This window comes from Eublepharis macularius, chromosome 1, assembly GCF_028583425.1.
Source record: "Eublepharis macularius isolate TG4126 chromosome 1, MPM_Emac_v1.0, whole genome shotgun sequence".
Lineage (NCBI taxonomy): Eukaryota > Metazoa > Chordata > Lepidosauria > Squamata > Eublepharidae > Eublepharis > Eublepharis macularius.
The window spans coordinates 49,503,280-49,565,168 of record NC_072790.1 but is presented as its reverse complement, the minus strand read 5'-3'; the positions used below and the strand labels follow the sequence as shown (position 1 = coordinate 49,565,168).

The following is a 61,889-nucleotide window of genomic DNA, read 5'->3' as shown; positions in this document are numbered from 1 at the left end:
TAAGAGCTGTGCATTTGGTGCCACTCCAATCTTTCTTCAATGTTCCATACATAAGATCACATCCTTCTCCATTTTAATTAAGCCATAAGTACCAGTCTCTAATTCACAATCACTGATGCAGACTGGAATCCCCTCTCACCCTATAAATTGGCATCATAAAGGTAAAGGAAAACCCACCTTACAGATACTCAGAAGACCAAATACTTCATTTTTGTTAGATACAATTCTAACAGCTTGAGTAAGGGTAACTTTAAAAACAAAACTCAGCAGAAATAGAATCAAAATAGTGTTAATACTTACACAACAGGATCATTATATTTATTTGTTGCACCCTCAGTTGCATCTATATGTAGCTAAATATTGGGGTACTATTATACTATGTTTATCATTTGCAGCTGAATTTTCCTGTGTGGACAAGACAACTAGATAACAAGAGAAAGCATAATAATGTTCTCATAATACTAGCACTTGGGGCACTCAGTGAAGATAATGGGCAATAAATTAATGAGAGACAAAAAGAAGTACTTCACTTAACAAGTAGTGACATAGTGCCATCAATATGCAGATGACACCCAGCTCTATATCTCACTATCCAAATCACCACGGGATGCAGTAGAGATCTTGGGTTGCTGCCTCACTGCTGTGATCAAACAACTGAAAGTGAACAAATTGAAACTGAACCCAGACAAGACGGAAGTGACTCTGGTTGAGAAGGCAGAGATCTTGAAGGACGTTGCTCTCCTCACTCCAGTTTCAATGGCGTTCATCTGTCCCTTGCAGATTCAGTTAAGAGCCGAGGGGTTATACTGGATCCAGTGCTACAGCTAGAAAAGCCAGTTAAGGCAGCTGCAAAAATGTTTTCTACAACCTAACCTGGAAGAGATGGCCCCCAACCTCAACACAGCCAATCTGGATCTATGCCATGGTAACACTGAGACTTGACAACTGTAATGCACTGTACATAGGTCTCCCCTCTAAGTTAACTTGGAAACTCCAGTCGGTGCAGAATGCTGCAGCTAGTTTATTATCAGGAGCTAGAAGGAGCATGAATTCTGCCAGTGGAGACCACCACCCCACTCACTCCACTGGCTGCCTATCAGTTACTGGGCTCAGTTCAAGGTATTGGCTGTCACATACAAAGCTCTTCACAGCCTTGGTCCATCATTTCTATAGGACTACCTCTTTCCCTATGTTCCACCACGGCAGCTTCACTCATCTGAGCAGGGCCTTCTGCCATCTTACACATGTGCAAAATCAACAGCTGCCCATACACGTGCATTCTCTGCAGTGGGTCAGGAAAACTCCCAGTCTCCTGGCTTTCTACAAGCTATGCAAAACTGAATTACTCAAGAAGGGATTTTTTACTTAGATAGAAGGGTTGTAATATAAGGAAGCTGTCTCAAAGAGTTGCACCAGTAAGGGCTAGGGAGCGGATGACTATACACTTTACTACTATTGCTCTAAGTAAGATCCTCCTGGGTAGATCCTATGTTTAATATGTCAATCTTAGAATTACTTATGCTTTGTTTCAGCATTTCTCCAACTCTGTATAGTATTTCTGCTGATTTTAAATCTTTGCAAATTTGTATGTGTATACCCCATTACACATCCCCTGACCTGGATTGCCCAGGAGAGCCTGATCTTGTCAGATCTTAGAAGCTAAGCAGGGTTGGCCTTGGTTAGTAATTGGATAGGAGATCTCCAACAAAGACCAAGGTTTGCAGAGGCAGGCAATGGCAAACTACCTCTATTAGTCTCTTGCCGTGAAAACCCCACCAAGATAAGTCAACTATGACTTGAAAGCTGGATTTCATTTTTTCGCCCTATTACATGTGTATTGAAATGACTCTGAAATTGACTGTACTGACCCACACTGTGCAATCCGCCTTGAGTCTCAGCGGACTATAAATAATGTAAATAAATAAATAAAATTAAGTGAATGTAGTGATGGAGAGTAGCACCGATGGCTTTGAAGGGGTGAGGCAGTTTCATGGAGAATAGGTCAATCAATAGCAACCAGCCCTGATGACTAAAGGGAACTTTCACATGGAAGCCTTAATACCAGTACAAGGAGGCAACAGGAGAACATCATCTCTATAACCCATTTGCTGGCCATCCAAGGCAACTGATAGGCCACTATGTTCAACAGCATCTGGAGTAGATAGACCAGTGGTTCACTCAGCTGCCAATCATTATGGCAGTAATGGAACAATATCTAACAATTTGTATTTACTAGGGAGCAAATCCCATAGAGTTCTAGATCAAATCAAGCCTGAATTCTCCCCAGGAGCTAAAATGACAAAACTGAGGCTATTGTACTTTGGTCACATCACTCTCTGGAAAAAGACAATAATGCTACGAAAAGACGACGACCCAATATGAGATGGATGGACTCGATAAAGGAAGCCACGGCCTCTAGTTTGCAGAACCTGAGCAAGACTGTCAATGACAGGACATTTTGGAGGGCATTCATTCATAGGGTTGTCATAAATCGGAAGCGACCGGATGGCACACAACACACACCCAAATCCCACTGAAATCATCTCAATGGAATATACCACATAAAATTTTAAAGCTGAGCAAGGTTCGAGCCCAGTGGCTCCAAAGACCAACAAGATTTGGAAAGAGCAAGAGTCCAGTAGCACCTAGAAGACTAACAAAATTTGTGGTAGGGCAGAACGTGGTGGAATGGAGTTCCGGCACCTCTTGAAAATGGTCACATGGCTGAGCGGCGTGGAGGGCAATCTAAACTCCCCTCTGTCTGGAGATCAGGGGGTGGGGCCACTGGCCATGTGACCATTTTCTCCAAGAGCAACCCACTGAGTTCCACCACCTCTTTTCCCAGAAAAAAAGCCCTGTGGTAGGGTATGAGCTTTGGTGAGTCACACAGCTCATTTCTTCAGAACGAGATTCGGAGAATCAAGCTCCTTTCTTCAGATACTATTAAAGGTTGGTTCTAGATGAAGGGGGTGGCTGTGAACCGTGGTTCATCTGAGTATGGGGCAGGGTCGGGGGAGGAACTAAAAGATGCAAGGGAGGAGGAGCTGCAAGCAGCGCCGCCTGGGGCGAAAGAGCTCCAGGCTAAACAAGGCATCATGCAGAATGCCAAGCAGCAACCTCTGGCGAAGCAACGCGCGGCTGGCTGGATCTCTTACTCAGCCAGCAGCGAGGCGCTGTGGCTGGAGAATTAAAGGCGCAGCCGCCGGCAGGTAAGGGAAGGCAGCCACTTGCCTCGCCAAAGGGCTCTGGTGGGAAAACAGCAGGACCTCCTCCTCCCTCCGGGGCTGTTCTGCAGAATCCCGGGGGCTGCTTTGCCCGTTCCGGAGCTGAACAAGGCAAACTTCGCCGCGATCGGAGCAGCAGGTCTGCGATTTGCTGCGCCAGGAGCCAGCTCGGCTTATTGGAAAAGCGTGGCTGTGGCCAGTCGCTGCCGGCTGTGGCTCGGTTGAGTCCATCAGGGGATCCCAAGTAGGCAACAGCAAGGAGAGCGATGCCCTTGCTCTGTTCGGCCAGGCATATCGAATTGGGCGGAAGTGCTTCGACTCTATGCGAATAGACGGCTTTGATTGTCAGGGGCCAGGTTTATGGACGGGCTGGCTGTTCTTATTTCTAAAATCAGGTGCGGGTGGGAGAAAGTACCTTCCCCTCCACCATTTCCTTGTTTGAATATTCTAAATAAAACAGAAATCGTTGTCACTTGTCACAGTAAAACCATATTCGAAAAACAAGCATTAATAAAATTACTGGACCGATCTGGATTTGTCTGAGAGATACAAGCTTTTGGGTTTCACAAGTCTCTTCAGACAAAAGAAACAGAACTCATTCACATTGTGAAACTGGAGAGGAAAAGTTTAAACGGCAAAACAGAAAATGATGCAGGGACCGCTTTGGATTTTTGTAAGAATGTTGTCACACAGCAAGTTTCAAAGGCTCTCTTGGATAAAAAACTATAGGAGAGGGGAATAGACTCTGTATTTGGAGAGAATTTGGAGTGGGCAGCTGTGGTGTTCTGCAGCAAAATATAATAGTTCAGTGGCACCTTACAGACTAACAAAATTTATTCCAGCATAGCTTTTTTGAGTCAGAGGTCACTTTATCAGATGCATTGGGACATGTCTTTTATATTTTGAGAGCATTTGTGGAATGCTAATTGTATCACTTTGTTTAGTAAATTATTTTTTCCTTTGGGTATGCGCAGTATGTGTGTGCACCATCAACTTGCAGCCAACTTATGGCAACCCCATTGGGTTTTCGAGGCAACAGACGTTCAGAGGTGGTTTGCTGTTGCTGCCTCGCCATAGCAACCATGATCTTTTTCAGTGCCCCCCATACAAATACTAACTAGATCCAAGCCTATTTACCTCCTGAGATCTGACAAGCTCAGGCTACCTGGACCATCCAGGTTAGAGTTGCACACAAAGAGGTTTTTTAAATTGCGTGTATAGCAATAGTCATTTTGTAGGGATGGACTCTGGATATTCTCTGAAACTTGATGAGATAAAAGATGACCTGTCAGTGACCTGATGGCACATATTTGTTTAAATGATTGAATTTCTCCACAATAAACAGAGCAGCATGTTTAGAAATATACCTACTTGGCAGCAAGCTTCTTTTTTAAAAAAAAAAAACTTACTGCTTGTCTACTGGGACAGAGCCTGTACACTATACTACTGGTTACTATCTGTTGGTGTAGATATGTTCCTACTGCGAGTTTCACATCATTTAATATGTTCATGTCAAATTACTTATCTTTTGCTTCTTCAGTGTTTCATATCTGTATTTAGTTCTGTTCTTTTCAAATTTCTGCAATCCATGTCCAATTGTATTGTTTGTTGGATATACCAGCCATTGATTGTCTTGACCTGCACTGTGTAATCTGCCTTGATTCTCAGTGAGAAAGGTGGACTATAAATAATATAAATAAATATTTCCCTAGAATGTTGTTAACTATAAAAGATGAATCCTACTCCCTTTCTAAAACATTGGGGGAAACTCTGTGCTGTCTTATTAGATGAATTGGACCAGGAACCTATTTGTGGGTCTCTCTGTGTGGTTCTTCATCCAGCTGGGATACACATAGGGAGGTTTGCTTTCTTTTTCTTTGGGATATTTTTCTTTGGGATGTTTTTCTATTACATTATTTGCTCAACCTTTTTAAATTTTATCTATAAACTACTGTATTCATTTCTATTGCCTTCCCTCCCATTTTTAGTTTCTAGTTCTTAGAACTCACATGTAGTTACTTCCATTCTGTCAGTGTATTATTACTAGTAGTATAAATTATGAATGATGTAGTAAACTTTCTCTCTTTGGGATTCTCTTTGTATTGTATTTACTTACTGTGAAGCTTTAAAAGGGCAGCCCTAAGCATAGATATACTGTTCTGAGCCCATTGATGCCAATGGACTTAGACAGTCACAGGTATAATTCTGCTTAGGATGGTACTGCTAATACTTTATTTTAAAGAAAAAATGTAAAGGCAATACTGTTCCCCAACCCTGATGCTATTTTCAAGAAGAGTTTTGATGCCTTTACCAATAAGAGGCTGCATCGGATCATCTCTTTACCTGAAATTCACAATGTGCTTGTTTGAAACTAGCTAGTTCCATTTCAGTTAACGAGTCTGAACTTGGAATATGTTTTTAAAAACATTATTACTTTTGCAATAAAGTGAATTGCAGTCTCAGGCTACTAATGCCTGGAGCAAACTTTTCCCCACGGACCGGATGAAACAACCCAGAGCAGGAAAAAAAAGGGAACTATTGCCTTCTTTTTCTGGCATTCAGAGGAAGGTCACGAACATTTAATTTAAGATCTGGATTGGAAGGTGACTCTCCGTCTTTTCTGTGCCTATTGGCTGAAATATTAATCATCCTGCTGCTTTTGAAAAAGTTAACCTAAAACAGAGAAGATTGCCTTTAAACTAATTTGTTGTGGGTTTTGTGTGCCTGTGTGTGTTGTCTTTGGCTACAGTGATTCTGAGTGAAGGGGACTGCTTACACCATGTCAGAATTCTGGTTAATTTCGGCACCGGGTGATAAAGCAAATCTGACGGCCTGGGAAAGAATGAACACTGTGACTTTCAAGGCCAACCTGTCCAGCAACAGCAAGTTCACCATCCCTGATCTCAAGGTAAAGATGGGAGGAAAGGTCAGAAGGAACAACCCAGGATATCAGCAACATGGAGGGAGAAGGGAAAGAGTGGAAACATTTTTTGTTTTTTCTTTATGATCACTGAAATAGTAAAATAATTGTACAATAAGTCATTTAAGATAAGCTTGACAAACACCTTTATTTTGTCCTCGTTCTTTTTGATGCAATGTATCAGGGATGGAGGCAATAATTCTGTTTTGCATAATTAATTATCTAGCAGACAAAACTGGATTTTAGCAGGACTTCCATTGCCCCTTTCATCACTGAAGATCTGTTGTAATTGAAATGAATAATCATAGCCTGTGCTGGTCAAAATATTGAACGAGGACTCCCCCTCCACTGTAGAAGCTAATAACAGATCTGGCGGTGTATGATTTTTGTTGGGGAAACATGTGAACAAGTCAGCTTCCTTTCTGCTGCATTATAACTTGCATCTAATCTACTCCCCTTGTTACTTTTTAACATTTAACATTACAGAAAATGTTGGGATCTCCCAGCAGCCCTGCTTTGCACAGATATGTCACTTTGAATTCAATAAGACCTTTTCCCCGGTGTTCATAGGATAGCAACCTGAATACTCATTTCGGAATAAACCCCTTTGGATTGAGCATAAATACGACCAGGAGTGGACTGTAAACAAAACTTTAGTCAGATTACAGCTCTGCTTCCCAGAGTTTGTGCTTCTGGCAAACTTTTGTGCAGACCTGTTCACTCTGCTTTAAAAGGATATTGATGAAAATGTGTGCATTTTCTTGGGGAGCTCTTGTTCAGCATCCCATGAACACACATGAAGGTGCCTTTTACTGAATCAGACCATTGGTCCGTCACATTCAATATTTTTTACAGCATCTCTCCAGAGTCTCAGGTAGATGTCTTTCACATCACCTGTTTTTAACTGGAGAAGGTGGGGATTGAACTTGTGACTTTATACATGTAAAACCAAAAATCTTCCACTGAGCCAGAGCCACTCTCTGTCAGCTGTTCCCTTCCTGTATAAATCTTCAGGCTTTTCTGTCAATACTCTGTTTTCTTTTTGGTAGCAACCTGTGCTGATGTCCATCTTACAGAACCAGTGACATTATAGCAATAGATGTGGCAAAAGACTGTGATATTATAATCATGAGAATGTGACAGATACTGCTTCATACAAAAGGAGAAGCTGGTTTTAAGAAAGGACAGGAACAATTTATGTGGTGTAACTATTTTCCAGACACCCACCTTTTGCTGGGTAGTAGTGAGTAGATCATTCATTCCTACGGTGAAACATTCATGTCTCCTACTGCTGAAGTCGGGCAGGAAAGCTTCCTCTGACTTTAGCAGTTCAAAATGACATTTGCACTGTTTTACATTATGAGCTACAAAACCGTGGAGGAACCAAAAATGGGAAGAAGACTGTAGTGGTGTATTATCATGTGACAATCTTACTTTACTCAGAATAAGTTAGCAGTGTCTAAGAGGTATTACAGCCATTTTCCATTGAAGAAGAAGTTTTCCAAACTTACCGTATGTGTGCTTATAAATCTGATAACTTAGATATTTGCCAAATAAAGATTGCTTTCAAAAAACTCTGATAGACAATGGCATGTAGGTGGTCTTTTTATGCCCTTGTGTTCCCTTCTGCCAGGTGGGCACCCTGGATGCTCTTGTCGGCCTCTCAGATGAGTTGGGGAAACTTGATACCTTTGCTGAAAGGTAAAATAGACCTTATTTACTACATACAGATAGCAAATTGGTGTTGTTTTTATAAGACACAGTGTGCCTGTGTTGACTTCACTCTGACTTGTTTAAGCCTGGCCTTAGAATTCAGCCAGAGTTAGGAGGTTTGGTGCTATTTTGCTTAAAGGAGGACAACTGTAAATAAGGCCTAAAATTTGCATTTTCCTTTTTGACGGGGCAGCCTTTTTTTAAAAAAGTTTTTTTATAACTTTATTTAAATGAAGGGAAAAAAGACAATAGAAAGTATGTAAAGAATCTTGAATAGAATACAGAATAGATTTAATATAAGCAGGATATAGAACGACAGAGTTAAATTTCATAATATTACTCCTCTCCTTATCCTTAATTACTTATACCCAAATTTTTATACTCAGCATTCTATATTCAATCATACACATCACATTTTATATTCAACATTATTAAGATCTTTATTTTATAATTGATTCTATATCCATCTTAACTATTCTTGATTTTTCTTAATTTTCAGCTATGTATTCAAAGAAATCTCTCAGGTTTTTCTGGAGTTCCTGTGTTGGTCTGTTGTTCATATAAGAAGTTAATTTAGCCATAGAGGCATATTGTACCTAATGATGGGGTTGACAACCTCCAGGTGGGGCTGGAAATTAGTTCTGATCTCCACACTACTAGGATCAGTTTCTTTGCATATCCCCATGGCATCACATCCCTGCCAAGCTCTCTCTCCTCCCCAAACTCCACCCTCTCCAGGCTCCACCCCCAAATCTCCACACATTTCCCAACCTTGAGCTGGCAATCCTAAGCAGCCAGCTCCTTCAGCATAACCATAAGGCCTGAGATAGAGTTGGAAAATTTGATCATGGGATTCCAGCTGATGAACAGTTTACCAAGACAAATTCACCAGTCAGAAGATCCCACAGATGCTACCTCATCTACCTACCATTCTGTATGCCATCACAACCAGGCCTTTTTTTCAGCAGGAACGCGGTGGAACGAAGTTCCGGCACCTCTTGAAAATGGTCACATGGCCAGTGGCCCCGCCTTCTGATCTCCAGACAGAGGGGAGTTTAGATTGCCCTCCGCACCGCCGGGCAGCGCGGAGGGCAATCTAAACTCCCCTCTGTCTGGAGATCAGGGGGCAGGGCTACCGGCCATGTGACCATTTTCTCCAAGGGCAACCCAGTTCTACCACCTCTTTTCCCAGAAAAAACCCCCTGATCACAACTATACAAAACAAACACCACTGGGGCTGAAGTAGGCTTTTAAATATATATATATAACTTAAAATGACAGGATTGCCATCTCAGAGATCAAGAAAAGCCCAGACTGCCTGCAGCTTTTGAGGCCCCTAGTAATCATAAAACTTTTAAAAATGACACAATGGAAGCAAAATAAGGCACCAAAAATGTGACAAAACCTATCCGTTACCCATTGTACAAACAAACAAACCCACTATGTCTTTAACCAAATCACTGCTCTTATTGGTTTAAATGTGCAGGTCTATACTGAGAGGTTTGCTTAAAGCTCTTTATTTATTTACTTTTTTATACCCCTGCCTTTCCCCCAGTGGGGAATCAGGGACCCAAAGCAGTTCTTCTCTTCTTCATTTTTATTCTCACACCAAATTGGTGAGTGGTCACCCCACCAGCAAGCATCCATGGCAGAGTGGGAATTTGAACTGGAGTGTCTCAGATCCTAGTCCTGGATTTTAGCCTCTTACACCACTGCAATTCTGTGCCCATCTACAAGAGAGTAAGCCCCATGTTTACTTATTCTTCAGTAAACATATAGGATCCGGCTGTATTTGACTAGGGTAAGATCTGTGTAAGGAACGCATCAGAGCTCCCACTTTCACCCATCGTGCTATATTAGGGCCAAACTACAAGTGACGAATGACACAGGCTGGACACTTGTCAGCTTCCCTCAAGTTTTGACGGGAAATGTAGGCAGCTTGGCAGAATGTTGGACAAGTGATAGTTGAAAAGTCCTTTGGACAACAGTCGGAGAGCCAAGCTGCAAGACCAGGATGCCTACATTTCCCATCAAAACTTGAGGGACGCTGATAAGTGTCCAACCTGTGTCATTAGTCACTTGTAGCTTGACCCTCCGTTCTCACAAGACAAAACAAATGGTGACAGTAAACAGTGTGTTTTGTACACTGCTGAAAGAGCAGTGAATTTTTGAAAGATCTGTGGATTCAAGGATTAATATGACAGACATATAAGCCTACACATAAGAAGGCGATGGGTAAGAAGCCAGGCAAAGGAAGTAGACGCTTATATTTCTGCCCACTGAAACATGCTGGTGGTGGAACTGTTATTAGATAAACACATGTGAGAAGCCTGGTAAACTTAGCTCGGCAGCAGAAACCTGTCAGCGCTGCTTCTGGCCAGGATAGCAGAGCAGGGGCAAGCGTTTGCAGGGTCTATTGTTTCCATGTACTTTTATTACTTATTTACACAGGGAGAGAGAGTATTTTTCCATGTCACAATAAGGCAGCTTTTGGCACTCTGGTGCTTCCTGCCTCTTCATTCTTGATTCGTCCCCTTATCAAATAGCATGTTGTTGTTTTTGAGCCCATTTTAAAATTACTGACAAAGGTGAACAGAAGGAGCTTAAAGAGAAGGGTCATAGCATACCTATAGCCAGTGTGGGTTAGAGTATTTGGCCAGGGCAAAGCAGACTTGGGATCAAATCCCCACTCAGGCACAAAGATGCCTAGGTGACCTTGGGCACTGGGTAGATATGAGAATAAAATTAAGAGGGGAAGGGAACTATGTATGCTTCGCTGAGCTCCTTGGGGGATGGGCAAGATAAAAATTAACAACAGGTGGACAGGTTTAGAAGCTCAGCAAAATTAAGACTTGTAAGATTTGTAAATCAGAGGGCACGCACCAGGATGATCAGGGACTTGTCAGGTGGTTTATTTGCCTATCAATTTTGCATCCTGTCCTTTCCTTAAAGGTCAGGATTCCCCCAATTTTATCCTGAAAATAAAAACTTTCAAGGAGGCTAGGCTAATAAAGATTAACTGTCTCGAGATGGCTGAGCAAGTATTTGAACCTAGGTACCCCTAGTCCAATGCTAATGCTCTCTATTCAATATATTAAACCAGTAAGCAACATGACTTGCCTTGGGCTCTGGGATGGCTGGGGAAAAGGTGGATAGATAAATGTTTTAAATAAATAAAATAAATTTAAATCAAGAATGTGGCTATACTCACTGATACGAGCTGGGTTGACCAGAGATACTAAGGCTGAGAATTTAGGCCCTTTCTTTCTGTTATATCTTAATGTTGTGGCTTTTTAGAATTTTATATCACAACTAGGATTGCCAGTTCAGTTTTCACCCAGACAGTCCGGTATTTCGCGGGACTGTTTGGGGAAAACATTCCTCCAAAACAGGATACCTGGCTCCTTCATGCTCTATGACTATGGCCAGTTCTCTTCTCAAGCCACCCAAACAACTGTTTAGGGCGGCACACTGAGAGCAAAGCTACAAGAGACGAATTACACGAGGAGGAGCATGTGAAGGGAGTTGCAATGTTAGCTGGGAAACTGAGTTTTAAAAGAGATTGGAAGGCTTTGTCAATTTCCCCTCTCTGCAGAGCCAGGGAGACTGCAGCTCAGAGGGTTTGTTAATTTCCTCTTTGCCTCTGGAAGGCTCTGTCAATTTCACCTCCCCCTTCTAAGAGGTGAAGAGGAAAGAAAGAAACCCCTGGCTCTGTAGAGAGGGGAAATTGACAAAACCTTCCGATCTCTTTTAAAACTCAGCTTCTCGGCTAACACTGCAACTCCCTTCATGTGCTCCTCCTTGTGTAATTCGTCTCTTGTAGCTTGGCTCTGATACAATACTAGGTTTGGTTCACGCCTAGGGATGGGTATTATTTCCAGAACCCATGCTGCTACCACTGGGGCCAAGCCAAACCTCAGAGATAGCCCTGTCACATGCCCAGATTTGATGGGTAAACCCTCACCACTGGCCCTAATCCCCCACCCTCAAGAAATTGAGGTGTAGGATAAAAAAAGGACCTCCATAGTAATGCTCTAGGAATTTTCTTATGTCTCTATAGTTTTTACCATAAAGATCAGGGCAAGTTCCTAGAATGTCACCCAGAAGTAATGTCACATCCTCATCAAACTCCACCCTCCCCAGCCACTTCCCTCAAAATTTCCTAACACTTGCTGATGCACTGCTGACCACCATACTGTAACAGGCCTTTTTTTCCAACAGAGAGAACCCACACAGCTTCCTATAATTTTGGTGAACTTAATTTGTTTTACATGTAAACCTTCCCCTCAGTTGCTAGATGTTCTTATGGCAGTGAATATAACGGATTTGGGTTCACTGCCATAAGGTAAGCTTTGTGGTGAGTAAGAATTCAAGACATCACTGAAGCAGGAGGTTTATAAAATATGTATAAGGTTTATAAAAAAGACTTATTGACGTACAGATTCTTTTTAAAGGACAAACCAGCAGCCCAGGTCTCCCAACATTCCTAGGAAAAGCCTGGCTGAGGCACTTAACCTTAAGCTAGGTTGTGATTTAAATTCCTTTTAGTGCTTGCAGGTACAAACAGGCTTTGACTGCCTGACCACCAAGTTAGAACCTTTCACACACACATAGGATTCCACCCACACCAGCCTGCCCTTTTCCAAGAATCAGACTAAACAGTACCAAGTCTGCTCATCGCCAGAGACAGGCCTGACTGGGTACTGGGAACTGTCATCTCCCAGAGGTAGAGCTAAACGATGCTGCCACCGTACCAGGCAGAGCCACCCTTGATACTGACTGCTCTTTTTCTGTGACAGATCTGAACGGAACTGTTGCTTTGCTTCCCTTCACCATTCCATCCCCCTCTGAAAGGTGACTGGATACTGGAGCAGCACTCCGAAAGTCTCAAGGATGAAATAACTGAGGGATTGTTCTACCTTTGGGGCAGGATAGCTTTCTGTCCATCTGCTGTTGTTTCAGGGGGTTGTGGGAGGCCCAGTTGGTGGCGGTATAGAAGGATACAATGGGTATATCTTGTTTCGGAAGACCAAATACCTAGAACCAGCCCTGCCATGGTAAACCTGTTAAACTCAAATCCTAAGTATACTTTCCTGATTGGAGTATTGGACTGAATGGGCAAGCCAGACATGCAATCATTCTCCCTTTCAAACGATATTCAAGATACAGGACTCATCTCAGGGTCTGGTCTAGCAACATCAAAAGCATTATGACTACACATTTGTAGTGTTGTCTCAGTTGTGATTAGGGTTGCTAGATGGGGTCCAGGCTAATACTGGACCCTGGGGAGGAGGGGAGACTTACTTGCGTATGTGCTTCTGGGATGGTGTGATGATGTCACTGCAGGAAGTGAGATAATCATACCAACCTCCCCCCACACTTCTGGGTGCCATTCTGGGGTGGCACCTAGAGTTGCCAAGTCCCCCGGGCTCCAAACCAGGGGAGACTTACTATGTGTGCATGCGTGCAAAGTATGCACATGCTCCAGACCCGTCGTTGTTGCACCGGGAATAACATCATTCCAAGAACAAAGGGTCTGGAGCACGCGAGAATGCACGCCAGAGCTCACAGGGAATCCTCCACTCCCACTGTGGAACTGGGAACCCTAGCAGCAGCACACAGCCAGAGGAGGCCGCCTGGACTGCTGACCACTCCCCTGGGCCACACTACACAGCCATAGGAGGCCACCTGGCTACCTGTGCTGACTGGCTGTTTCTCTGAACCAGCAGCTGTGCCACGCAGCTGAAGGGGTGAGGAGAGGGGGAAAGGGGAGGGACTAGGTGTCCGGTTTGGGGAGAATATTTGCCCCAAACAGTTTCCTAAAATACTGGACTGCCAGGTGAAAACCGGACACCTGGCAACCCCAGTTGTGATATAAAATTCTAAATAAAAATAGTTTTGAATATCACACTGAAAGTTACTTTGTATTATCACTGCATTGTTTTCTATATATATGTGATACCGTTTTCTGAACTTTTAAACATACTGTGTCTCATACTTATGCTTTGTTTCAGATTGAATCCTAGGCCTACTATATTGCTTATTAGGTTCCTGATAACATTAACATACATTATGTAATCCATCTTGAATCAGTGAGAAAGTGGGCTATAAATGAATAAATAAATGTGTACAATTTAGTATTGTATTTGAACTATCATTAACCTTTCTTTGCTTCTGTCAAGTGTAATAAAGAAAATTGCTCAGTATATTGGAGAAGTTTTGGAAGACTCAAAAGATAAAGTACAAGAAAACTTGCTGGCAAGTGGAGGTAGGTCATATAAAACCATGATCTTGGAATGTTCTGCTTGCTTATTTATTTATTATTTGCATCCAGATTCTAATGTAAACAAATAGGATTAATTACACTCAAATCTTAGGAACTGATGTTATTTCTGCTCTGGAAATAGCCTCTAGAGGCCATTTCTTTCCCACTGGAATCAGGGCAGATTCTTCATTGATGGCTGTCTTGGATATAGGTGAAGAGGATGTCGTGTTTTGAAGGCACTGTATTATCATACATCCAGATCTTTTACTCATTGGCTCCCTAGCCCTATTTTTCATGTTTCTACATAGTATGAATTACTATACAACAATGACTATACTTTATTTTATTTACTCTGATTATTTCATGCCTGGCAATTGGCAGCTTTTGTAGCCAGAAAGGAAAATCAAACTGGGGGTTAAGTAGCCTAGTAAGAGACACTACACAGAGCCACTGCAGTCAGTGGAAGATACATAAAACTTAAAATAGTCTGTAAGGTGCCACTCGACTAAAATCCTGCTGTTCAACTGCTGACCAACATGGCTCCCCACTAAAACTTACCTTGGGATATCAATTCTTCCCATCTTTTGGTTTGCATATGTGAAGTATCAGTTTATATGTTTTATTTCCATTTTTTTAAAATTAAGTTAAAAAATGGAAATGGGATCTGGTCTAGGGTTGTTGCACATGCATGAATAGATTGAGGACGTAAGTGCCAGGTGTCCCCCCTGCCCACCTCCCCGTTGGGAGGGTAACAGGAACTGGCAACTCTAAATGTGTGAGACAGCAGATTCATAAACTGTTTTTAAAGGCTAAAATCCCCTATATGTGTTTAGTGGGGAAAACATAGTGGGAGGAGATCCTCTCTCCCACCCATACAATAACATTTCAGGTTTTTATAGCCATGCAATAGGTTTTCAGCTTTTTAAAAGTGTGTGGCTATTGCATCAAAGAGAGGAGTTAGGCACATGAAAATTGTGTTTGTGTATGATTTTTTATCTAGCTAGGGATGTGCACATGGAAGCCTGCTTCCATATGAATATAGCCCCCTAGCCAGATCAAGAAACTTCTTCCTTTGAAAAGCAATGGTTTATTTTTAGTACCTTATTTATCAAGGGCTTGGGCCACACAATTGTAATTTACCTGGTGCTAGTAGCATAGATAAGAGGACAACTGTGGGAACACACCGTGGCAGTATTTGAACAAGTGGCAAAGGGCAAGTTGCAGGAAAAGGTAAAAGCAGAGCGGAGGTGGTCTGAACAGTTCTTTGCAGCAGAATTCTAGGTTCCTCCTAGTGCTTTTTTATTTTTGCCCATCCTGGCTGTTTTGTTTTGCTTTGTTATTCTTAATATTCAGATACCATTTATTGTTTAGGGCCTATTTGCTTTCTGCTCTCAAAAGTGTCCCTAACTGTGCCAAACTTTATACCCAGTTCCAAGCCAATCAGAAGTCTGAGGTAAGAGCTGTTTGGAGTCTGATAAAACTCTACAGAAAGAATGATTTCTCTTTCCCTTTATCCAAAGGACGTGGATTCCAGCCCTGTGTTGGCTAGTTCGCTCACTGTTCCCTTGTTCTATAAGGGAGAAAACTATTTAAAAAAATTATTTATTGAAATGCCACATGTGTTTATAGGCTAAATTAAAGAATTCTGGTTTTTTACACAGATCCCTTAAAGGTAATAACAGCTATATTTAAGCCAAGTATCTTAATAATCAGTTACACTTACTGTATTTCAGGAGTGAAGAATAAAATGAAATTTCTAAAGAGTATGTAGAGCATGGGTGACTTGTGTTTTGCAAGCATGTGTTGATGTGTTTAAATGATAGACTGAAGTTTACATCTGGTTGTAGGGGTACAGTGATCAGGTTACGACGGATTTCTGTAACAACCTCGTAGCTCGATCACCCTCTCTCTATGGCTCAGACAGCAGCAGGTTTGATATTGTTTGTTGTTCTTTCCTCTCTCCCCAAGCTTTTCAGCTTCTCTTTTAACCACTCTGCATGCATAACAAAAGGACGTAGGGACTATTGGATTGTGTAAACACTCAAGATAATGCAACTGCATGTTTGTTCTTATGATCAACTGCTATGAAATCACATTATATTACGACTTTTTAAAAATTATCCAAAGTCTATTTGGTCTTAACAAAAAAAATTCATCAATAGATTAACCATTTAGTGACTGATCTTTACAAAGTAGATGTAATAAAGGTACAGTAGCCACTGAAAATAGCAGTTGTATAATTAGCTCCCTCCCATCCCTTCTGCAACATCTAGTAAAAGTTGCCTCCTGTTGTGATATTGTGACATTTTATGTTTTTCTGCCCCCATTATTGTTAGCTTACTGCAGGGGGGGTTGAGAAAAAGTGGAACACTGTGACATTCTGACATGAGGTGAGCCGTACTGGATGTTATGGGGTAGGGAAGAACTCTTAGGGCAGTTGATGTTTATTGTCACGTTGTAGTTTCGGCAATAAATATAGGAACTAATAGGGTTGATATACATTGGAGGTGAACCATCACCATTAATGTTAGTAGGAGTTTTGTCACTGACTTCAGCAGGATATACCTGTTCTCAATCCCGAGGCCCAGCGCACAGTAATAAGCATATAGAGCTCTTCTGCAGGAGGGATGTTTAATCCATTTCAGTGGAGGCAGCAGCTCTATGCACGCAGAGGAAGAAGTGGTGAGACAACGTGAGGGTCACAGTTGGTGTATGAGACATATGGAAGAAGATGGTCCTTCAGATATGTGAGTCCCAGGGCATGAAGGGCTTTAAAGGTCCAGCAACTACAGTTCCCTCCCTCCTTTGCCTTCAAACCGGGTGGGTGGAGGAGTGCTGGCCAGGGGGGGTGCTGCTCCTTCTTCACATGAGCTCCAGAGGCCTTCTTCTGACATAACTTTCAGTTTAAAATAGAAATCACAGGGGCTATAAGATGGACATATTAAGCAACGTAGGATCTACCAAGTAGGATCATACTTAAAGCAACAGATAGTACATAGAAGTAAAATCTACAGTCCCTATCCCTTTACTAATGCATCCCTTTGAGACCGCTTCTTTACTGTACAGCCCTCCTATCTGAATAAAAAGCCCTGTTGAATAAATCAGTTTTGCATAGTTTGTGGAAAGCTAGGAGAGCGAGGGCTTTCCTGACCTCTTGGAGTAGCCTGTTCCATAAGGTGGGGGCCACCACAGAGAATGCACATGTACAAGTAGCTGTTGATTTTGCCCATGTGCAGAAGGCCCTGTTCAGATGAGTTGAAGCTCCTGAGGTATAGGGAGAGAGGTAGTCCCATAGATATGATGGACCAAGGCCATGAAGAGCTTTGTATGTGATGGCCAATATCCTGAGATACCTAGCTGGGTATCATCCACATGGATGAGTTCTAAAGGTTTTACATAGAGGTTGAATGACATGGGAGATAGGCTTGTGCCCCATGGAACCCTACAAGATAATTTCCACTCCGCAGATAGCGGGTCTCCTCTTTAAGTCTATTCTATGAGAAACTATTTAAACCAGTCCAAGGCACATCCCTTGATACTCACTTCTGCCTCCAAATGCCTCAACAAGATGGCATGGTCTACTGTATTGTAGGCTGCAATGATTGCAGAGCAATAACATTTCCTTGCTTCTCTCATCGCAGTTTCATAGGTCTTCTAATGGGCTTTGTAGCATGCTCTATCAGACTCAGTTTTCTGCTAGCACCTTTTTAGATATCTTCCAGTCCTCTATAAGTTACCCAGCTCTGTGGTAAACCATGGGGCTGGCTTCTATCTCAAGGGTTGGAGAGGTTGACGAGGAGCAATATTGTCCAAGGTGTGGCCTTTTTCATGTGTATGGCCTGTTACTATTTGAGAGAGGCCCAGGGCTGCCAAGGAAGCTATGAAATCGTGGTGAAGAGCATGCTGCAGTAATCCAACTGTGTTTCCCTTTCCAGCTCCACCATATTTGTGGGAAAATTATGCATGACTTAGCCTCTTATGAAAATAAGTGGGCCCATCACATTTTACCTTATTAGTTTTGATAAAGGTCTATCTGATTTTAACACCGGTTAAAGCAAGTCTGGTTTCCTTGTGTGTAACAAATCTTTCACTGAGAATAAATCCTGTAGAGAATTCCTTCATAGGGCTTGGAAAGATGTGGAAGACAATAAGATTTATCTAGTATTTAAGTGAAGCCAGCAGTAGACAAGGTATTGGAGCAGATTTTAACAAATATCAAATATTATACCATAAGAAACTCTGGTGTTGTGCCCTCCAGCTGCCTAGTCTATCATCATGAACATTTTTACCTTGTTTTGTTAATTTACCATGCAATCCTAATACAGAGAGGGATCCCTGTGGCACAGAGTAGTAAGCTGCAGTACTGCAGTCCAAGCTGTGCTCACGACCTGAGTTTGATCCTGGCGGATGCTGAGTTCAAATAACTGGCTCAAGTTTTACTCAGAGCCGAACTACACAATACAAATGACACGCGAACAACATGCAAATGAACTTACACATGTCTCCCTGTTGCTTTCTTGTACTCTCGCCAGAGCGGCCAGACTGCGCTTGATCCCATGTCCATGCTGGCACGGGTTTCTTCTGTGCTCCTCCAAGGCACAGGAATGGTATCCCATCATGCGCTGCCAGTTTGTGCATGCTTGAACCATCCCCTGTAACCATCCCCTGTCCCCTATTGCCTTTCTGTGCGGGAAGAGGGAAGTGGAAGCAAAACAGAATCACCACGCTGCAACGGTGACTCAATGATATGGTCCATGGACACTTGCCAATGTAAACCACTTTTTTGCTGACACATGCCCAGAGCAGAGCCACAGACATTAGTTCATCGGGAGTAAAAGAGACATGGGAAGTTGAGGAAAAAACTGAATCTGGTCACTCACATAGACTCGTGTAATTCGTCTCGTCTAGTTCGGCTATCAGCCTTCCATCCTTCTGAGGTTGGTAAAATGAGTACCCAGGTTCCTGGGGGTAAAGTGTAGATGACTGGGGAAGGCAATGGCAAACCACCCTGTAACAAAAAGTCTGCCAACACCGTGATGCAACGTCCCCCTATGGGTCAGTAATGACTTGGTGCTTTACCTTTTACCTAATACCTTTTACCTAATACCGAGATTCCAGTGTAAACCCTTTTAAATCAATGGACTTAGACTGGAGTAAATCTGCATAGGATGGCATTGTTACTGTCTAGGCATGGTTTTCTTTGTAAGATTCTGTTCTTTCCTGATGATCAGTTTAATTCAAAACTAGATGTCATAACAATCAATAAAGCTAACTATACCAAATTTGTCTATAGTGGCCTCAAACACTTCCTAGCTGGACCTCTGATTAGTCCATAAGCTATCAGCCCTTTACCACTGTGATAGACATGTTCAATCTATCAAATAAAGTAACTTACCCCAAAAGCTGCAAAAGGCCATACAAATATGCTCTATGCCTTTTAGAGTGCTTTCAAATGTACATATAGTATGCCCCCCACACCATCCTTCAAGCAAGCTAGCTATTATTTTCTTTAAGTGCTGCTTGAACATTTTGCCAATCAAAAGTTGATTTATTGCCACATCTTTTTTTAAAAAGAGAGACTTTTTAAAATGCTCCAAGGCAAAATTGATAAGGACCCAACCAATTGGTGCTGTGCTCAGAGAGCTTCTACAACCAGTCAGCTTGACCCTGGAGATTTGAAAGACCATGGCAAATAAAATCTCATAACACCAGTTACTCCTCTTTTTATATATGTTTTGGTACAAAGACTAATTTGTTGTCTTTTTGCAAAGGTAAGCAATCTTAAACATATTTTGAGTAACGGAGATCAAGGTGGAGTCTTTTGGCTCCAGGATTCTTTGCTCCTGTTTTTTTCCTATGCATGTTAGACTCCACACCCAGGAAATCCAAGACTGTAGAGTGACTCTTTCTGGGATTACAGGGACTCTAGGGAAGTAAATTGATTTGATTTATTCAATTTCTAGCCTGACCTCCCCACAAGCAGGCTCAGGGCTGGACACAACATTATAATCATATACAATACATAAACATATAAAAACAAGACAATAAACATAGAATAAAATACAATATAAATACAGTACAAATACAATTTAAACAGATTTTCTCCAAGATGTGGCATTTGGCATATAAATCAGATACTGAAAAGGGCAGAAGTTTCATGTGTTTAAAGAGGCTGCTCAAAATGCATGCTCCATCTGGAGAAAAGAGACAGCTTTTTCACAAATGCAAGACCTATATGTTTCTTTTTTAATAAGGAAAAAACAAGCCCTAGCAGCTATATTAACCCTCAAAGACTTATCCAGGAATTGCCTTCTTTCATACTAGTCCAATCTCATCTGACCTTGGAAACTAAGCAGGGTCTGCCCTGGTTAGTACTTGGATGGGAGACCTCCAAGGAGGTCCAGGATCTCTGTGCCGAGGCAGGCAATGGCAAACCCCCTCTGTTCATCTCTTGCCTTAAAACCCCCATAAGGAGTCACTATAACTCAGCTACAGTTTGGTGGCACTTTACACACATGCATGCCATACCCACTGCATTGGACAGTGCATGGCTACTTTATATTCTTTTAAATTAACCCAACCATATAATAGATGGCATAAGGAAGTGTGCAAAGAGAAGTTCAAGGGTGTGAAAATACAAGCCAAAATAGCTGCAAGAGGACTGGTTCGATATACTGCTACATCCGTTTCTCAGTTACATAGGAAGGACACTCACACTGCAGACCTAAGAAGAGTTACACCCTCCTAAGCACATTGAAGTCAACGGGGTAGGAGGATGCATCTGTCTTTAGGATGGCCATGTTAAGGTTGCAATGTCCTGGTGTTTCTATCCCCTTAACAGCTAAGAAGGAAGAATGAGAGACTCGTTAGTCTTAAAAGGTGCTACTGGACTCTTTTTGATTTTGCTACCACAGACTAACACGGCTAACTCCTCTGCATCTAGTTCCTCTCATAGCCAACCCAAAATCTGTATTTCTACACAGCTGCTATTTGATATTTTAGAAAGCGCATTAGTCATTTCTCTACAAAACAGCTGAAGCGCTATTATTAAAGATTTAAGCAACACATCTGTTTGAAGATAGTTCATTAAGGCACAGCCATTCTTTTCTGTGTAGAATCTGGTAGTGACATTGGTAGTTTTCAGGTGACTTTTCGACCTGTATGTGTTTGTGTGCATGGCTGCTTTGAGCCAGAACAGCCTGCCCGAAGATTACTTCTGGGTCTCCCTCTGAGGGCCTCAGATCCAAATCAAGTAACACATGAAACCAGGCCTCAGGCCTTGTCCCATTCCATGATCCCCTCAGGCTGACGAGGCCACCTAGAATTTCATTCCTCTGTTGCCCTCTTGATGACTCTGGCACAAGTTTGAGTAACTTGTACCAAAAATACATCATGTGGACAGATTTCATAAATCAGTACAGTTTGTTATTAATTGATTTCTTGATTGAATGTGTAATAGGATTTTCTTCCTCTAAAAGGGAACCAAAGTAGCTGACATAACAAGCCACAATTTACAAGAACTATTACTAAATTAGTATTACAATTACTAAAAACACTCGTCCATAAAATCAGAAAGAGTGGGAACTGTACACAATTCAAGTGGTCCTTGAAAGTAAAGCTAGCAAAATTAAAATGTTACCCTTTTCCTAGATACCTGCAGGGTTGGCCTTAGGCAGGCCTTTTTGAGGAAAGAGTTTTAGCACTGAGCTATTACAATTGAAAAGGTCTTGCTAGAAGCCCTTGCAGTTTGAAGGAAACAGTTCAAAAATCAAGTACTGAGAAAGTACTGATAAGATATGCTGGGCCTAACAGAACAGAATATTTCAGTGTCACTGATTTGATCTACCACCAAATGTTACTTTAATTGACAATTCCATTAAAAGTTAAATTTGGTTTGTAATACTTTATTCTGAAGCTAAACTTATTCTTGAAGATGTGTTTGGTTTTCTGTAATGAGAGACCCAAACATAGATGACATCGGTGTCAAAACTCCTTTGAATTAATCGTGATGGAAGCCTTTGGTAAGAATTAGATTCTCATTGCCTTTGGATTGGCAGTTCAGTTTGAAGACAACATTGATTTCAATGCAAAGGCAACTGTTTTGAACTGTGTCTCCATATCTGGAGTGTGGCTTTTAAGAGGATTCCTGTGGATTGATACACAAGTTGGTCTGAACAGATCATCTACACAGCTTGCTCAAAAATTATCATATGAGCTGAAACAGGATCTCCACAATTCAGTTCATGGGATAACCTTTGCTAGTGGAAACTCTGGTGTAGAGTAGTGGTAATTGAGCTGTGATGTAACTCTTTATTGATTTGAATCTCACTACTGCTATGAAGTGTCCTTGGGTAAGCTACTTCTCTCAGCCCCTGCTTCCCAAACGTATTGTGGGGATAATAACGCTGACATTGTTCCCCGCTCTGAGTGGGCACTAATCTGTCCAGAAGAGCAGAATATGAACGAACTGTTATTATTATCATGCATGGGACTTACTTCAGAAGCCACACATCGGATGCAAGCTCTTATGTTAGATCAGACCTTGACTGAAAAATAATACTTGTTGAAGCTGTTTACCACTTACAGACGTTTCTTTAATTGATTTATTTATATATTTTCAGTTGACCTAATTAGTTATCTCACAAGGTTTGAGTGGGACATGGCTAAGTATCCCATAAAACAGCCACTGAAGAATATTTCAGAAGCATTAGCAAAGGTAATACAATCTTTCTTTGTTATGGAAAATCACCCTGAAAAAATGTTCTCAAGGTTAATAATAAGGCACAATACTGCTCTTATTAAAGTCAGTGAGAGTGTTGTTGATTACTTAGGGGAAAGCAGGGCTTTTTTTCAGCAGGAACGTGGTGGAACAGAGTTCCGGAACCTCTTGAAAATGGTCACATGGCTGGTGGCCCCGCCCCCTGATCTCCAGACAGAGGGGAGTTTAGATTGCCCTCCGCGCTGCTTGGCGGTGTGGAGAGCAATCTAAACTCCCCTCTGTCTGGAGATCAGGGGGCGGGGCCACCAGCCATGTGATGATTTTCTCCGAGGGCAACCCACTGAGTTCCACCACCTCTTTTCCCGGAAAAAAAGCCCTGGGCAAAAGGAAATCCAAGCATGATGTATGTATTTAAAAGCTTTGAATTTCCTTGCCACAGCATGGAAACCAATAATCCTATCTCTAAAGCGATGGCCTATTTCACACTGGTGAATGCAAGCATCAAGAAAAACCCTTCACCTTTCCCCTCCGTGTACTTTCTCCACAGGCAGGGAAGGATATTATATTTGGACCTAACAACTCTCAGATCAAATCATAGTTCAGTGCCAGTCCTCATTGAACAAATGATGGTTTCTCTGCCTCTATTCCCCCACCTGCAAAAAATGAGAAAACAATGGCCTGCTTCACTTAGTTGTGGGGTTAACTGTTTGTAACATGCTTACAAAGACATTGTGTGTGTGTGTGTGCCAATTGCTAATAATAAAATCTCTTTTTCAAACCTTTTTATTCTCTCTTTGTTTAACATCTGTCTGCCTGCCTCTCTCTCCTATCAGTGTCTGCCTTCAGATCCATGGGTTGTTAGAGAAGGCCATTTTACCACACATATGCTCCGAAAATGTGATATAATTCACCTTTCTGCTTGTTAGCTGATGCAGATAAGCTATCAAAAGGTGAAAGTGTCCACCACAATACATTCTCTGAAGCAGTGGTATTCACTCCAGGGCTCACAGAGAGCCATACCTGCAATGGCCATCACTTGAAAGAGCCACCTTTACTTCTATCCCTGACATGAGGCCTGCATCTCAAGGAGGCTTGCCGCTTACTTGTTCCTTTGACGGCAGCTGTTTTAAGGTGGGAACAACTTGACAACTACAAGCTGCACCAGGCAAGGGCCTTTGCCATTTTCCTGAAACATGAGACAGGTGTCAAATTGGGAAGCAGTGCCCAAAAGAGCCACAGGTGGCATGCCAAAAAGCTGCATACGGCTCCTGAGCCATCACTGCTCTAAGGGCTCCATGTTCTGCTAAATTACATATGGAAGAACATGTTTGGACTGTAGTGTTATGGTCTAAGGAGATGACATGAGGGGAGAGCTGTGATTAGATCTTACCAGAGTTTTGTAAAGGCAATATCATCTCAACAGGGCTCCAGTTCAGATTGGGGTTGGGATTGGGTGTGGGTGGATGAGCCTAAACAGGGCTTTTTTTCTGGGAAAAGAGGTGGTGGAACTCAGTGGGTTGCCGTTGGAGAAAATGGTCACATGGCTGGTGGCCCCGCCCCCTGATCTCCAGACAGAGGGGAGTTTAGATTGCCCTCCGCACCGTTTGGCGGTGCGGAGGGCAATCTAAACTCCCCTCTATCTGGAGATCAGGGGGTGGGGCCACCAGCCATGTGACCATTTTCAAGAGGTTCCGGAACTCCGTTCCACCGCGTTCCTGCTAAAAAAAAGCCCTGAGCCTAAAGTAGATCTTTGGGTTCCTACCAATGTTCTCACACAGAATGTACTGAAAAATAAAACCAACAGAAATAAAGGGACTGAATCTCAGATGCCTCCGTTTCTAAAACGTAGCCATGTGACCCTGTAGCCTTTCAAGGAAAGAATGTTTGCTCATACCTCAGCAACCGGCACCTAGCTTGGGCATCTTAAGCAATAAAATCCACAGTCATTAAAGCCATTTACATTTGTGATGTTATATTAAACTTCTAGATATGTAAACATATAGAGTCTATATTTCTCAGCTAGATTGTCTCCTTTTATTTTTAGCAAATTACACAAATAGAAACAGACTTGAAAAACCGAGCAGCTGTGTACAACAATATCAAGGGAAATCTCCAGAATCTGGAAAGAAAAACGACGTAAGTATACATATGTGCCACCAACCTGCCTGTGGGTATGGGATATTTACTTGAACTGGTGACAGCAGATGTAGTTAAAGGATTATGGCTTTACAAATAAATAGAGTGGGACCTGATTAGTGGCTCTAATGGCAGAAAAAACAGAATATAAAACTAAATAAATAAGATAGGTGGAATTTTCTGCACGATGATTAAATTAAAAAAAAATCTATTGCCCAAAATTTTTTGAAGAGTGGAGCTTAATATAGTTGCTTTGTAAACCAGTATCATTTCTTATAAAATCAATGGGAGAGTTAGAATCAGGCTGCATATGATGCCACAAACCCCTTTTCAAATCTCCAGATATGTAACTGAGCTTTAGAAAAAGCCACCTTAACCTAAATATTGACTGGATCTACAACACTGAGGAATTACCCTACTAACAGTTTCTGCTTTTATCGCTTCACAGAGGAAATCTCTTGACACGTACGTTAACTGATATCGTGAACAAAGAAGACTTCGTGTTGAATTCTGAATATCTCATCACTCTACTTGTTGTAGTTCCCAAGTAAGAAATTTTAGTCCTTATGAAGATGGACTTAAAAATAGTACTCAGAATTTATATATTGTTTTATTCAAAGTACTTCACACACCTCAACAATTCTGGAAGGAAGGTCGTGGCTATTACATATTATTGACAGGGGACCAAAGTTGAAGGACGGTGGGCTTACAGGCCATTCACAGTGTCAGCCTAAACAGAGTTACACTCTTTTAAGACCAAGGTATAACTCTACTTAGAATGGCATTAATAGAAATTATGGAAGAGGCAAAGTTTAACAGAGCAATTCTAAGCAAATCCATTCTGAAGAAAGTCTCATTTTATTGAATGTCCTTACTCCCAGGAAAGCATACTTAGGACTGCAGCCTAAATCAATGATTTCCTGAAACATAGAATCTCTCTACACAAGACATCTTTCACGAGGATGCTCAAGTGACTTACTTTCTGTGTGGTCTTATATTCAAATATATTCTGTCTCCCTAGCAGTGCACATGTATCCACAATGGGAGAACAAGGGTAAGATTTTTCACTTGAGCACCCTGTGTAAGATGTCTTGTGTGGAGAGACTCATAGCTCAGTCTTGTACTCAGCACACACAACGTTTGTGTACATGTTGAATGAGAAATTGACCCAAGCATAAGAACTGGGATTAAAATTTAGATCTTATTGGTGTCATAATTTTTAAGTCAAAAAGAGTCCAGTAGCACCTTTAAGACTAACTAATTTTATTGTAGCATAAGCTTTCGAGAATCAACTTGATTCTCGAAAGCTTATGCTACAATAAAATTAGTTAGTCTTAAAGGTGCTACTGGACTCTTTTTGATTTTGCTACTACAGACTAACACGGCTAACTCCTCTGGATCTATAATTTTTAAGGTTTCCCTAATGTTGTTGCTCAGTCTATATATTAAAAAGGAGTCATCACAAAATAAAACCTTTTCTTTCAATACAAATGTTATTATATAAAGTCTTACCTTCTTGTTACATCAGGTCAAGTTACACAGAATGGCAAAAAACATATGAATCACTCTCGGACATGGTAGTTCCCCGCTCTACAAAGTAAGTGAGAGTTCTGATTAATTCCATCTTAGCCTTCATTCTTACTGTTTGCAATCGATTAACATACTTACTAGCTCTCCTTTACCACTGTGTAACAGATAGAGTAAACGAGACCTTCAAGGGCATTAAAGTACTCTGAGATCAAAGCATAGCCCTGATAGAGTTGATAGGGCTTGAATTTGGATTAATTCTGTTCCGGAGCAAGGCACTTAGAATCTCTCTGTTCTAGTTTGCATGAGTTTCCCATCTTGGCCTGTTCCATGACTATCATGGAACAGGAAAAGTAGGAAGATGCACAGGAAATAAGGATTCATTATTATTTAATTTATTATTAAATTTACACTCTGCAGGCTCAGAGCAGACAACATCACATATCATATATCACAATAAAATCACATTGAAAAGAAAGGCATAAAATTCAGTAAACATAGAATTCTAGGTGGCAGCTCGTATTACCCTGACCCAAATATCCCATGAGATGGGAACTGGCAGACAGTATCAAGCATATCAGTGGAAAGTTAGGCTGAGGGAGTTTCAATCAACAGGAGGCCAGCAGGGGAGCCTGCTGCCACCCCAACCTCAGCTATAAGCCTAGTGGAACATCTCTATCTTAGAGGCCTGGCGGAAGTATAGCAAATCTTACTGGGCACTAATTTGAACAGACAGAGAGTTCCACCAAGTTGGTGCCAGGACCAAAAAGGCTCTGGTCCTGGTCGAGGCCAGGCGAGCATCCTTGGGGCCAGGGATCACCAGTAGCTGTTTTTCAGTTGAGCAGAGAACCCTCCAGGGAACATATGGTGAGAGGTGGTCCCACGAATATTCTGGTCCCAGTCCATTAGGGGCTTTATAGGTTAGTATCAAAACCTTGAACCTGATCTTGGACTCCACTGGGAGCCAGTGCAGCTGGCACAGAACTGGTGTTATATGGGCCCTATATGGTGTCTCTATAAGGACACACACTGCCGCATTCTGGACCAGTTGTAATTTCTTGACCAGACCCAAGAGAAGTCCTGCATAGAGAGAGTTACAGTTATCTAATCTGGAGGTGACCATTGCCTGAATTACTGTCATTAGGTCATGGGTTGAGAGGTAAGGGACAAGCTACTTGGCCTGGCGCAGATGGAAAAAGGCAGACCTGGCAACTGCTGTGACCTGGGCCTCCGTTGACAAGGAGGCACCCCCCAGACTCCTTACTGTCAAAGTGGGCATAAGCAGCACCCCATCAAGGGTCAGGAGCCGGATTCCTGAACCCAAGTAATGATCCCAGCAATAACAACATTTGATTTATATACTACCCTTCAGGATAACTTAACTCCCACTCAGATGGGTGGGAGTACAAAGTATCCCTGTACTGTATGAGTGACCCCATACAGTGGAGAACAAGACTACTGTACCTTTATTAGGTGGGTAGAAGAAGGAACCTAAACAGGTACAAGAGCAGCAGCACCCACTAAAACACAACTAAAGAGAAGCCTTGTACTCCATTGGCTCTGCTCACTCTGCTAGTGATGGGGGGGGGGGGAAGCACGGGCAAAACTGAAACCAGGAGGCTGTATTTAGTATCAGTAATTTAGAATGGGCACCTTTGCTTGCAGCCTTTGAAATACTTGGATTCTGCTTGACCCGATAGTTACAACTTCAGTGCAAGATTAAAGTAGTTGCAGAACTTATTTAACAAAAAAACATAGGCCAAATGTAACAGCACTGCACCCCCTCTTACAATCACACCAGATTTTTTTATGCATGTACCTACCCGCCAGCCAGCTGCTACGTACCTCCTGCCACACTCCCACATTCCCCCTCTTGAGACAACAGATTCTGTATCAGGCAGGGGATCTGCCACACTCCCTTTTCATTGTGCCACAATCCTTTACTAGGGTTGCCAGATGCACAGAAGATCAAGGTCGGGCTGACAGCCAGCCTGGAGCAAAGTGTCCTGTCCCTTTAAAAGAGGCGTGATGTGTGGAAATTAGCAGTTGAAGCTTTTCATGGAATGGAGGTAAATGCCTCCAAAATTAAGCAGACCTATGTTAGGGGCTGTGGTACCCATAGAAAAAGGCTCTTTCAGCTGTTGCAATGTAATTTTTAAAAAATTTAAAGCCGGAATGCTAATTTTTGCAAGTTTTTTAACCTTGATTTTTAACTACCCTGGAGCATTTTTTTTGTTAATTTGGGGAAAGTGGAAAAAGCAGCTGTGAGGAAAAAACTAACATGTAACAACAGAGTGCAACCTGCGCCCATCACGGCATGTGCATATGTGCCGTCAAGATACATTCGACTTACGGCAATCCCAGCAAAGGGCTTTCAAGGCAAGTTAGAAACAGAGGTGGTTTGCTGTTTGCTTTCCTCTTCAGGATCTTCCTTTGTGGTTGCCCATCCAAGTAATGATGACCCTGCTTAGCTTCCAAGATCTGACAAAACTGAGCCATACCATGCTGCTTTCCCTCCTATCCATCACTGTGGTGTGCCCTAAATAAAAGATGGCAGATGAGGTGAGCTGGTCAAGCACCTCTCAAGTCCATTCACCAATCTGTATTTTACACCTCCAGGATGATTGCTGAAGATGCAGAGGGAGGACTCTTCACTGTAACTCTGTTTCAAAAAGTAATCGATGACTTCAAAGCCAAAGCAAGAGAAAACAAGTATGGCTCACTTTCCTTTAGTACGCCTTAAGGGGAGGAGGAATGTTTTAAGATGCCCCTTCTTAACTTGTTGAACAGAAGCCATGAATGCATGGAATCATCAGGGCTCCTGAATTCTACACATCTGCACTTCAGTTTGGTGTGGTGGTTAAGAGCGGCAGGACTGTAATCTGGAGAACCAGGCTTGATTCCCCACTCCTCTGCTTGTAGCCAGCTGGGTGACCTTGGGTCAGTCACAGCTTCTCGGAGCTCTCTCAGCCCCACTCACCTCACAGGGTGTTTTGTTGTGGGGATAATAATAACACACTTTGTAAACTGCTCTGAGTGGGTGTTAAATTATCCTGAAGGGCGGTTTATAAATTGTTATTATTATTATTATATTTAAACCAGTTTTGAACCCATTTAAGAGTATTTTCATACATTATTTGTGCCTTTGTATAAGTGTTGCTAAAGTCACACAGAGAGTCATAAATCAAACGTAGCCAGTATAGATCTTATATTCAGAGTACATATGTGGCAAAAAGTACATTTAAGATAATGTGAGAATATGTTTCAACGTCATGGCTCCTAAACATGGAACATTGAAAACTGCAATTCTGTGAGGGGTTAAGGCTATTTAAGAAAGAATCCTTAGCTCTCTGAAAACTACTGGATTCTTGAAGATGGAGTGGAGAGCCACAACAGCAAAATTTTGTAGCATGGATGCTCTCAAAAGTCTTGTTAAGTTTGGTATGAAACTATACAGCCATTTGTCCCAGGCCAGCTAAATTGGAGCCTGTGGAAAAAACTGAAATTGGCAGTAAGTTCAATTGCTTTCAATTGCACAGTTACTGCTAGTTTTAGCTGGAGTATAGATACTGTCTCTCAGCATAACCACAATTTAATGCCACTCTGAATTTCTGGAAGAAAAGGTAGCACATAAATTCAATATTATATGAACTCTACCACTGACCCCAGTGGGAATAGTTCTTGTAGTCTTGATAGATCATTTTGATTCCCAGACCATCAAAGCTCAGGAAAATGAATATAAATGATACACAAGGTCCTACAGAGATTTTATGGATGGTTTTGTTTGGAGTTGCTATACTGGCATAGATTGCCATTACTTCCTTCCATAAATTTTAATTTGTCACTGTTAGCATCCCTTATTAAACAGAATTTTAAATGTGCAGATTTAATATGGCACGGATGCTGAGTACCAATCCTTTGTTTATTTGTTTTAAGGTTCATAGTGCGGGAATTTTATTTTGATGAGAAAGAACTGAAATGTGAAAGGGAAGAAATGATGAAGTTAGCTTCGGATAAGAAGCAACAGTATGTGAGTACATATCAAATTGACTGCCCTGGCCTAATGCTCACTGAGGAATCTGTTTCTATATATCACCTAGGTAGTAAATAGGTTAGAGGATTGTCTTCCTAATAAGAGACAGAGTAAGCACACAGTCACTTAAATAATTTATAACAGCCAGAACGCTCAAATACCCCAGGGGCTTTCCAATATTGTGTTTTTAGTGCAGTAATCGTGCTGTTTTTATTCAGTTGCCTTCCCTTATGGTAGTGCTTCAGTATTTTTCTCAGCACCACAACTGCAGCATGCTTTTTAAAGCCCAGAATGTTTTATTATTTTTTCTCTCTGCTACTGCATCTGTTGTGAGTGCTGCATGGATTGTAATTAAAAATATATATATTGCAGACACCAATTAGCTAGTGTGAGTGGCATTGTCTTAAATTGTAGCTGCCTGGCTTTTAAAACTGATATAGTCAGTGGTATGTAACATCAAATTTGGAATCCTGTGGGACTGGCAACATTGAGAAGCAAATATTACATTCACTATTGTTTATGCTCTTTGAGTAAATATATTTGGAACCTGAACCTCCTTCCAAAGGAGAACATTGTCTTCTACCTGTGCCGAAAGCAGCTCTAGACGAGTAAAATGCAACACTTCTTACCATACTCACTTCTAGACATAGGCACGAACCAGAAAAAAAACGAACCATGGGGTTCGTGGTTTGTGGGATTTCCACAAACCATGAACTGGCACGGAACTGGCCCAGTTACAAACCAGTTCGTGGTTCGTAGGGTTTAAATGCCCCTTTCCGGCAGGGAAAGGGGCATTTAATCGTTTAAAGGGCCCTTTCCTGCTGCTTGCAAGGGGCAGGACCCTTTAAACTATCAGTTGGCTGGTGGAGGAATCTCCCCCGCCCCTGCCAGCTGATAGTTTAAAGGGACCTGCCACTTGCAAGGCAGGGCCCTTTAAACGGCCCAAACCTGAGCCCCCAGCCCCAACCCCCCAGCCCCTCACTTCCCAAGCCCCAGCCCCCCACTTACCTTTCCTCTGATGCTGGGGTGGTGGAGGCCTCCTTCGCTGCTTTGCAGGCCCGTGCAGCAGAGGAGGCCAAAAATGCCCTTTCCGTCCTTCAAATGACAGACGTAGCTGCCATTTGAGGGGCGGGAGGGCCCCTTTCTGCCTCCTCCACTGCCATGCGGGCCTGCAGGGCAGCAGAGGAGGCCTTCACCACCCCAGCATCAGATGGAAGGTAAGTGGGGGTTGGTCTGTTTTGCCATTTGCCATTTCCATTTGTTACCCAAATAGCTATACTCATGGAGGCCTGCTACCAAGCAATGGTGTCCCCTTGCTGGCACAGAACGTGTATGGGGGGGTATTTAAGACAATGGCCATTTCCACACGGCTTACCTTTTGCTGGAACACAGCATCTTCATGCGCGAAATCGCTCCAGGAAGACGCTGTTATTGCGCGATTTCGTGCGAGAACACGCTGCTATTGCGCACTTTTGCACGAGGACACGGTGTGTTCTGGCAAAAGGTAAGCCGTGTGGAAACGGCCAATATTTTGAGAAATTTAACTCGTATATACCGAGGCCCAAATTCAGCATAGCACCTATAGGAATGAGGGGGAATACGCATTCTTAAAATGAAAGCATTTTTATTGAATTAGCACAAGCCAAATTAAATAACTGTTATGAAAATGGAAGAGAAAGATTTTTAAAAGAGCGAACCAAAAATCCTTTCCCTAACAGATGGCTCTCTGGTTTAACCTCTGTTAGGATGGCCTTTTGCGTGACTGATGGATGAACTGCTCTGCATTCCATTGCACCCTGAAGTAACATAGCCATTCAATACGGGCTTTACTGCAGACTCCATCTTGTATCGCTAGGCCCTTGCCACTATAAGATGGGGATCAAACATGAGGGTCCCCTGAGGTGATTGTCTCAGGAACTACATATTGCAGTTCTCTTCCTGTTCCTTATAGGAAGCATTTGGGGCTGCAGGAGGATGGGGGAGAGAAGAAAATCTAGTTCCGCTGATGAAAATTCCTTCCATCAGTGGAAATTGTTGCTGGGTCCATCCCATTGCCTGATCTAGAAACTAGTGCATGCAAATATGCACCTAAGCATTGATTTCTGCTTAGCCACGTGAAACAGTGGCTCTTACCAGCAAGAGCCAGTACACGGTGTAGTGACTGTTAGGAGACCCAGGTGTAGATCCCCACTCTGTCCCAGAAGCTTATTGGGTGATCTTGGGCCCATCACACGCACACAGCCTAACCTACTTCACAGGGTTATTGTGAGGATAAAATAGACCAGAATGATGTAAGTGGCTTTGAGTCCCCGTTGCAGAGAAAAGAAAGGTAGAAGGAAATAAATCATTGGTGACAGGTGGCTGTTTTGTGTACTTTTTAAAAGTACACAAAATAGCCATATTTTAAAGACATATCTTGTTTTGGCTAACATCTTCCCCATTGTAAAACTCAAACATAGGAACTCGAGTCATAAGTAATATCTGGGAGCGTAGCAAAGCTTTTCTTTTCCCCTAAAGAGGTTCTTCTACCATTTCATGGACTTTTTCCTCCTTTACATAGTTTTTTTTTAAAGAATGTTGATGTTCTTCTCCTTTCCAGAGCCGCATCTCACATCTCCTTGGAGTCTTCAAAAGCATAAGTGAGGATCACATGTAAAGCTGTGCTGTACAGGGAGACAGAATATTGTGCCATGAGCATTCACAGGCCATTTTCACACACACCTCGGGAGATCACACAAACCTGAAGCGTCTTCCTAGCACGATCTCCCGGCACGATCCCCTTTAACAGCCTGATGATGTCAGAAAAAGCGCCATTAAACAGGATCGTGCTGAGAAATCACGCTAGGAAGACGCTTTGATGCTGTGAGTTTCGTGCGATCTTCCGGGCGTGTGGCCGTGTGAAAACGGCCACAGACTATCCAACAGATTTTGGTGCCTGACAAAACATCCAAATGGCACTCAACATGACAGCAAAAATATATCAAACATAACTTTTTGTCCTTTCAAGTTACCTCTCATTCAACCCCCAATAGGCACTGAAATTGGCCAGTGTGAATATAGAGGTGGTGATGGTTTATGGTATAGAACACTTTAGGCATACAGTCCCCAGTAGCAAATTACATTGCATCGTCTCCTACAGAAATCAACAGTTGGTGTTTTGATTATTACAGTGTCGTGAGAATATGAGAAAAAACCCTGCTGGAACAGATCAGTCGTTTGTCTAGTCCATCATGTGGCCAACCAGATCTTGTGGAAGGCCAACAGGGAATAGAGGCTGAGGCCCTTCCCATACGTTGTCTCCTAGAACTGGTATTCTGAGGTTTACTGCCTTTAAATGTAGAGGGTTCTCTTCAGTCATTGTGGCTAATAGCCAGTGATAGATGTATCTTCCATGAATCTGTCTAATTCCCCCTTTAAAGCTGTCCATGACTGTGGCCATCGCTACATCCTCTGGAAGTGAATTCTACATTTTAATCACTCATTGCGTAACGAAGTATTTCATGTTGTCTGTCCTGAATCTTGTCTGTGGGAGAGAGGGGTGAGCATCTTGCCCTTCAGTTCCTCCCAGCACCCTACAGAAGGGCTCCCCTCCTTCATGTCTGACACAAGTGTGCTGCTTTTTGTTATCTGCCTAGGCTGGTTTTTAAATTAGATATAATGGCAGCTGAGTAAGACCTCCATGTTCAGAAGCAACATACTTCTGAATGCCAGTTACCGGGGTCTTAAACATACAATCCTGAATTCCTTAGAGAGATAAAAATAGTAACAAAAATAAATGCAACTAAAGTGTAATTTCTTTTTTGCCAAAGGGTCCACTGTTGCGTTGGTTGAAGGTTAACTTCAGTGAAGCATTTGTGGCTTGGATTCATATAAAAGCTCTCAGAGTTTTCACAGAATCTGTCCTCAGGTAAGCAGGTCAATAGGTTAGGCATAAGCTTTTTCAGAGCATGGTAGGCAACGGTAAGCACGTCTGATTTTAAAAGGATTTCAGCAGCCGTTTAACGCTCCATCTAAAATAAATAGGATTGTAGCATGCTTGCTTTATCATGTCCAAGGTGTTGTAATTACAAGACATGTTTGCATCCTCACAAAAGGGTGTTGTGTCAACAGAAGATCCCTTGCACCAGAGGAACGCACAGAAGCTGACGGAACAAAATGGTGGGATCCCACTAATAGCCTCACATGCTGTTGACAAATGGAAGTTTTATGCTGAGCTCAGGGAGTTCCAGGCGGAAAAAGAAAGTGGACCGAAATAGTTGAAATGGCTCTCTGAAAACTGGCTTGAAGATTCAGTTTGTTCAAAATGCAGTTGCCATGTGGTATAGGGGGATCAATTCATCCCTTGGCTTCAAGACCTTCACAGGCTGCTTGCTTGTTTCCAGCACAATTCAAAGTGCTGGCACTTGCTTTTTAAAATTTCAGCGTGGCTTACGTCCAGGGTACATCCGGAACCATCTCCTGTACTTTCCACCTCACCTTTTAAGATCCTTTTCTTTGCTTCCATCTGCAGGGATGCAGCAAGAGGAACTAGAGACAGGTTTCCTCAGTGTTGGCACCCCATCACTTAAACACCCTCTCACTGATGCCTCCCTGGCCAACACCTACCATGTTGGCATTTATGTAGTTGGCTGAAACATTGTTGTTCACCAGTTGTTTAATTGTTATGGACTGTTCGATGTTTTGTTCTTACATGGTCTAACTGCTGAGGCACTCTTGGTCAGTACTGGCTTCTGGTTTTATTTACAGTAAGGTTTTACTGAGTTGCCTTGTGCATTTGCTTATTAGTAAGAATTTTACATTTTTACCCTTTATTAACCACCTTGAACAGATCATTACAGAGGCAACGTATCAGTTTTCCATATAGAGTCTTTTCCATCACGTTTTGGATATAATCCACCAGCAGCAGACTGCTTACCCCATAACTTCTTTTTAAAAGGTATGGACTTCCAGTGAATTTCCAAACCATGTTACTGCAGCCCAGTAAGAAATCTTCCAAGAGGTTGCGAGATGTCCTTAATGCAGTCTTCAAACATCTGGATGAAGTAGCAGCAGCCAGTATAATGGATGTAAGCATTGTCTATTACACAAACAAATGCAGAAAATGAAAGCCACCAAGCATTTCCTTGTCTCCTCCTTGTTAAGTTTGAGAACTCCCAGCACTCGTAGCATAAGCAATGAAAATAGCAACCACGAGTGACCAGAAAATACACAAATAACTGGACTGGACAACAGCAAATTTAAGTGGGTTAGGGAGGGTTAGAGGCTCACCCCTGATGTGGTTTCGCCACCACCTTAAGATGCTGGTTCAGGTCTCTGGTCCTTCTCACTCATAAGCTGGCTTGCATGAACCACTGCTGCTTCAGGCTTCTACTCACTACTAGTTTACTCTCCTGCATATCCTGTTCTTCTCAGCTGCCTGTATCAAGTGGTTGCATACCTAGTAATAGAATAGGATTTTCCCCAGGCACTCCTGGTTCCTTGAGATTTCTCATCACTGAATCCATGCAGAGAGAAGAGCTTTACGGCCATATTCTTTACTCTGCAGTCTCCCCCTGTAAACATACTATGGTATGTATATATTACAAGGCATCTGCCCAAGGAAAGTCAAAATGCGAACTTCTGCCTCCCAATGGTGTGGCAACATCTGATTACAATGACCCCGTCATACAATCTTCACCAAAGCTTACAACTCCTTCTCTCCGTGCAGTATTCATTGTACTTCTTGAACCTTTAAAACATCTGTAGATTAGTCAGCTTACAGAAGTGCAACAGGCTTCTGTGGAATTACAAGGATCCTTACTTGTCTACATCTCTGTGTACTGAAGTATTAGTGAGAGACCTAAGCAAATTCCAGATCTGCAGAGGCGCCCTTGTAAATCACAGACTTATCAAAGTTTAAAGAGGCAAACTCCACATCTTCAAAAAGGCAACCTGTCTTTCCAATAAGATTAACAGATCCTGATCTGAGCAGGTACAGTACAGCAACCTTGCTGAAACGAAGCAGGTTGCACTATGACCAGCATCCGAGAGACTGGCTAGGAAGCCATTTTTTAGTTCTGTGAAAAATAAGAGCTAGTAAAATGACAGAAACCCCATCTATTTCCCAGTTTCCCATGCTTTGTCTTGTCTCTTTGACCTTAGTTTCATAGGGGATGCATTCTAGGAAGTATATCATTGTAACACCCCTGCTCTAGCAGTGAATTGGGGTGGGAGGGAAGAATGGGTCTGTGGAAAAGTAATCCTTTCACAAGGAATTTCTCTGCCATTTGTGGTTTATATTAATCTATTTTGCTATCACTTTAAAAGTTACCACTATTTGGTACAACATGGTATTTAGTCCACTATTTGGTACAAGACGGTATTTAGTTCACCGCAACATAGAATATCTCATGTACATATCATTCTGTGTTAATTTCTTACACTGTTTATGCGCCTAAATTTATTCCCCCTCCAGGCTTCTATGGACATTCCTGGCTTACAGCTAAGCAATCAAGAATATTATCCTTATGTCTATTTCAAGATAGACCTCAGCCTTCTGGACTGCAGCTAAGATGAGTTTGACATCATAAAATGCTGGATACTCTGTACTAGGTTATAAGAGAACAAAATGAATATATAGGCATTTCAACTCCAAGTTGTCTTTTTGATATAAGGAAGTTATGTTGACAGGGACACACAGACCTTTCCTTGAAGCAATTATAAGTAACTGGACTTAATTTTTTATTATTGTTTCCAGGCTTCTCCTGCCTGCAAAGCACAGCTTTACCTTACTCCATTTTAAGTGTTAAGATTCAGAAAGCCTTTTCTGATCATATTAGAAAACGTGCATCATAAGGCAGAGGTATTACAATTGTATTTATTTTTCTTTTGTAAAGTACAAAAAAAAGTAATTCTCAACCATGATGTTAAATAAAGTAAGATGCTGTCTGGTGGTTAAAGGATAGAATACTGTTAAGTCACTGGACCTGTGGTTGTATGAGGTACGGATTAAATCAAAACGCGCACACTTTTGCACTGTATCATTACATACAAATTTAGAATGTAATCTCTAATTGGGTCTATGAAACGTTAGTCCCGATTGTGCCAATGGGATGTCTGTGAAGATTAATAGCCCATTCTACAGCTCCAAATCTTGTTCTATGTAGTCCATAAATGCTACTTAATAGTTAAAGCACAGGGTATCCATTCCCCAATAGCCTGCAGTTACATCTAGTTTGGTCTTCTGTTGTCTCTGAAAAACAGAAATCTAGTGCAGAATTCAGGGGATTTAGCTGACACAAAACTACTCATTCTATGTTTGGTGAAACAGCCAAAAATGAAGAGCCTACACAACATAGCAATGGAATTCTAAGCCATGGTGGCAACTTAGCATGGCAAAACACCAATATGGGTGTCCTTGTATTTATTTCACAAGATCAATACTCTCTGAAAAAAAATTAATGAATTGCAATGCACCAAACCATCACCTCACTTTAGGGGAAAAGACATCATCAGTATGTAATGGAAGAGATACTTAACGACTTAACAAAAATGTTCCTCAAAGGGAAGTTTTAAAAGGGAGACATGCCAATCCAACAGGTGGACATTAGCTGAGATGTTAGATAAGACAGAGACTGCTCGCAGCACTACCTTCCAAGAAGCTGTGCTCTTCCGATGGCAGGGTAGAATCATTTTAATACTGACTCCAGATTGCTTTCGCATGTCATGTGGTGAAGGAAACATTGAACAGTCCATATCCTTCTGACAGAAAGCTAAATTATGATGTCTACGACTTACTGAAGAACTTCAGTCAGACCCAAAATCTCCATCTGTAAGGTCCTAGTAGGCTGCAACTTCAAATTGGCGGGGTCATACTACATTACTCTGAGAAGACTCAGAAATACCTGCCTCAGACCTTCCCAATCACCATCAAGCAGTACATTGGTGTCTGTAAACCTCAAAGGAAACTAAAAAGTGATGGCATATGTCCACTCTATAATCAGAATCCATTTTTAGGGCTCAAATAGAAGAGACAAAAATCATGAGATGAAGATTATCCATCTAGGTATGTCTAGGCTCATAGCTGTGCAGGAAACAAAAGGAGGAAAGGAAGAGTAGGTTTAATCCTTTGCAAGCCATCCAAATGCCTCAAACTCTCCACTATTAATATTTTACAGGAAAAAAGTTAAAGGGGGAGTCAAACAGCATAAAGAAATGGATGTTAAAGAGTTAACCCCCCCCCCCATTCCTGCACTGTCCCCAGGTAAATTGAGGAAAGGTTGAAATTTACATTTTATGAATGGCACTCAATACAATCTATTTAAGCCCTATAAAAAAGTGCCCTGCAATGTTTTCTCTCACCATATAATGTTTCAGGCGCCATTGCTTTAAGTCAAAACTTGTAGTTCTGTAAACACTGACACAGTGTCAAAAATATTTTTTTTTTATTCTTTCATTGAAACCAAGGCTAGAGCAACTGCCTTTTGGAGGGGGGGAAAAAGATCACATGTTAAAACTTGTTACAATAAAAGTCTCGAGTCACGGTCAAACAGTACATACCAGCCGGACAAATGCCAAAATAAGAGAATTTCAATGAAAGATCAGTGTTGTCTCCAAGATATCTGTTCCGCAAGATAACAATCGATTTTACCAGATACAAAAAAAAAAAATTCATAGAATTTTTAAGATGGTTTTCTTGAGAGGAACCCAGTTCACTTTTACAGTGTTTCTGACAACTGAGAGCTTCTCCTTCAGCAAAAAAGGCCGCTGGTATATCCACGTGATGCAACGTCAGTATACGCCAAACCCAAGTCTCTCAAGAAACTAAATGTCTTCAAACTCTCACAATTCATCCTTGTCCCAATCATCAAGATCTACATCACTGAGATCTATATCCTCTTCAGCGGGTAGCTAGGAGACAATAAAGCAAAATACATTTCAGTCAGATGACAAAACTATGTGTACTTCAGAAAAAAATCTCTTGGATCACAACAAGGAAGCACTCAGGAGTTCACACAGAGGACGCTACATTTGAAGGAGCCACCGGAGGTGATAGCTCATCATTTCAAAATGAAAACCAAAACTCTTCTACTAAATGCTTTGGCTCAGCGAATTACTGATAAAAGCTTTACACTGGTGGAAAATTTTATTAAAGCACCAACTGTACTGCACTTTACTGCTCTAGGAAATGGATTTTGCTTCTAAATTAGGGCTTTAACAACTCAATTTCAACTATAGGGTTGTTGTTTTTTTTGGCCAATACACAATGCACAAGGAAGAAACTTGTTAGAACTGGACATGCTTTTACCCTGGAGTCTCACCTGTATGTTATTTCTACCTGAGACCGTAACTGAGAATGAAAGAGTCAGCTAAACACAAGCTTCTCTTCTACAGTTTCAGTTAGCAGCTTAATTATAAAACACTTGCTAAGCACTCTAAGGGCTAGATCCAGACTAAATTTTCCATCCGCATAGCGGAACTTTCCTGCCTCCCTGCCAATGAGGGGAAAATTAGAAACCAAATGTGGGGGAGGCCTCCAGCTCTATCTGCTAACAAGCAATCAAAAGCTAGCAGGACAGAAACTCGGAGGAGTCAGGAAAGGAAAAAGAAGATGTTTATGTAGAACAGGAGAAGGATGTCAACTGCAAAAAAGAGAAACAGGATCAAAGTTGAGAAAAATAAGCCTATCCTTGAACAGAAAGTATGTGTTTTACATACGGTAAAACACGACAATAAGGACTAGACTGCGTTTTCAGTGCAGTCTCTAGAAAAAAGAGAAATGGCTTTTATCCATGCTAAAAAGCCAAGGGAAGGTAGCAAACAAATTGATCTGAAGGGAACAGATGGTCTGGAAACATGGCCCTTAAAGATGCATCTCAAGCTACATACCCACACCTGAGTTACTAGCAACGTTGCGAAGGTGTTCATGTATCCAGAGATGAAAGAATGCTCCTTACCTCACCATCTTTGCCATCCCATGGCTCTACAGTGTTAATCTTGGAGAAAGCTTCCGCACCTACTGGTGCCGTCGACCCACGGCCAACAGACAGCTCTCTAAAGGAAGGAAGGCCCAAGGCATATTTAGAATATGATGTCCTCCTCCTCCCCCCCTCTCCCAAGTGGTACAATAGAGAGCTGCTGTAACATAGCAGTTGACTGCAAATCAACACTCTGTGAGTTTGACTCCCACTACTGCCATGAGCTCAGCAGGCGCATTAGGTAAGCCACTCCACTCAGCCCCAGCTGAATTGTGGGGATAATAACAACACTGACTTTGTTCACTGCTCTGAGTGAGCACCAATCTGTCTTGAAGAGTGGCATATAAGCACACGGTTGTTATTATTAGCACACATTTTTCTCACAAACAACTCAGTTGGCATACACGGGAACGTAAAGCTTTCCAGACTCAAGCCTAGCAACAAAAATGCAAGTTTTATTTCTCAGAATAAATACGTTCAGCAAGGAAAAAGAAGTTTTAAATTTAGATATGCTTGTCTTCGAGTAAAGATAGTCTTGACATAAAAGGAGAAAGAACCATAAGAACAAACTAGCAAACACTGCCCAAATTCAACTGATAGCGCACATGCTTTTAAAGATTTAGATACCAAAACACACACACTCATGCGTGTACGTACGTTCATATAAATACTTATTTATACCTTAAGAATTCATTAATTCCTTGTTCACTGAACGAGCCCTTCAGGAGGGCGAATTTCATTTTTCGAGCATTAACTGCTGCCATGGCCGGATAGCCAAATCCTCCAATTCCCAAAGAATTCTCAAGATCCGACTGTGCCCCTGCTTCGGTCCACAACCACCTTAGAATAAAGGAAACAGACATGTTCATCACTGCTAGTTGTAACATAAAAAAAGAAAATGGATATTGATGTATGTATCAAAGCTACTTTCTGAACCGCAAGGGTTTGCATTAATGCCAGTAAAAAAGTGACACTGAAGCAGGGTAAGGGTGGTGGTAGCCCCAGCTCTGATCTCTTACATCCAGTCAGAAGCCAACTTAACTTTTAGAGCATTCCATGTTTATACTTGTACCCAACCTTTCAAGTCTACACATTGCTTGGCAAAATAAAGGCAACCTTCCCCCTGGAAAATGCAAACACAGGAAGGGGCAGCATTTCTCCTAAAGTTACTGAAAGACTAGCAGAGGAATCCTAAACAGAGTTACATCGGTCTAAGTCCATTAAAATGAATGGGCTTAGACTGGTGTAACTCTGCTTAGGATTGCACTGAAAAACATCTTGTACTTACCCCCACATCTTCTTTTTGTATTTGTCTGCCATTTTTAACATAACTTCCAAGTAGGAATTTCTACCTGCAGCTCCTGTTTGATAGGAAAGAAATTAAAAAATAAGGGAACATGCAATGCGGACCTCAAGAGGGGAAAATGCATTTTTGTTGATGCTTTACCTGTATCTAGAATATGAGGCAAGACAGATATGATACAGAGCTGGTGAGCATCGCATGTTTGCTTCAAGACATCCGCATTAATAATCTGAAAGGTAAGAAAGAAATGCCTTATTAACTGTATCAATACTAACAAGGATAGATCAGCAAAGGAACAAGCTGACACCATTAGCTAGTTTCAGACTTCCGTAGAAATTTTCTACCTCTAATTACTCCATTTACTCTCTTCTAATGTCATTGGCACATCCTGGTGTTATGTCAGAGCAAAGCCGTACAGCCATAGCTATCCAAGTGCTATTAGATGCCACTGAAGACCTAAAACAGCCTTTGGCCAAGCACCAGAGGACTGAAGGACTTCAGAATTTACATTCCAACATCAATGAGCAATATACCACCCCAGTACTTCCAATTCACTTGTAAATGATGTTTATAATTACAACAACAACATTCGATTTATACACCTTCAGGACAACTTAACACCCACTCAGAGTGGTTTACAAAGTATGTTATTATTATCCCCACAACAAAAGGTGGTGAGTGGGGCTGAGAAAACTCCAGAGAGCCCGTGACTAGCCCAAGGTCACCCAGCTGGCTTCAAGCAGAGGAGTGGGGAATCAAACCTGGCTCTCCAGATTAGAGTCCTGCACTCTTAACCACTACACTAAACTGGCTCTCCAGTTTATAGTTTCAAAGCCCTTTAAAAGCAACTAATAACCTTTAAGTCCTCAAGTTATGTAATGCTGATGAGTTGGATCTGGCCATCTTTTTCATTCAAACTTACCCAAGTCCCCTACCAACTACAGTCCCCATCCTGCATGGCTTTTGTCCACGATCCAAACATAGCTTTTTTGGGTGGTCAAAGGAGACCTCCCTCTTCCTTTTTTACCAGCAGAAGTGGATGGATTAAACCAATACATGCAATGTTTAACAAAAAATGAACTATTCCAGGAGTCCCAACCTTGCTGAGCCTGCTGGCAGTTATATGCTGCCTGTCCACCCAAGGTGGCATGCAACAAAACATTAAAATAACATTAAAATGTACAGATGACAATGGCGGAGATAGGAGAATCTCCCTGAGGAGGGAGTTCCAAAGGACCTTTCTCAAGTTGCCACTCATCTAGATTCAGATGGCAGGGAAAACAAGGCCTCCAAAGATGGCCAGAGTGGATGGGTAGGGGGATGGGGGATCTTTTAAGGTGCCAGCACCTTGAATTAGGCCAAGAAGCAAACTGGGAGCCAGTCTAGGTGGAACAAGACTGGAGTGATATGACCCCTATGACCCACTCCAGCCAATACTCTGGTCCCAGTACTCTGTGCCAATTGCATCTTCCAGACAGTCTTCAAGGGCAGCCCCATGTAGAAGGCACTGAAGTAATCTAGATGTTACTAGGGCACGCATCGCAGTGGCAAGATCTTTCCTACCCAGGAAGGGCTGTAGCTGGTAGTGGATGCCACTGCAAAACAGCTGCATAAAGGAGATCTAACCATAATCTTCCCTTTTTAAAATTTTCACTAAATGAAGCATTCAAGAGGGGGGAAATGAAAGATTTTAACTTTTGAAGGGGGGAAATTAAAAAGCATTCAAGTAATATTGTAATTGCCCATCTGATTTTATAGGGGGAGGGGGAGAGATGGTGTGTGTGTGTGTGTTTTTTTCTGTATATAGGTGCTATGCGGGTGGGGTGGATTTCTCTGGCTGAGAGTAAATCCTCCATTCTTCTCCACCTCCTCTCATTTATTTTCTCTTCATATAGTGAGTGTCCCTCTCCAACTGTGATGAAGCTGTTTCTCTCACACACCCCTAATGAAGCCAAGATTTCAGTTCTTGCACACATTATCCCCTTTAAGCTGCAGTTACTGCCTGGACTTTACAAGAGATGGTGAGATCTCCCCTGCCCACCACCAACGCTGTCACTACGAAAAGCCTCCCTTCACCTTTAGCCCTCCTCAAAGTTGGCTAGAGAAGCAGCATGGGTTAGGGGTTAGGACAGAGAAAAGAGAAGAATGTGAAAGATCAAGCTTAACTTTGTATTTCTAGTTAAAAGTACAGTAAATACAAAGCCTAAAAGCAGTTCGCTTAGTAAGATGAGAACTTACCTCTAGGAGTTCAGGTGGTGGTGCGTTCTCCGAGAACAAGTCCAGAGCTCGAGCAACAATATCTGTTTTAGTCCTTCCCCCATCATAATCAACAGGGTCTTCTCCTTTCTGGAAGACCTTGATGGTAGGAAATCCACGGATCTGCAATGAAGTTTTAGAATGGTAATAAATAAGAGAGACAAGTGGATCTATATTCGATGGCTGGAGTCCATTTAACAAAGTCAAATATAGGTGGAGCATTTCTATAAACAGTGTGTGTTTGGATACTTCCAATCCAATATATATCTGAAAAAGTAGGCGATCTTTTGGAGATATTTGCATGTCCAGAGGGTATTCAGGATCCCAGCAAATGGCACCCTAGAAGTCCAGAAACATTCAGGAATACTCAGGGCCGGCATTTTAAGGGTCCCGGGACTGTTTTCTTCCATTTTAAAGTGCAGTGTCAGTGTCTTCTTGCCAGATCTTGGTATTAAACGTGGATTCTCTGGTTTGAAATTGGTGGCTGGGCTTGCCACATTGGCTCATGTTTCTGCTGGGATTTTCTGGTTTGACAATAGTTCCGACGGGCTTGTTTGTGCTGTTTGCATCGGGAGGCTGTTGTCAGTAGTTGCTTCCTCTTGTGTGCTTGGCTACTGGCTTCTTTTTTTCACCCACAGGAAAAAAATGGATACAAGTAGGATGGCCAGGGGCACCTTCTTCAGGGTAGCCACAGAATTGGACCCTATGATCCAATCTACTTGAAAATGGGGTGTGTGTGTGTGTGGGGGGGGGCATATTTAGTGGGCAGGCGGGAGTAGGTTCCTTGCAATTTTGGTGTCAGTTTCTTGGAAGATAGCCACTCCAGCCCGTGAGAAAGGTTCCTTAGACATAGTGACAGACCCCCAAAATTTTGGAATTCCCCCCACCAAACCCCTGTATTTGAATACCAAAATGGTATTGGGGACCTGTCTTCCCCAAAATCTGAATTTAAAAAATACCACTTTTTTCCAGGAGGCCATCCCTAATAGAGAGCAGGAATAACATGCAAAAATCTCACAATAAAACAAGGATCTATTGCACAACCGCAAGCCTTTTAACTTCCTGGCATGAGGAATGCAGACTGGCTGTGCTTTTACCCAGCATTGATTTTTAAATACAGCAAGTCAAGTTGCATGAGTCAGTCCTTTAAGTTTAATTTAAAAGTATCAATTAAAAGACTGTCTTCAGCATTACAAACCAACCACTTTCATGAACTTTCCCCACCCAACACAACAGCAAGAAAGCACTTTGGTTTAATGGGATGTTGACAGCCACTGCATAATGGTTAGAATGCAGGGAGAGACTTTGGGAAACCTTTGTGCAAATCCTTATTCTGCCATGGAAGCTCGCTGGGTGACCTTGGGCCAGCCACTCCCTCCCAGCCTAATCTATCTCATAATGCTGTGGAGTGAAAAAAATGGAGGAGAATGTAAACTGCTTAAGCTTCTTCAAGGAAGGCAGGGGTCATTTCGTAGAAAAAGAGCTGGAAGAACTCATTAGCGTAACTCATTAGCATATGCCACGCCCCTTGGCATCACTGGAAATGTGTCATTAGCACAACTGATTTGCATACGCCACACCCCCTGACATCACCTATCCTGGCTGTTTTGGACCCAATCCTGGCCATTCAGGACCGAAATTGGGCCCAAAATGGCAAAAGGGGCTGAAAATGGCCAAAAAGGGGCCCAAAATGGTCAGGATCAGGCTGCTGCTGAACAGGAGAGCGATCCACCACCCATCAGAGGCCCGATCCGGGACGTTTCGACCCCAATCCAGGACGAAACAGGCCCAAAATGGCTGACAGGTGGGCAGGGCCACCTGACACATGACCTCTTTGGGGAACTGCCGGAACTGTGTTCCGGCGCGTTCCCCCTCGAAATGAGCCCTGAAGGAAGGGCAGGATTAAAAATGTACTTTCTCAGTTAAATAAGCACGCAGCTACTCACCCCGTACCGGCTTGCTAACACCTGGTTTACAGTGGCATCAACTGCAGCCAGCTTCACTTTCCCCTTGGTTTGCTCTTTCACTTCTGTTGCAGCCGCTGCCCATTCTGGCTCTAGACTGTTGGGAAGATTCGTTTAATTTGTTTTCTTAAAAAGACAGTTGCAATCAGTACTAGCGATAAGCATTTTTTTAAAAAAAGCTTGTATATAAACAGAGATGTGAATGCCCAAAAGAAAAAGGTGAAATATCCTTTTATTTCTAACCCCAACTGCAAACTTTGGGGAGCACTGGGGGAAAAATGAAATATTCCTATGAAATATTCTTATTTGGAATAAGCGCAATGCTTTCTTAATACAAGTTTTTACTCTCTCAGAAAGTGCAGAATGAAGAATAGGATGCGATGTTAATTCTTGTGTATATTGTAGACACAGACAACATATTTCCAAGTATGTATTTACCATTTAAAAAATGCCTAACCTTGTCCACCATTAATATGCATTATGTTGATGATATATGACTGACGTCTTTTTACTGCTGTAAAATTAACTCAATATACCCAAATGTGCCACTAGTCCTAGTGCAACTGTATCTCTTTTCTTTACTTCAAAATCTGTGCCCTCTAAAAAAAATGGAGGATTTGTATCCAATTTCCAATAGTCATCCCCTCCCAATTCTAATGGTTCCCTTTTATTCTAAAGTCTGATCTCAAAGAACAAATCTGCCTCCATGTGCAAAGCATACTAAGAAAATAACATTTCATTCATAGCCCTACTTACTTTTTGCAATGCCCACACCAAGGGGCATAAAACTCTACCAGCCACACGTCATCACTGTTCAAAACGTTCTGATCAAAGGTGTCATCTGTCAGGTCAATCACATCTCTTTTGCCCGAGCCTCCACTTTCTCGGCTGCTCTGTGGTTTGAAAGACACACACACACCCAAGTTTAGTTGGAACGTTCTTCCTGCAAACCAACAGCAGTAACCTCACCCATCCAAGCAGGACTCTCCTACTGTTTGTTGACTGCAACACAGAGAAATCGGTGGAAGCCTAGGCAGCTCAGAGCCCAATCTATCCTTTACCGAGGACTGCATGTTCCAATCCCACTCATAAGCATGGCTAGAAAATGTTTCACTGAGCAAAAGTATGACAGCGGCATTACTATGAACACCTGAAGATAGTATCACAGGTTGTAGCTATCAAGCCATGAGCAAGCTCTGCTCATGGAATGGAACATTCCTGCTTCCACATGCAACCTGCACCACCATGCTGTCTCTGGGGTTTAGGGGACTTCTGAGAACAGTACTGTGCATGCTATGTGGTGTGGAGTGTGGGTGCGCTGGTATCGGTGAAAATGGTTTCCCCTCCACCAGAAGTGCTGTTCCATCAGATACAACCCACTATGATTCCATTAATTTCATTACCTGTCATTCATTTGCATCACTATTTTGTTTTTATTCAGCTTACATGCTTCTCTTCCTCCTGCCCCCACTTTGACACACAGGCATGCCTTAGAGATGCTTTAAAAGCTGCATCTTTGTCAGAATAGATATTTAGAGTCTTTTACATCCTTATTTGGTTGATCCGGGCAGAAGCTGGGTTCAGGTAGCCAGCTCAAGATTGACTCAGCCTTCCATCCTTCCGAGGTCGGTAAAATGAGTACCCAGTTTCCTGGGGGTAAAGTGTAGATGACTGGGGAAGGCAATGGCAAACCACCCCGTAAAAAGTCTGCCAAAAAACCAATGTGATGCGATGTCCCCCCATGGGTCAGTAATGACTGGGTGCTTGCACAGGGGGACTACCTTTACTTTTTACCTTTATTAATCAATAGTTTATACTCTTGTTTATGTAATCTTGATAGAAAATAATTTTTTTAAAAAAGTTACAGTTTTGTCCTTTCTAAGACAAAATTACCCATATATAACTATTTAATTACTTAAAACTAGCAAACAAGCTGCATTTCTTACATGGTTTTTCATAAAACCAAATAAACAATGCCACGAAATATTAAAATCATGTAACTAGTAAGTTTTAAATTGAAATGCATGGAGGCCAAAGAAAGTGCTCTCTAAATAACCTCCAGGAATGCAGTACAAGAACTCCTAAGTAACAGGTCTTATTTCTGAGACATGCTCTTCACAAGTAAGCAATCGGTAATCGGCCAGAAGTACCTGTTTCCCAGAACTATATCCACCTCCTCTGCCGCTAAGGCGATCTTTCACCAGTGACCGGAGGGCACTTAGAGCCCCATCCACAATAGCTTCACTTGTCCTGCCCCCTAAGGACACAAAAGGGAAACAATGAGCAGCAATGTTAAGACCAGCCACGTGACATCAACACTTTCCAACGAAGGCCTCGGAGACTGCCTGCAACAGTTGCCAAGCAGGGAGAAACAGAAATCTCTTGATGAAAAATAAGAACGATGATGAATTATGGTGAATACGGAGGTGACAACTGCTGGTTACACTTCAGTACATTGTGGAGATTTACCTGTTTTTACCTGCTAAAAGAGACTTCTCTTATTCTTATGGCAGGACCTGTTGGATGTTCTTAATCATTGATTGTATGAATTCTAAATATTATTGTAACTTATTGTATTCATTGCTGTATTTATTGTTGAATTGATATATAGTATATTGTATGGATATTAGACCCGTATTAATTGATGATGGTGTTCTAAAAAATCACTATTAGTACTTGTGCACTTTATATAAAATTATAGCAATTTCCAATTCATAGTACTTTTGGATTTAATTCTTTACCTCTGGGTGGGGGTAGGCTTGGTCAGCAAGCAGGGAGAAAAACCTGATTCACATCACAGCAAGGCCATACCTGGGGAAAACAAAGTCCTATGGCAATGAAAAGCCCTGCTCTAGTCAGATCAGGATGCTTATCAGCTGTGTGTGTAGGGAGCACTACAAAGCGAGGAAACCACAAACAATGTCACTTTCCCATCTCACCATGCACTGGTACAGCACAGGATAAAAGCCGGAGCACGGGGTAGACGTTGGCGTATCGGCTTAGGATCTGGCACCCTCTGGATCAAATTCTCTTTGCCATGAAGTTTGCTGGGTGACCCTGGGCCAGCTGCTCTTTCTCAGCCTAACCTATCTTACATTTTAAGCTGCTCTGGGCACCCATTGAGGAGAAAAATGGAGAAAGAATATCTAAATGAATAAAGTAGAACCACTCAATTATTGAAGAGGCCTTACGACAACTTCAGTATTATACAGAATGACTCTGTGGAAAGTGAATTTAATGAAGAAAAACACTGCATGTGCCTTTACTATTGCTATGCATTATTATTCTCAGGAGCGAATGTAGTATTTGTAATGCAACTTGCAAGAGAAGGCTTGAAACAAAATGACCAAAGCAGAATGTATGTTAGAGATGTTAGTCACTGTGAAGATTGATACCAGACACTGTAAAGCTTGCTGTAAGGTAGTTACATCTGCACCTGCACTCACCGTTAACTAAACACTGCCTATAGATTGATACAGAAACTTCTTAGGGAAGCTGTTCATGCTAATTGTAGCAATAGAAGAAGGGGAGAGAAAATGTGTTACTGGAAGAAGGAAGCTAGCTGTGAGTTAATCAGATTAACAGTACCCTTCAAGGCTGGGAAGAAGCCACAGAGCAAGGGGAATTGGTGCTAAACGCCACTTCAAGCACATTCCTGAGGAGGGGAGAGTGCTCCCCTCCCACAGAATCCAGAAGAACAATCTCTGCCTGTAACATACAAGGTTGACAAAAGCAACATTGGGGTGCCCTTGGTAAAATGTTACATGGGCTAGAGAGGTGGGTACAATGAAAAGCCTATGAAAAAGATGTGTGGGAAAGGAAGAGAGATGTTCCTTCTAGAGATAAAACAAGCATGGATAAGATAAGCAATGGCAATCAGGAAATACTGTAATTATGCTGTTGACCAAAGTTATTTCTTCCAATAAGAATACCCCTGGAAGATCGTATCATTAGGTGGTAGCCCACTTGAGCCAATGGGGACCACAGTAATTTGAGCCACTACAGTAACAAATGTTGTAATTAATCAAAAGGTATAAAATGCTCTGCACAGCTATTGTAGCTTTGATGAGCGTTGGACGCGAGGGAACCCTTTACTCTCTGTGTAATCTTTGCTCCTCCATGTTTAATAAACGTAGAAGACTTGCTTCATTCACAGGACTCTGCGTCTGTCTCTTCTTATGATTGGCTGAGGGACATTCGGACCACAGATTGTGTGGAACAACTCAAAACAGTTCTTTTCTAACTGATCAGGTCATGAGAATTTTTCAGGAGGTGAAGATCTTTCAGGAAAAGATGCAAAACCCCAGAGTTCACCGTAGGGGCTTTTTTAGAACATAAAATGGGGGGGGGGGGCAGGGGGGATTGTTGTATGTCACTGCCAGTACTGTTGCATTTGTGTTGTGTCTGTTTTGTAGTCTGCCTTGGATCCCAAACAAGGAGGAAAGTGGATTAATTTTCCAAAAATCAATTAAATTGCTCATTTTTTAAATATGAAAGATTTGACAACAGAAATGTATGCAGTAGACATTTACCTTGGTAATCTTCTGCTTTGTTCTTATTGGCACCAAATATCTTGATTGTGGGAAATCCTTTCACACCGTACTGACCACCTAATGACTGGTGCTTATCTGCGTCGACAGCCCCTATTTTCACAACACCCTGGAAGAGACAGTGAGACTTCTATATTAAGATGGATCCATTAGAAAAGCAAAAAGATTCTAGGAGAAGACCCATTCATACTTCTTTTGTTGAATTCCCATTTACGTACTAAACTCGACTCACAAATATGCTAGGAAACAATTAAGAAACACTATTTCGAAGCATCCACCTTGGTTTGGACACTAAAAATAAGCTGTGTTAAGAACTAATTTAAAATGTAAAACTTTCATTATAATTGGAATTGAAAATGGAGCAAGTAGAAGACACAATTGTTTTCCTTTCTAAACTCTATTACATTAGTCCACAAGAATCACATCTTTTAAAGGCACAACAAACACACAAGTTTTTAGACAAGCGGTGTTTTTCCAGTATTGGCTGATCAAAGTTCAATTATTATGCTGTACAAGTACAATAGCAAACAGGCCACCTTCCAACTTTATCAGAAAATAATAAAAAAGGAATTCATTCATTTGCGAGCAAACATGCCAGGTGGGGCACTGAGGTCAGTGCACGGCAGTGACCACAGTAATGGGTGACCTTAGGCCAGTTCTCTTAACTTCAGAGGTTCATTGAGAGAATAAAACGGGGAAGAGAGAACAGAGTACAATACCCAGAACTCCTTGGAGGAAAGGAAGGATTAAAAACAAAAAACCACTGTGGATAACTGACCCTAAACTCAAGTAAGAGGGTGAAAGTGAAAGCTAACCATGATTGTGATACTAATATGGTGCAGTCTGGAAAGCAATAATAGAAGTAGAAGTGTTGTTTTGCATACAATCTTCACTGCAAATATGCAATGGTGCGATGACAGCTGCCTTGCCCTGTCCCCTCGCAGAAGTTCTGTATCTTTTAACATGTAACAGGCAGCATTGTTCCAGACTCTTTCCAGGACTGTACGCTTATTTTTTTCACCACTGCGTACAGAATGTTCTAGGTACTAAGACTGCAACCCCAAATGTCTCACAAGGCCCGAGGGTTTTTAAAATCCAGGCTCCCAAAAAAGAAGAATCAGTTTGTTCAAAGCCACCTGATCCCATGCACTGTTACTCTGGTGCAAGCCCACTGAAATACTGCCCATTAATACCAGCCGCTCATTCAATTGCACTGCAAGAGGCGTTAACATTCTCTGACAGTTGATCATCACCAGCCTCCACTGCCCTTTGGAGAGAGTACTTACTTTTAATGCTGTCGCTGCTTTTTTCCACTCGGGTGTCAGTCTTTGGCAGTGACCACACCTTTCAGGAAGGAAGAAGAATCCCAGTAAGATTAAAGCCATTTCCATGCATTATCATACACAAGTCCAGATGCCCATACTCTGGAACTGTCCAGCATAAGAATGACAGATGGCAAGAGAACAATGCTAGCTACAGCCACCTTCCGACAGAGCCTCTGTGCCCTTCAGTAGGTGCACCACAACCCTAAACCTAATTACTGTGGCTCCTTCACAGCCTCTTCAGGCTGGGAGGGCCAGTATGACAAGCCAAACGCTCAGAGGCAGTTTAAAGCTACAGAATCTCAAGTAAGAAAACACAAACAAGGAAATGGCAATGACTGGCTTTGTCTGGATCAAGGCCCTCCCCGGAGCTAGGCCCAGACTCGGATTCACCACGTCACTGCCTGGCATGAAAGAAGGGCATGCTTGCCCCATTGAGCAAGATGCAGTTCAGATTCTTTTAAGGTCTGGCTGCCACCATTATGAGAAGATGATGCTGATCCAAGCCTAGGAAAGAGGTGGGAGGGGAAAGCCACACTCCTGGCCTCCTGTGAGACTTTCTTGCCTCTTGCGAGATGTTGGGAAGACCAGCTGGGCGTCTGCAGCTCAAAGCACCAGCCCTTGTAAGGGGCCAGACTTCAGGCCAGAGAGAAAGACAGCATCAGCTCTCTCCACAGGTCGCAGAAGAGATGGAGGAAGGTGGCGATGGGAAACCCCTACATTTTTCCATATCTGAGGGCATGCAGGCCCCAAGGGGGTTTCAAGCTAAGGGTGACAAAGGGAAAATTTCCCAATGGAAGGAGCCCAAACATCCTCCTCAGCCTTAGTTTCATCTAGTAACAATAATAAGGCTGACAGCAAAATCAATTGTCGAGTCTCGAAATACATCTGCCACTACTCTATAGAGAGCAGGCACAAAAATTATCCACCCACCCAAGTTCTCAGCAAACTTCAAAAAGAGCCTCTGGAGAAGACAGATGCCTAGGAGAGCAGAGTACACATCCATGAGATGGGTGTAAATTAGATCTCGGCAGGGCTTTTTTTCCTGGGAAAAGAGGTGGTGGAACTCAGTGGGTTGCCAGCACAGGGGGCAACTCCTGGTGGGAGGTGGTGCCCCTGGTACCACACGCATATGTGCACAGTGCGCACACATTCCTGGGACCGTGCAATGACGTCACTTTGGGTCAGCTGGAACAAGGGTTTTTTTTTTTTTAAATTTAAATCACCCTCAGCAAAAATGGTCACATGGCCGGTGGCCCGGCCCTTGCTCTCCAGACAGAGGGGAGTTTAGATCGCCTTCCGCACCGCTCCAGCAGAGCGGAGGGCAATCTAAACAAGAGATGCCAGAACTCTGTTCCACCGCATTCCAGCTGAAAAAAAGCCCTGGATCTCGGTTTGATATTGGGGGGAAAGGCAAGGAAGAAATTAAAAGCTGAGATGCTCCTGCAGTCACACACTCTCAGTATGAGACAAAAAAAGAAACACTGTACCATCAACTAAAAGATCGCAACTTGGTGTGAATAAGACCTTAAGCTTGCAGAAGCCCATAAAGAACAAACATGTTGCAATTCTATGAGGTATATGATCCTTAAATTCCAGTGACTTCAAAGGAAAGCAAACTAAGGTCCACTGAAAGGTTTTTGCAGGTTTTGGCTGCCAGCCCAAGTTTGTGCTTCGTGCATCCCTTTTCCAGAAGAACAGGGGCGTTGTCTGAATGGAAAAGAGCACTTCCAAAAAGTGGTACTTAGTCAGGGATGATCCCCCCCATCTACCACAGCTTCAACTGTTAAACAAAATCAGGACAGCGTATGAGTGTGGGACAATAATCTATTTCATGCCGCATTAGGGAGGCTTTCTCCGATACATGATGCTCTGCCCTCCTTCAGAGTTTAGAGCCAGAGAAGGAGCCTGCCGCTTCCGTTCACTGCCTTCACCACAACCACTTCTCTTACTGGTGACAGTGGTGCTGAGAATATAAGCCACCAGGTTTGTCTCCAGCTAAAAGGATCAGATAGCAGGTAAAAGACCTTTGCTTAAGACCCTGGAGAGCTGCTGCCAGTCAGAGCAGGCAATACTGCCCCTTGAAAGACTCATGGTCTGACTCGGTATAAGGGAGCTTCAGGCATTACGGTTTCGGCCTCTGCTTCCTTCTTTCTCAGCAGCAACCAGTAGTTGCCGCTACCCAGTCCACTTCAAGTCAGACTGGACGGAAGTGGCAGCTCATACACTGAGCATCTGAAAGTGCATTTCCTTGTAGTCAAGCAGTCTAATTGTGTACAGAGTTGCAGCCAAAACGTTCAAGTCCTGGCAACTCTGTGTCCATAGGCCAGCTAACGTCTATTAACACAGACTGCTACTGGCAGAGCATATACCTGCACACATTCTCCTGCCCGACGCCCCAACATAAGCTTACCATGGTGCATAGAACTCTACTAGCCACAAGCTGTCACTCTGAATGACTTCCCTATTGAAGTTGGTTGGCGTCAGCTCTATAACATCGTCACTGGAGGAATAGAGGCTGTTGACAGCCAGAAAAAGTGTACAGCTTACTGTTCCTGGAATATAAAGGAGACCACAGTCAGAACCAAAGACTTTTCAAAGGAAAGCAAGGTTTTTTCTACGTTTATGACAAGAAAGTGGCATATTAAACGGGGGTGGGGGGCAAAAACAAAGGATGCCAAATAAGGTGCCCCCAAACAAAATAGGATGAGGTTTCCTGGGACACAAGGTGATGTATCATGCCCTGCCTCTGTTACACTAATTTGGCATACAACATTCCATCCTTTTGCTTGCAGGTGTGTAAGCCCGTTAAAATCAATGGTCTTACGGGAACGATTCGGAATAGGGTGGCACTGCCAATTGCTTAGATCCTTTAAGAATTACCCCTTGGCCAGTTTCAGACACACAGATTGTATTCAGCCCCCAATCAATCCCTCAAAACCAATTTTAGAATCCTAGAGTGCACACCTCTGAATGTCTGGAAGCAGCTGAGTGTATGCCAGAAAAATTGGGAAAATTTAATACTTTTGGGAAAATAATACTTAATTTTAAGTATTATTTCTTGTTACTATGATGCTGATTTGCAAGTTTTATTACTACACATTATCATTGCCATGCTTTGACACTGTGTTAACTGTTGCTATCCAGCTTGATTTTAATCAAAAGGTTGTATTTTAATTAGGGCCGTTTTCACATGGCCATGCGCCTGGAAGAACGTGCGAAACTCAAGGCAAAAAAACGTCTTCCTAGCATGATTTCCCAGCACGATCCCATTTAATGGCGCTTTTTCTGACGTCATCGGGTCATTCAAGGGGATTGTGGCGGGAGAGTGTGCTAGTGAGTTTGCGCAATCTCCTAGGGCGCGTGCGAAAACGGCCTAGAAATAGTAGTAAGACTAGTTTTTAAATATTGTAAGTTAGAAAAAGTAAAGACAAGCTCTCTTCCAGAGTCCTTTTGAAAAAAAAACAGTATTTGGTACTCCAAGGTGCAGAATTCCCAAAGAGACCTTTTTCGTTTATTTAATCAGCCTGCTCAGAATGAGCAGGGAAGTCTTTACAAGATTGTCTACACTCATCTGGGACAGCACTAAAACCAGCTTATTTTTCTTTTAAAAAGCAATCTCAACACTTCAAAAATCTGGACCGCCTGTTCTAGGTGCAGCTCTTCAGACACTTTTTCCTACCCTGGCTTGCCTATGCAGAATCGTCACACTGGCCAAGCTTCAGAACCCACCACACCTCCCACCACTTGCTTACACTACTTTGCAAGGGGCTATGGGTGGATAGACAACTTTAAGAGAGAGAAGCAGGTCTTAAGCACCAAGGAATCTTGCTTCCCTTGGTGCAACAGGTAATAGCAATGGATCATACACCATATTATTAAAAGTTCTACCTTTCTCACCCTATTCTAATTGTGATTTTTATTTGGGGTTTTCGAGGGGAAGACATATTTTACTGTTATTTTAGAAAAGTAATCAACAACGTTATTTAAAAACATACACACAGAGCAACACTCATTGTGGACAGACATATCCACACGAAGGCCTACGTTTAAAAAAAAATGATTACTTGTAATGCCTGGATGCAGCAACGACTCCAGGAAAAAACGAAACAGAAAATGCTTCTCTCAACGGTTGCATCCAAAAGTAGATTTAAGATTTCTGACTCGAGGATTGTACAACCATGTGACCCACCCACCCCTAACTAAGGCCCAGCCCAGCGGCTTTAAACCTGGACCATAGCGACGAACCCCCTCCCCTTTCTGCGGCTAATTTCCCCCTCCAGGCCCAGGCTCCCCAGTAATCTTGCAACGGTTCCCGCTCCTGCCCCACCCCTCACTGCAAGCCAGAGCAGCACCAGAGCTTTCCTCTCCTCCCAGAGCACCCCTTTACCCAGCAAAAGGCGCCTCCTCGCGAACGCGCCCATAGCTACCACCGATGCACCGCCGAGAGCCTTCGACTCTTTCCCCTTCGCTCCTCACACCCGTTAGTCTCCGGCCCTCTTCCACATACAGCACCAAATGTTTCAGCGATCCCAGCCGTGGCTCTCGCTCATTGGTGCTCTCGACGTTCTCTCCTTTGCATGGCCAATGAGAATCGGACGGATCATGCCGGGGAGTGTGAGAGTTCGAAAAGGAGGAGTCAGTGCCTCCGGGATGAAAGGGCAAGAGAGCTTCAAAAGTAAGGGGAGGGACAAGTACGAAATTTGCTTCCCGGGCGCCGCGTTACGTTGCAGCCGGCGAGTGGCGAGCCAGGGGAAAGCAAGAAGGGCGGAGAACGCGCTTCAGACTGTGTTTTGTGGGACACCCGTTCCCCCCTCCCCCTCGCTGCATTTTCTGTCAGGAGATCTTGTTTTATTTCTCGTTCATTTAAAAATATTTTTTAGCAAAAGACAAAATAGGCAGCAACAACGACAAAATTATGCTGCTACTAATAATAACCACTTAATTACCGCTCTTTTAGACAGATTAGTGTCCCACTAAGAGCAGTGAAGGAAGTAATAGTACTACCCCCAAAATTCAGCCAGGAGACAGGGCTGAGAGGAGAGGCTTAGCTAAGGCCACCTACTGATCTCGTGGCAGTAAACGGATTCAAACCAGCAGAGTGCTAATTCGCAGCCTAACCTCTTAACCACTATGGTACTGTACAGGGCTTTTTGTCTGGTTAAAGAGGTGGTGAAACTCAGGACTGCACAATGACATCACTTTGGGTCAGCTGGAATAAGGGGGGAGTTTTTTGAAGTTTAAACCACCCTGGGCAAAAATGGCCACATGGCTGGTGGCCCCGCCCCCTGATCTCCAGACAGAGGGGAGTTTAGGTGCCGTTCCACCTTATTCCTGCTGAAAAAAAGCCCAGATACTGTAGCAGTCAATCCATTTTGTTACCTCCCCTTTTGTTCACTGCCTACCTTTCTACCTTTTCTGTTTTGAGGGATTTGTCAGCTGCCAGCCCTGTCCCTTCTGTCAATTGCCTAGATCCAGTTGACCCATATTAACGAGGGCTCAAACTTAAATCTGCAGATAGAAACTGCGTTGGTTGGCCTGATGGATGATCTGCATTGCGTGCTTGGTGGAGGGAAACTAAAACTCAAGGCGCCCACAGGACAATAATTTACGAGAGCCAAAGGCCCTGCTAAAGAGTTCCAGTTTAAAGCCCTCTGAAATTCCAAGAGACCCAGACCTCCTCATTCTATCTGCAAGACTTCCACAATGCCAACGCAGCCTTTGGAAAAGCCCACCAGTGGGCAAGTAACAGACAGAAAGTACCCTTGCAGGGGGCAGAGCAACTGCAAGACTTTGTTGAGCAAAGTTGCTGCATAGACTCGTGCCAGTTGTAGTTATGCAAAGATCCTTCTGGTTTTTTTTAATCTCCGAGATTTGACTTTGCAGTTTTACAGTGCAATCCTAAACAGAGTTACTCCAGTCTAAGCCCATTGATTTCATGGGTTTAGACTGGAGTAACTCAGTTTAGGATTACACAATGTGGTGCAAGTTTTGGAAACTTGTAGTTACAAAAATATTCAAGCATACTGTGCTCTGTAGCAACAAGTTTTATATTGATTGAATGACACATCATCCTTGGCAGGTTTCCTTCTGTGTGCAATAGGTAAAAAGCTAATTACTCTTTCATGAATGCAAATAGCAAGCAATGAAAAACTGCTGCTGTTGAACTATGACAGTCTTAGCAGCCGATCTGATGTAGGCTGGTAAAAACAATGATGTGAGTGGGAGTGGCTACCCATTCTTTCATATGGAATTAGTGTTGGCCAGGACTAGATTGGAAAATGCCTGGAGATTTTGGGGGAGGAGGCTGGAGAGGGTGGGGTTTGGGGAGGGGCCTCAGTGGGTTATAATGTCATAGAGTTCACCCTTCATAGCAGCCATTTTCTCCAGGGGAACTGATCTCTTGCATGGAAATCAGTTGTAATTCCGGGAGATCTCTAGCTATTGCCTGGAGGCTCAAAAACCCTTTATGGAGTTCAGACAAGCCCCTGCTTCTTCCTTAGGGGAGTGATAAATGCTTCAGTTGTTAGCAATCCTACCACTTCTCCTTATTAAAAGGGCAACTTGTAAATATGAAGTATCATAAGCCTCTTCCTCATGTGCCATTAGCACAAAATACTGCCTGGTCAGGCAGGACAGGTGCCAACCCTGGCTGGAGTTGAAAAATTATAAGAGGGTGAGTCAGGCTGACTAGCTGCCCCTCCATGTCCTGGAGAAGCACTAAAGTAAAACAAAGAGGTCTTCCAGGAGTTCCTGCTTTGTCTCATAACCACCCTTCTGTACCTTCCTCACTCTTTCATACCTTCCTCACCTCCTAATCTGGGCTATTCAAGGACCTGATAAGCCCTTCCCATCTGGCAAATGCGGGACAACAAGCACCCTTCTCACCTATAGTTCCTCTCAGATATGCACAATCAAGCCTTTCCCGATTCATTGTTTCACCTAAGGACAAGCCATCAAGCCAGGGGTCATTTCATAGAAAAGGAGCTGGAGGAACTCGTTAGCATAACTCATTAGCATATGCCACACCCCTTGCCATCTCCAGAAGTGTGTCATTAGTATAACTGATTTGCATATGCCACACCTCCTGACATCACCTATCCTGGCTGTTTTGGACCCAATCCTGGCCATTCAGGGCCGAAATTTGGCCCAAAATGGCAAAAGGGGGCTGAAAATGGCCAAAAAGGGGCCCAAAATGATCAGGATTGGGCCGCTGCTGAGTGGGAGAGGGATCCACCACCCGTCAGAGGCCCAATCCGGGCCATTTCAGCCCCAATCCAGGCTGAAATGGGCCCAAAATGGCCAAGAGTCAGGTGGGCAGGGCCACCTGACATGTGACCTCTTTGGGGAACTGCCGGAACTGCGTTCCTGCACGTTCCCCCTCAAAATGAGCCCTGCATCAAGCTATTGTTTCGGGGGGCTGAAGACGTAATTCTGCCTCAGAATATATTTTGCTCTATGACTGGACTTGTTCGTTTTCCCTCAGTAGGCTTTGTTTTTCTGTGTGCTTAATAATTCTATCTTTAATAATCTTCACTAATTTACCTGATACAGATGTTAGGTTAAAGGCTTGAAATGTCTCCCTTGACCCCCTTTTAAAATTGGTGTAATATTTGATACTTTTCAGCCTTTTGGTTAACTGTTATGGCCACCAGTATCAATATCTCCATCTGGTGAGCCATTGATGTTCAGTGGAGAGTCTCCCCCACTCACGTCACAACAAAAATTATTAACCGTCAATGAACTTAGTAAGATCGCTAGACTGAACAGTCTTTTTATCCAAGTTAGCATTTCCTCAAATAAACCTGAATCATAACATTTTGGAATATAAGCAAGTCATAATATTTTGATTTTCTGAAATTTGCCCATTCAGTTGCTTCTAGTTTTATAAAACATCATTGACAAACTAGCAAATGCCAGCTCATCAGGAAAAAATAACATTTAAAATGTTCACAAGCTCAATGCGTCATTGCCACAGACAAGACTAAATGTGCATCAGTATAAGCAAGAAATATTTCTTCATAGGTAAGATCCTGGCACTTGACCACTTTGATTGTGCAACTACTGGCTCAGCTACTTTTGGCTTATGAAAAGCTGCTCATGAGACCAATATTTGTACCAGGAACCCACATGTTTTATCTTCGCTCAGCAGCTAGTGCTCTGATACCACTACTATGAAAGCACACGAGCATAAAAAAGGCATTTCTGAATGTAATATGGATGAGTTGGCTTCAATAGATGGGTTTTCAAGATGCTTGAATTCTCTGTCTTCTGGCACCACACACCAAGTTGGCCCTAAGATTTGTTTTGGGCTTATTCTCTCTCTGTCTCAGCACCAACTCTGTTACAAACATGCAATGCAGACCGGGCATTTATGTAAGGGGAGCTGTGCTTTTATTCCTTTAGATATCTACAGTCTACCACAAAAATGTAAAGACTATTGTCTGTACCATAGAGATTGGGGAAATTCCTAGAGCATCATGGATGCAGCTACCGGAACTGATGAGAGTGAGGAGAGCCATCAGGGCAAGAAATGTTATTAATAAATGTACAGGTTAGGAAGATGGGAAGCACTTCATTTGTTTGTTTGTTTGTTTATTACATTTATAGTCTGCCCTCCCCGCGAACGGGCTCAGGGCAGATGACAACAACTGTTAAAAATACAATAATACCGTGTGTCTTTTACAATAAAATACAATAAAATCACAGATCATAATAAAATACAATAAAATCATGGCTCATAAAATCAATTCAGCGGTGTAAAACTCTGCTCATAATGCTTATTATCCTGGGATGGGATTTCCTTCACCCTTCCCCACAATCCATCAGGAGAAGGGAGGGGTGGGCATGTGAGTTGGCATACTATTTGTTACTATTCCTACAAGGGGGCAGCAACCCATATTGCCCCCTGCTGATAGGAGACAGGGTGGGAGGCTAGATGGATCTAGGGAACTGGCTTCAACCATATGCCTGGCAGAACATCTCTGTCTTGCAGGCCCGCCAAAAAGACACAAGGTCTTGGCAGGCCCAGGTGTCCTCCAACAGAGAGCTCCACCAGGTTGGGGCCAGGACCGAGAACACCCTGACTCTGGTCGAGGCCAGTCAAGCCTCCCTAGGGCCCAGGACCACTAGTAGATGTTGTCCTGTTGATCTGAGCACTCTCCGGGGTACATAAGGGGAGAGGCGGTCCCTCAGGTATGCCAGTCCATTTAGGGCTTTATAGGTTAGAACCAAAACCTTGAACCTGATCCAGAACTCCATGGGTAACCAGTGAAGCTGCTGCAGAACTGGAGTCACATGTGCCTTGTATGATATACCCGTCAGGACATGCGTAGCAGGGCTGGATCTAGGGGGGCGGAGGGGTAGCCTGCCCTCAGCGCCGCCAAAGAGGGGGCGCCGGGCACGGCTTCCAGCCACAGGGAACACACTGTGGCTTGCCGTGCAGGAGGCTGAGCGCAGGGTTGGGAGGCCTTCACTTGCCCCACCAATGGGGCAGCAGGCTTGCCACGTGCGCAGGACCTCCCACCCATGCTCAGCCACCTGCAAGGCAAGCCGGCCGCCCCAGCACACACACGCGCCGCCGCTGCCAGCTCCACAGCGCACTGGGTGCTGGGGCGGCCGGCTTGCCATGTGGGCAGCATGGGGCAGCAGGGCAGTTCTCGTACTGTATCAACTGTAGCCAGCAGGTCATGACAGAGAGACAGGATTTTATCTGCAAAAAAGCTCCCAAAAGCCTCACAGCGAATGGCTGAATTTATAATTTGGCAGTCTCCCTGCGAAAAGGAGACTAGAGACTGAACTACTTGAAATAATTTCGTCGGGTGTGAGCTTGCAGATACTATGCAGGTGGCACAGAAATCCTTCTTTGCTGCCTTCACAGCCACCTCATAGGCCTTCATAAACGCTCTATAAGATGATTTTGTCTCTCCGTTCCAATGCCACTGCCACCCTTGCTCCAGCCGTCTCAGTTCCCACTTCATCCTTCATAGCTCCTCTGTATA

At 42.8% G+C, this 61,889-nt stretch overlaps 2 protein-coding genes across 3 annotated transcripts; one reads left to right on the top strand and one right to left on the bottom strand.

Annotated features, from left to right (window-relative positions):
- Positions 1-3,116: 3,116 nt before the first annotated feature.
- On the top strand, positions 3,117-37,541 carry ATP6V1C2 (ATPase H+ transporting V1 subunit C2). 2 transcript variants are annotated; one of them, XM_054977369.1, is made up of 14 exons: positions 3,117-3,209; positions 5,974-6,132; positions 7,778-7,845; positions 14,040-14,125; positions 15,856-15,885; positions 22,744-22,838; positions 24,886-24,977; positions 25,426-25,524; positions 26,506-26,574; positions 29,124-29,216; positions 30,441-30,534; positions 34,347-34,444; positions 35,474-35,603; positions 36,992-37,541. In XM_054977369.1, exons 2-14 carry the CDS (start codon positions 6,004-6,006, stop codon positions 37,085-37,087), a joined length of 1,179 nt encoding a protein of 392 aa, XP_054833344.1. In that variant the 5' UTR covers positions 3,117-3,209; positions 5,974-6,003; the 3' UTR covers positions 37,088-37,541. The 2 variants fall into 2 exon arrangements, with proteins under 2 accessions (XP_054833344.1, XP_054833334.1); XM_054977359.1 differs by lacking the exon at positions 15,856-15,885.
- A 1,402-nt stretch (positions 37,542-38,943) lies between these two features.
- Positions 38,944-56,427, bottom strand: PDIA6 (protein disulfide isomerase family A member 6). The gene is made up of 13 exons (XM_054977347.1): positions 56,279-56,427; positions 54,302-54,443; positions 51,853-51,910; positions 50,549-50,675; positions 48,167-48,273; positions 46,773-46,909; positions 45,999-46,113; positions 44,035-44,175; positions 41,941-42,025; positions 41,782-41,854; positions 41,175-41,333; positions 40,473-40,569; positions 38,944-39,426 (listed from the first exon to the last, which is right to left on the bottom strand). The coding sequence occupies exons 1-13, from the start codon at positions 56,310-56,312 to the stop codon at positions 39,358-39,360; spliced, it is 1,344 nt and encodes a 447-aa protein (XP_054833322.1). The 5' UTR covers positions 56,313-56,427; the 3' UTR covers positions 38,944-39,357.
- Between the last annotated feature and the right edge of the window lie 5,462 nt (positions 56,428-61,889).

What these genes read in the sequence shown, in the direction of transcription:
- PDIA6 (XM_054977347.1), bottom strand. Translation starts at nt 56,312, where the DNA reads ATGGGCGCGTTCGCGAGGAGGCGCCTTTTGCTGG. An exon ending in GAGGAGGCGCCTTTTGCTGG is followed by an intron (nt 54,444 to 56,278) that starts GTAAAGGGGTGC and finishes TTTATATTCCAG; the next exon opens with GAACAGTAAGCTGTACACTT. An exon ending in AAGCAGCGACAGCATTAAAA is followed by an intron (nt 50,676 to 51,852) that starts GTAAGTACTCTC and finishes TGTCTCTTCCAG; the next exon opens with GGTGTTGTGAAAATAGGGGC.
- ATP6V1C2 (XM_054977369.1), top strand. Translation starts at nt 6,004, where the DNA reads ATGTCAGAATTCTGGTTAATTTCGGCACCGGGTGATAAAGCAAATCTG. An exon ending in TTCACAGAATCTGTCCTCAG is followed by an intron (nt 34,445 to 35,473) that starts GTAAGCAGGTCA and finishes TCTTTTTAAAAG; the next exon opens with GTATGGACTTCCAGTGAATT. An exon ending in CAGCAGCCAGTATAATGGAT is followed by an intron (nt 35,604 to 36,991) that starts GTAAGCATTGTC and finishes TTCCCCCTCCAG; the next exon opens with GCTTCTATGGACATTCCTGG.